Source organism: Chrysoperla carnea, chromosome 5 (assembly GCF_905475395.1).
Source record: "Chrysoperla carnea chromosome 5, inChrCarn1.1, whole genome shotgun sequence".
Taxonomy (NCBI): domain Eukaryota; kingdom Metazoa; phylum Arthropoda; class Insecta; order Neuroptera; family Chrysopidae; genus Chrysoperla; species Chrysoperla carnea.
Genome location: NC_058341.1, coordinates 71694857 through 71766945, shown reverse-complemented (window position 1 = coordinate 71766945; position 72089 = coordinate 71694857). Strand labels below are relative to the sequence as shown.

The following is a 72089-nucleotide window of genomic DNA, read 5'->3' as shown; positions in this document are numbered from 1 at the left end:
TTCCCAAAAACTTTACTATTATATATGACGATAACAAAAGCCCATAGAAAAATAATTTCGATTAAATTTAACTTTTTTTTTAAATGAAGATTCAGGGCCTGTAATAAAAAAATAGGAGTTGTCATTTAAAACCTTAAAGTTGGCCCCGGTTTTAGCTGAGAATATTTGGGGATTTGGGAGGGGGGAAAGAGACGCATGTTTAATCGTCTTACTAATTAAAATTAATCGTGTTTTCGACTGTGCCTATACTTATTAAATTTTAAGTAGATACATTCAAATTTTTTTGTTTTATTCACAATTTTATCTGATTACGAGGTAAAAAACAAAGTGTATAGTTGATAGCAAAATTTGTAATTAAGTTCAAAAAACAGTATATTAACTCATATTGACACATTTGAATTTAATATTGAACGTAGTCTGTCAATTTTTTGAATTTAAAGCATTAAAGCAATTTCATAAAATTAAATTAACGTGTAATACATTTATTTAGATTAAAGAATATACATTTCCCAAAAAGAAAGATTTTTATATGAAGCATATACACTTAAAGTTATTTTAGCGATTGGTAGCCAAATTTATAAAATTTATTTAAAAATAAGTATTTTCATAAGTACTTCGAATTTCTTAGAAATTACTTATCGAGATAATAAAACTGAAAAATGACCAAAGGTCGGAATTTACAAGACAGTCAAAGTAAAAAAAGTCAGGTTGATCTGAAAGTGTGATTTTTAAATTTACAAGTTCGTAATAACCAATCGTGCTCAAAATTCATTAAAATAGAATAAAATACTATTAATTTAACTTTTTTCCTATACTTTTATAGATTCAAATGTTCAAAAAAAAAAAAATAATAATAAAAAAAATCGTTATTTTGTTTCGAAAATTTGATATTGAAAAAATTAACAATTTTTGTGTGATTTTGATGAAATGTTTGATTATAAAACTAACTGATTTTATATTTTGCTTTATCTAAATACTTCTTGAATACATACAACTGATCTACCAAAAAGCTAAATAATACAGTTTTTTACATTACCATCGCAATTGATTTTATTCCTTTTTTTAAACGCTTAAAAATTTTTTTTTTTGCGTTTAAATTGAAAAATTTCAAAAAATATATATCCGAACGTACTAGAATTGCTTGAGCATGTTGTCAGTACTTAAATAAAGTAAATTGGAAAGCGGCAAGAATTAATTTTAGTTCCCGTTCGTTTTAATTTTATGTAACGACGCTCGGCTGCTGTGTAATGAAAAAATTAATTTACCGATATTAGAGATAACGATAAATATTTGAAACAAATTGTTTTTAATGTAATAAACAGCGGTGAATTTACACTAGGGGCAGTGGGGACTAGCGCCCAGGGCGGCAAATTTTCTAGGGCGGAAAAATTTGGAAAGCGGAAAAAAATTTTGCTATTGTCATCAAAATTTCACAATAGAAATTTTTTATTCTTTTAATTAATCATACATCATTTAAAAGATAATTTAAGAAATTCGACTCGAGGCATTGCTGCTTTTCACATTTCTTCATGCATTTAATTTGAGTGACCAAATTAAGGTTAAGTAAGGTTAAGTCAAGGAAAATTTAGGTCACTAATACATCAGACTTTTCCGATACGCTTTTTTAATCTATTCATGTAAGTTGCAATAGTTTTTGAGAAACATTATATAAATTTAAAAATCACAAATTCGTAACTTCCAGAAATTTTTTAATATAATTGGATAAAAATGTGTACATAGTTTAGTCTTAATTCTAAAGTAAACATTTTTTATCTTAACAATTCGTTTATATCTTGATAACTCATATTCGTCACTTGAAACTTAAAAAAAGTTGATCAATAAAGATATTGTATTATAAATTATTTAATAAAAAAGTGTTTTATAAATTTCTCAATGTACTTCTTTTTTCAGATAATTTTGGAAACGAAAATGGATAGCAAGAAATCGGAACTTAGAAATACAGATAAATCATTAAAACTATAATTTTTAAAATTTTTTCGCAAACATATCTGATGCAAAAGAAAACAAATGAATTAAAATTTTTGCTAAACCCGCTAGGCGATAAATCAAACATATCATTAGACTATTAGGTGCTAGTATATAAAACAATAGGGAACATTCATGATTTTTTTTTGCTTTAAACAAAGTTCAATCATGTAACAAACGGAAGACAAAAATTATTTTTCGAATATCTATCAAATCAACAAAGATAAAAGCCATCAAAGATTTGTTTGTTTCTTTCTAGCAAAACAGAATTGAACATGGATTATTATGGTGAACTTAATATATGACATCAAATACCATGTCCGATCTCCCTGTCTAATTTGTAGTTTAAAATGTTTATTTCAACCGTATTATTTGGTTGATTATAATTTTACTTTCACTTTTATCATCTTTTTGGCCATGTTTTGAAATTAAGTTGAGATATGCGAGAAAATTTCATTAATATAAAAATCTGTGTGAACCTGTGTTATGTTATCGAACTATGGGGATCCGTTAGCAACAGTATCATCAAAATTCTGCAACGTTTGAATTAAAAGTGTTATAAAAAATTAGTGAATCTCCGTGGTATGTGCGTAATGGACGATATACGCCGTAGTTTCAAAGTGTCAACAATTTTTGAAGAAATTTCGCCGCTAAGTGACAATAACTTCATTCCCCTTGAACAGCAACCATTCCATTAGACACTTAGTGAAGAAGTGTACTTAATTTAAGATTTATATTTACTTACGTAATTAGTTTACTATAATTTCAACTAGGTATCTCTAGTTTACATACTATAATTTCGATTAATTTACGATTCATAGTGAGTAGTAACTGTTCAAGACATTTATATATCAGAAAAAGTCTAAATTAAAATAGAATAGATATTAAGATGTAAAAAAAATTTGGTTAAAAATTTGGTAATTAATTTTGAATTGAATTGAGTTTAAACTATACAGAAATACTCATGACAGAATCCACAATCCATCTCTGGTCTCTTTCGTCCTTTGTCCAAAGACTGAAAATACATAGTGTTGCAATGATTTTTAAATGTTTCAGTAATATTTATAATTTTATTTCATATTAATTGACGAATCTTTAATGTTTGTATATATTTATTAATTTCGATTATGTAAATTGTTAATACTAAATCGTAAAATGCTCCTTAGATGTTTGCAAGTTCTTGCATTTGGGTTTGGACATTGACATTTTCCATAAAATAACTAATTATTAATAATAATACAAACGACATTAAGATTGTACAATGATAGAAATAAAAAGTTTATTTACAAATGTGCCATTGCAATTAAATTTGCAGGACTAACCAAAAATTAATTATAACTTTGTCAACCCGTTTACGGTCTGTTTCATTAAAAATTTGTTAAAAACAACTGAAAATACATAGCGGTGCAATGATTTTGTTACATTTGTAGTATTTATGATTTTCTTTCGTTTTTATTGATGAATCTTAAATGTTTATATATATATACTAATTTTGATTTTGATGTAAATGGTTAACAGTTCGATGTAAAATGCTCTCTTGCATACTGGTACCTGTCATGAACTCCGACAAACGTACATTGTCGTATATTATCAGCCTTTATGGCATACATAATAAACGAGGAGTGTTAATGTCATAGCTTCAGGACCTCTTAAGATGTACAATTTGGCTACGAGTGATACAAATCAGCGCATTGCTGTCGTCAGGTCCGGGATTTTAAACTGATTTTAACAATTTTGGATAAAATCATTGACAATTAATAATAATATAAACGAAATTAAGATTGTACAATAATAGAAATAAAATACTAATTACAATAAATTTAACATCAATTTTTATTAGGTGTCCGAATCTACTGATTTATGTTTATACATTCTCACCATACATTCTATTAAATTGTTTTCAAATAAATAAATATAAATAAATTGTATTAGTGTTGTAAATTTTTGTTTTTTTTTTGTTTGTTAATAATATCCATTTTGTTTCAGTTACTTCGATTTAAGTCCTACGATTAAGAAATAGTCCAAGTTGGCTTTTGAAATAAACGGTATTAATTCATTTTGGGAAAAGAGGCGATTTATATTCATTTGAATAACATATTTTTTTTAAATATTATGTGTTTTTAATTATTTTAGCAAAAACAAGTCCAAATAAATTATTACTTTTAATTATTAAAATTAGTATTAAGCGGTCTATTCAATAAAACTTAATTTTAAATTTATAATATTTTTGAAAATTGATTTATAAAATTTATGTAATTTATTGTGTTATGTATGTAAATTTATTTTGAATGTATAAAAACAGTATTAATAAAATAATTGTAAAGAAAATTTAGCGTAATATTTTACCCAAGTCCTGTACGAAATTAGCTTAAGAATAATTAGTTACTCATTCCCGGAGTTTTTTTTTATTCCAGCAAATGAGGGAAGTTTTTAAATAAAATGCAACATTGTTATAAATTACTAAAATGAAAGAAATGAATGTGCTGTCATAAAGCATGATACAACTGTAATAAAATTTAATAAAATTATTAAACTATAAAATTTTATTATTTTCTTAAACACTAATTAACTGAAACAAATCCACCTAAAATGCTCATACGGTTAAAATTTTAGAACTATTTTTAAATTTATTTCTCCCACAATAGAATGTTTTATATAGCATAGAGTTCTAGAGAGGTGAATGGGAAGATTTTCTTGGTTTATCCCCTCACAAAGCTAAAAATTATTATATTTCTCTCGCAGACACAGAGTATTTTAATTTCTTCTACGTCTAGCCAACATTAACAACATATAGATATGTTCTCTTTGTATAAAAAAATTGTTTTACGTTTTGAATGGAAGTAGATCTTTATAAAAGGTTTGCATTATTGAATCGCTTTCAAAGTCATTTAATCCAAAAATTTTTCATAGCTTGGTTCTTGACTCTTCATCTAGACAACAGAAACACCATATAAACATGTGCAAAGTGCATAAAAATATTATTTTATGTCTTAAAAAAAGTCAAGATTTTGTACAAAGGATTGTATCATTTCTTTACATTTCCTCTTCCTCTATATCTAGGCAACAATAACAACATATAAACATGTGCAAATTGCATAAAAATATTATTTTATGTCTTAAAAGTAGCGAAAATTTTGTAAAAAGGATTGTATTAATTTTTTTAGTTTCGTTTACTCTATATCTAGGCAACAGTAAGAACATATATACATGTAAAAATTGCATATAAGTCTTATTTTAGGTTAAATTTTTAAAAAAAGTTTGAATATTTTTTCGAATTATTTTCGCATTGAAGCCTGAATTCGGTTTATTTTTAAGAACTCCAACTTTTTTTAAAGTTTTAGTTCATCTAAAATTTAAAAATTTGTAATTTTAATGAATCTATTAAAAGTACAATTGCAATCTCATAGATGGACTAGTGTGATGTAATTATATTATTAATAGGAGAGTAAGTGTGTGGGTTACTGTGTTACTGCAACCGGCATAGAAAGGGTCTGGTGTTGTAAGTTGATCTGTAAACATCATGTCACTATGTATTTTGAATAATAATTTAATTAATAAAATATAATAATACTTTAATTAAACTTAAAACTGTATTAATACTTTATTTCATCAGGGTTATGGGCCCAGGGCTTAACAGCTTCTAGAAAGTTAAGTTATTTTATACGTTTTAAGTGATTAAGTAAAAGCCGACAACGTGGTTAAAAAATAAAATGGCGTCGGTGTTGAAATATAACATTGTACCATTTGCGGGTGAAAATTTTAGTGCTTGGTCGTTTCGGTTGAAAAGTATCCTGCGGGAAAGTAACGTAATAAGCGCAATTGAAGATAGTGAATATTCGAAGAAAAATGAAAATAAAGAAGGTGAATCTCGAGCGCAAGCTTTGTTAATTAATAGCCTTGCGGATAGTCATTTGGAATACGTGAAAGAAAAGAAAACGGCATATGATATGTTTGTAAATCTGGAAGCGAACTTCAAAAATAAAAGTGTAAGAAGTCGCTTATTTTTAAGGAGACAACTGAGTCAAACCAAATACAACGAAGACAACAGCTTGAAGGAACACTTGGTAAAGTTAGAACAGTTTTTTAATGAATTAAAAGATGCTGATAGTCTGTTAACGGAAGAAGAAAAAATTGATTATGTATTGTTGTCTATGCCACCAGCATATGAATCGGTAGTAACGGCTTTAGAAACTGTGCAAGATCTAAAATATGATTTTGTCAAGATTAGATTATTAGGTGAAGAAGAAAAAAGAAAAAAATTGCACAATAATGATGAATCGTCAAATGTGAATAGTAATTGTGCTTTTAATTGTTATAAATGTGGCAAACCTGGCCATAAAAAGTTCCAGTGTTGGTCACAAACCAGAGATGGAAAAGGAAGAAAATTTAACGACAGATCAAGAGGAAATAAAACGTCAACTAGACCAACAGGTAGAGGATCCAGAGGGAGCAGTTTTCAAGTTGGTGAAGAAAAAGAAGAAAGAAAAATAGCATTTATGGTAGAAAATAGTGATAGTGTTTCTATGATGTGTAATTCAACAGTGAAAGTAATAAATTGGTGTATTGATTCAGGTTGTTCAGATCACCTGACAAATAATAAAAGTGTTTTTAGTGAATATAGTGATTTAAAATTTCCCAAGAAGATATCGGCAGCTAAGAATGGAGTTGAGCTGGAAGCTGTAGGAATAGGTGATATAAAGGTGAATAAATCTATGTATGTGAAATTTTCATCTACTATTAAAAATGTGTACTATGTTCCTAATTTAAGAAAAAATTTGTTATCAGTTTCTAGATTAGAATCGAATAATATGTCTGTTATTTTTGAGAAAAATGGAATGAAGGCTTCAATCGGAAATGAAGTTGTTCTGCGGGGTTGTAAAAAAGGTTCATTATATTTGGTGGAAACTGAGGTCGATAAAAGTAATATGCGGGGATATTATACAGGTTCTGATAGCCAAAAGTGTGGGGATATTAACGATCTAAATTTGTGGCATAAAAGAATGGCGCATTTAGGGATAGAAAACTTAAAAAATTTGAGCAAAAATAATTTAGTTAAAGGAGTACCTAATTTAGGGAATTTCGAAAGTTTGGTTTGTGAACCATGCATTTTAGGTAAAATGACGAGAAAACCTTTTAATAATTCGAGATATAGGGCGAAAAAACCATTAGAGTTAGTTCATACAGATGTTTGCGGACCTATAACTCCGACAACTTGGGACGGTAAAAATTATTTTGTGTCATTCATAGATGATTACACACATATGGTAGTTGTTTATTTAATTGAGAAAAAATCGGAAGTTTTTGAAAAATTCAAAGAATACTATAACTTAGTGACGAAACATTTTGATTCAAACTTGTTAAAATTAAGATCAGATAATGGTCGTGAATATATATCGAAAGAATTTCAAAATTTCTGTAGGGATCGTGGTATTAGAATGATTTATACGGCTGCGTATAACCCAGAATTGAATGGAGTCGCGGAAAGAATGAATCGTACAATTGTGGAAAAGGCGAGAACGGTTTTAATAGATTCAAAATTAAATAAAGAAATGTGGGGTGAAGCTGTGTATTATTCTGTCTATATAACGAATAGAAGTCCAACAGTGGCAGTAAATGTAACTCCTGTTGAATTGTGGGACGGAAGAAAACCGGATTTATCAAATCTTAAAGTTTTCGGTTGTGACGCGTTTAATCACGTTCCATCTCAACTAAGAACGAAACTTGATGCCAAAGGGAAAAAATTAATTATGGTTGGGTACGCTCCGTCAGGATATCATTTATGGGATTCGAAAAATAAAAAAATTATTATAGGTCGAAACGTGATTTTTGATGAAAAGAAAAATGTAAATTCGGATAGTATTAGTATCGAAAAGGAGTTGGTATGTGTTAAAGAAAAAAGGGAAACGAATGAACGTGAATTAAAAGACGAAAATAATATTAATGAGGATATAGAAAGTCAAGACGAACAAACACCGGGTATTGCTGAAACGCGAAGTGGTAGAAAGGTTAAAAAACCAGGTTGGTTAGGAAACTATACAAATTTTTGTGAAAACGAAAACATGTTTGCATTTTACGGGTTTGATCAGAATGGTGTAGACGGGATACCGAAAAACGTTGAAGAAGTAGAAACGTGTTTAGATAGGGATTTTTGGAAAAATGCGATGAAAGAAGAGTTAGAAATTTTAAACGAAAGAGATACTTGGGAAATAGTTGAAAAACCGGTTAACGTAAAAATAATCGAAACAAGATGGGTTTTTACAAAAAAGAATGTAGGGACGAAGGATGAAATTTTTAAGGCACGTTTAGTAGTCAAAGGGTTTCAACAGATAGATCAACAGGATGAAATCTATTCACCTGTTCTAAGGTTCCAAACTTTACGGATTTTATTGGCTATAGCGACGCAAAAAAATTTCGATTTTTGTCAAATGGATGTTAAAAGTGCGTTTTTGTATGGGAAAATTAAAGAGAAAGTTTATTTAAAACCACCGATAGGTGTTAAAATTAAAGATAGCCAAGTATTAAAATTAAAAAAATCTTTATATGGTTTAAGAAAATCTCCAAAATATTGGTACGATTTATTTAATGAAGTTATGATTGAATATGGATTTCATAGATCGGAAAATGATTACTGCGTATACATTAAAAGTGATAATTTGTATTTGTTATTATACGTCGATGATTTGCTTATCTTAAGTAACAATCAAAATGAAATGGTAAAAATTAAAGAGTTTTTAAGGTCAAAATTTAAAATGAAAGATTTGGGCAATCAAAACTTAAAGTATTTGGGAATTCGTATAAATAAAGTAAATTCAAACATATTCATTGATCAATCCGAGTATTTACAAAAAATTATATTAATGTATGGTATGGAAAATTGTAATTCATCGGCTTCTCCGATGGAGTTAAATTTCAAAATAGATTCAAATTGTAAGGTAGATTTGAGTTTAGAACATAAATGTAGATCGTTGATAGGATCACTCATGTATGCTACTATAGGTACAAGACCAGATTTGGCACAACCTGTGTATTATTTGGGTAGATTCCAACATAAGCCTAGTAATGAACTATGGGCGGCATTAAAAAGAATATTACGGTATGTGAAGGGAACGACTCATTTGGGGTTGAAGTTTTTATTTTGTGATAATATTAGAACATTAGTAGGGTATGCAGATGCTAATTGGGGAGGTAATGATGACAGAAAATCAACGTCAGGTTATATATTTAAATTGTATAATAATTCAATAATGTGGAAATCAAAAAAACAAAGTACGGTTGCTCTAAGTTCCACTGAATCAGAATATATTTCTCTTTGTGAAGCAACAGTTGAAGGTTGCTGGATATTAAAAATGTTAAATGAATTAAATGTGAACATTTCAAATGTATTAATATATGAAGATAATAAGAGTACAATATTAACTGCTAAGAACCCTGATCAGAAAAGATTAAAACATATAGACATTAAGTATAATTTTGTGAAACAAAAGGTAGAAGAGGGAGTATTAGAATTACAATATATAAAAACAACACAGCAATTAGCCGATATGTTAACAAAACCTGTTAAAAAAAGATTTTTTAAAATATGTAATTGATAATTTGGGTTTGGTTAGTGTGGAAAATAAAATTTGTAAATGAATTTGCAATTGAGGGAGAGTATTAAAAGTACAATTGCAATCTCATAGATGGACTAGTGTGATGTAATTATATTCATAGGCGTCCCTACGTAGGGGCACGGGGGGGCACGTGCCCCCCCCCCCAATAATTTTAATATGTCTCAAAATATAACACCACAAAAAACCAATAATTTTAATGTGTTAAAATATAACACCACAAAAACAAAAAATTAACTAATAATTTTTATGTCTTAAAATATAACACCACAAAAACCAATAATTTTAATATGTCTTATAATTTAACACCACAAAAACGAAAAATTAACTAACAATTTTTATGTCTTAAAATTAAAATATAACACCACAAATACAAATTTCATACACATTCAAATGAATCATTATCTACAAATAAGATGGATATTATTCGACTTGTTTCGACAACTATTATTTGACTAGTTACAACAAATAAATGCATCAATGCGTAAAAGTAGGAATGTGTTATTATTACATTAGTCTTTTACGATTGCAACTATTATGAATGAGTATAAGAGCTAGCAAAAATATTTGTTTATGAAATTTTTCAAATTACGACTAAGGACTGTTTAATAAAGGCCATAGTTTTTAAAGTGTATGTTTGTATTAGAACATTGAAAGTTTCTGGATTATTTTTTGTTCAGTTTTAATTAAAGATTTGTTTATATCATTTTTGAAATGACGAATTAGGATTGTTTAATTTAAATCGCAGTTTTTAAAGTTCGTATTAGAGTATTGAAAGTTTCGAGATTATCTTTTCCTCACTTTATTAATTATTTTTAATTCAAAAGTAATTTATATGTGTGTGTGTGTGCATTTTGGATATTTTAAATAGGACTTGAATTAACAGTTTTTTTCCACCATAAATAAATTAAAATGTCGAAACAGTTTTCTTTGTTCAAATATTTTAAAAAAACGGAAAACTCTGGAAATATGAATGAGTGTACTCCATCGACTAGTTCTGAGTCGACTAAGAGTCCACCTGAGTCGAAATTGTTGGATTCATCCGAAGAGGAGTTAAATAAAAAGTATAATGAATCTTCAACATTTGCATTAAATGACCCTGGACATGGTATCAACGCTATCGATATCACGGTAGGTCCATACCAACCAGTGGTTGACTTCCCAACAATAAAAATAGGGGGAAAATCACGCAGTTTTAAGGCTAAATGGTACAAAGAGTTTCCATGGCTTGAATATAGCAAAAAACTAGACGCAGCTTTTTGTTTTCCATGCAGATTTTTTTTTCAAAATAAATCAGGAAAAGGAGAAGATAATCTTACATTGATTGGGGTCAAAAGTTGGAAAAAAGCTTTGGAAAAATTTCGCAAACACGAAAACACTGAAGTGCATCAAAAGGCTAAACAGTTTTGGCACGAATACAGACATACAGGTGAGACAGTTTGCGACAAAATTTCCTCTGTCCATACTATACAAGTTGACCAGAATAGAAAATATTTAAAATTTATATTTGAGTCGATTCTATTTCTGGGAAAACAGGGCTTGTCTTTAAGAGGCCATGATGAAAAAGAAAACTCTTTTAACAGAGGTAATTTGTTAGAACTATTGACATTAAGGGCAAAAGACAAAAAAGAAACATACGAAGGTTTGCTTAAGTCAAAACTTAATTACACCAGTGCTCGAACACAAAATGAAATTATTGGGATCATTAAAACCAAAATTATTCAAGACATTGTTGAAGAAATCAACACATCCTCGTCATTTTCCTTAATTTGTGACGAAACAACCGACATAGCCACTAAGGAGCAACTATCTATTTGTGTACGATACCCCTTTCAAACCAATAATAAAGACTTTAAAATAAAAGAGCGATTTTTAGGATTTGTGGATGTAAAGGATACACTTGCTACAACATTGTTTTCAACCATCAAAGAATACCTTGAAAACACAGGTATTGATTTGAAGAAAATGCGAGGCCAAGCTTACGATGGTGCCTCAAATATGAGTGGCAAATTTAATGGCGTCTCAGCCAAGTTTAAATCAATTGAACCGAGAGCAATATATACTCATTGTCATGCTCACTTATTAGATTTGGCTATTGTCAGATTTTGCGAAAGCGTAAAAGGTCTCAGGAATGTTTTGAACATTACTAATAGCCTGTATAATATTATAATGTGTTCGTCAAAAAGGTATGCAATTTTTGAAACTGTTAGGAATGAACGTGGTAATGATTCCGTTCATTCTAAACTATTTTCGCTGTCCAAAACGAGATGGACTATTCGCCACCGGGCATTAAAAGTGATTTTAGATAATTTTATAGAGATTTTGAAAACGCTAGACAAAATTTCAGACGATAATGCCAACGTCAAAGTGGCAGCAGATGCTGATGGCGTGCTGAAACAAATTTGCAATTTTGAATTTATATTTTGTCTAAAGTTTTTGTATCATATTTTAAGTATGACAGATATATTATCAAAAGAATTGCAAAGAGAAGACTTAAATATAACCACTCTCTTTCCAAAAGTAAAATCATTGGTGAATTGTTTTACTGATGAAAGAAATGAAATAGAATTTAATAAATTATGGAACGAGACCAAGCAAATGTGTGAGGGAATAAGCGTAGAGGGATTTAATATTAGCTCCCCAAAGGTGCAAAGAAGAAGAAAAGTTCCTAGAAAATTAGATGACAACCCTAATACCGCATTTTATGAAACGTCAAGTAAAGAAGATTTGAAAGTGAATATTTTCTATGCTGGGCTGGACGTTTGCATAACCAACCTCAACCATCGATTTTCAGAAAACGATTACACGAAAATTAAAGACATTATAGATGTATTATTAGAGCTAGAAAAACCTATTGATGAAACAAAAATCATCACATTAGATGCATTTTATGAATTAAATGGCAAATTACCAAATGAGTACAAAATGTATAGAGCCTTTGCAATTACCAACTTTATCAACTCTCAAGATAACATTGAAAAACCGTCCCTTAGCAAGTATGCAAGTCTATTTTTAAAATATGATCTAAGTAAAAGTCTTCCATGCATACTACATTTTTTTGAGATTAGTCTTTCCTGGCCAATTACCACTGCAACGGCTGAAAGGTCGTTTTCCTCACTCAGGCGTCTAAAAACCTATCTTAGGAGTAAAATGGGCGAGGATCGGCTAGTAGGATAAGCTTTGATGGCCATTGAGAGAGAAAAGACAGCTGAGCTGATGTCGGATGTAGGACTCGATATGTTGGTCGAAAAATTTGCTAGTATGCATGGTAGAAAAGTTAGTTTGTATTAAGATGGGCAGATTTTTTATCACAATTTAAATAAAGTCGTATCTTTATTCTAAGTATTAATATTACAATTTTAAAGAAAGATTGATTTTTTAAAGAAAAGACTGTTTTTTATTAATAATTTTTGTTGAGTTTTTAACATTTTAAGAAAAGGTTGATGTTTTTTGTATTTTTATTAATTATTATAATTTTTAAGAGTGTCAATTTTTTTTTTTTTTTTTTTTCAATACTTTTTTGTTTCATACCTATAAATAAATACTTAAAATTTATAACGTGTTTATTTAACTACAACTTTTTCTTCAATTAACAATTTTTTTTTTTATACTATTGGTGCCCCCCCCCCCCAATAATTTCGTCCTCGGGACGCCTATGATTATATTATTAATAGGAGAGTAAGTGTGTGGGTTACTGTGTTACTGCAACCGGCATAGAAAGGGTCTGGTGTTGTAAGTTGATCTGTAAACATCATGTCACTATGTATTTTGAATAATAATTTAATTAATAAAATATAATAATACTTTAATTAAACTTAAAATTGTATTAATACTTTATTTCATCAGAATCGAATTGTATCGCTTTCAAATCGAATTTATTAATTCGAATATTCGAATTGATTAATACCCTTTTTGTATCAGGGCCCAGATACAAACGATCTTTCAATTGAAGAAGTTTATGAACAAATAAGAATAAAATCATAAATATCATACATATAATTTGTTTTATTTGTATTCACTTATAAAGTTTTTTTTTTTTTTTTTTTTTTTTTTTAAATTTCCATGTTAAAGTTAAAGCTCCCAACAGAAAATAATAAAAATACAATTATACAAGGTTTAAATGATACATTTATGTATAGAAGGCATTGGATTGTGACAAAGAATCCAACCATATCTGAAATTTTACAAATGTATCCACGTCTCCAGGATTATCGAGGAGAAATGGTATATATTTTTTAACAAATATAACACATATCTATGCCTTTATACATAATAGAAAAATTTTCGTAATATCGATTTGAAGTAATATTAAACATAATGATTCTAAATGTTTTTACAGATTGACTTAAAATTCCAAAAAATGTTCAAAGATTCAGCAAACAATTTTTTCTCAAAATTTCCAACATTTTATGCAAAGCGAATAATTGCTTATGCTGAACAATTTTCATCTGGACTTTTTCAAAAATCTAAAATCATAGAAAATGGTACGTATTAAATTTTTCAACAAAACATCTCATTATCAGTATAATTATTTTCATTACTCTTTCGGTAGAAAGTTTGCGAGCGTTACTCTTACTTGCTAATCTCATGCCTGCTTCCAATGTAAATACAAAAACTTCAATCAAGAAAAGAAAGGGAAAAAAGAGAGTGAGTTTTAAAGCAATAAATATTTTCACCTTATATTACGAATTACTATTTTGCAATACTTATTTTTCTTATTTTAAGATGGAACGATCTTAAATTTTTTAAACACTAGCCTCTTGAGGAAACAGATAATGAAGAAGATGATACACCTGATATAGATTTTCCGAGCCCTTATTTATTACGAATTGTATCAATAAGTTTTTAATTCAAATTTTTATCTAATTGCAACAGTTGAATTATTTGTATATGCTCATAAAGGTTAATTATTTTTAGGAAAATATAAATATATCAAATTATGTGGCTGCTATTCAACATAAAGCGAATGAAAATGTTCAGCCATACCTGATTATGGTCAATGGTCAAGGTCGTCATCATATTTTTATCCAGGGGGACGAGTGGAATTGAAATCCCTGACAATGTAAATTCAAAAACTGCCTTTGAAGTTCTTTTTAAACTTTTTTATGTACTGAATGTCGAATTTCTACAAAAACTGGACCATTTCTATAATTTCATGGCTGTATACATTTATAAAATGGACGTAAAGGCCCATAATGTAGTTAATTCTCTCCATATTAATATAAAAAATATACATATTAACAGTGATACAAACTAATCAAAAATCCTTATGTTCAATAAAGAAACATTTAAAACTTTATTTTCACCTAATTTAACTGAAATCATCAGTACATTGAAATATATCAATGAATTTACTGATTCAATCAACATAATAATGACTGTTGTGTTTCAGTACTTTTAATTTATATTTCAGTACTTTTATAAATTACTGATTTATTAAGTAAATTTTGACTGTTTCACAGTCATATGATTGGCACTATGGAAGTCAGTTAATATTCACTGACAATCAGAAACTCTTCACTGATTTAATTTAAGAGAGTGGAAGTAGGCAAAAAACTGGAACCAATATTTGCAGTTGATTGACTATAGAGATGTTATTATGTATTAAATTTGGAGTATCCAAAGGAATTAATGAATATTTATAATTTAATCGATTATTTTATTTTTAAAATGGGAGTAAAACCCAAAAATATTGTATCAGCTATTCATATAACTATGTAATTCATTAAAATCAATAATGAAATTCATAATAGTTTTAACATAAGTTCTAACAATGAAAAATGTACTTTTGCAGTAACCGATAACAGTGCTTCAACTAGTAAGTTAATAATATATTATGAAAATAGTCAATAAAATTTTTTATTAAATGAACATATTTTTTTTCTTTTCCTAATAAAAAATTGTTTTACTTACAAGTGCCTAATTGAATAGAATAGTATTTTTAAGTGATAAATTAGTAAATTCTGCTAATTCACAACAAAGAAAGAATTAGTAAATTCTGTTAATTTAATTGGCGATTTTCACTATTTCAATAAACCGTTTGATGTAACTAATGGATTAGTGAAAAGTACTGTCACTATTAAATTAGTTACTTTCACTCACAAATTAGTGATTTAAATTTTCACTTATAAATTAGTGAAATATATTTCCATTTATCAATGAATGAATCTTATTTTCACTGATGAATTAGTGATTTCTTTTTTAACTGAATCATTCAGTGAATTTTCACTAATTCTAGGTTGCTGGATTTCAACTGCAAAAATTAGTGAAATTTGACTGTGATTTAATGAAATTTCACTAATTTAATTTTAGAGAGTTGGTTTCACGGATCAAGAATCTACATTCGACGTTGGTATGATTATGATATTTTATATGTAAGTCAAAATAATTAAATTTGCTTTGCTTATTGTTTTTCCTATCAAATTGCAACAATTGAATGTGTAATTTCATTTATTTAAGTTTAAATAAAATAGTGTTTTGTTAATCGAAATTGTTTGTGTTATTTCAATAAACTGTAAATTGCCAGATGGTCCTTCAGTTTTTTGTTTCTAAGTTCGTTGTTTAAGTCAGCATCGAACAGTTTGAAAAATGCAAACAACTTTTAATCAACGATCTAATATTGCAATACCCCGATTTAAAAAAAAAATGTAATTTAACAACAGATGCCAGTAACTATGCCATTGGTGCATAGAGGTGCATAGGTGAAAAATACCAACAATAAATTGATGAGAATGAAAGATATTATAGACGGATATGAATTTACGCCGATTTACATTAAAGGTAGGTCAAATGTTGTTGCTGATGCACTTTCATGCATCCCGGAAATTCATGTTACTGAAAATAGTAGTAATAGCTCAAATGAAACTCAGCACAGTGCTGAGGAAGATAATTTGAATCTAATTCCCATTTCAGAAAAATCACTGAAAGAATTTAAAAGTGCTATTCAAAACTTAATATAGACAAATATTCTCTAGCAAAAACTTTACTAAATAAAATTTAATAAATATACTAAAAGAATATCTTTCGCCAAAGAAAACAATAGGTATATATTGTAGCGATGAAATATTAAAACTTATCGAAGACATATATACAGAATTCTTCAATAATAAATCTAATTAGTTAGATGTAAAACTCTATTGGACGATATCGAAAACGAGAACATACAAGACCATTTAATCAAAGAACAACATGACAATAATAACCACCGAGGTATAAATGAAGTTAATTTAGAAATTAAACGTAATATTTATTTCCCACATTTAATAGAAAAAATCAATATATTAACAATTGCGAAATTTATCAAATTCAAAAATACGACAGACCACCAATCAAACATAAATTCGAATTAACTGAAACTGCGAAAAAACGGAGGACTAGACGAGGACTAGTTAACCGACTTGGATCAATTATCAAAGGCATTACAGGAAACATGGATGACACAGATGCTCAGAATATAAAAAATTTTATAGAGGCAACTAAACTTAACGAACATGACTTAAACAATCACAAATCACATTAAACCAACAAATGATAGATCGATTTAAGAATATTACAAATTTTATAGATAGTCAACAGGAAACAATTAGTGAAAATTTAAAACTTAATAGTAAAATTATCACAAATAAAATTCAAGTAGAAGAAGAAAATTTCAGATACATGCAAATACCTTTATCAAGTATATTATAATATAGATATGCTTACTAATCATTTAAATGACAAATTATATTCAATAACACTAGCAAAATTAAACGTTATTTCAAAACAAATGTTACACCCCTCCGAATAAGAATCAATTATTATTACATCCACCACTATGGGCGGTGGACGCGGTTTATTATGTGCTCGATGTAAAAAAGTAATTGATCGATATAGTGATTCTATCAGTTGTGTAAATTGTGATGAAAGCTACCACATTGAATGTGAAAACGTAAAATTGGAAGAACTCAGAAGACTTAACGAGACAAAGGAAATTAAAGATTGGAAATGCACAAATTGTAACATAACCCCAAATTTAAACATCAAACCAGTCGTTAAAAGCATTGAAATTGAAATTGTCCATATGCCAGAGGAAGATCGATATGTTCCATGTGAAGTAATTATTAAAGAAAACAAGTTTATGAAGCAAGAGAATGATTTACTCAAAAAATTAATGCAAGAAATAACTGAGAAAAACAAACTTTTAGAAGAAAAATTAAAAGCGACAGAAAACCATCTAGCAAACATGCAGGATAAACAAAACAAAGATTTACGGGATACTGGTATGGAAAACACCTTAAAAATCTTAGAAATGGAAAATAAAATCGAAGAAAATCAATTTGGAAATACAGCTGGAACCACAAGTAATGAAGGTGCTATAGGCAATCTTAGCTACAAACAAGCTGTGTGCAATGGCTATGGTAAAAAAACCAATGATACAACCATGGACATTAATATTAGTGGTATAGGCAACGCTAGTCACAATCAAGCAAATTTGAATGCCTGCACTAAAGAGGATAATGAAAAAAGCAATACACTTAATAAATTATCAGAAGAAGATTTCAAAATAGTGACACACAGAAAGAAAAAAAAGGAAACTATCATTGGCACAGGGAAAACAGATGAAAATACAGGCTTTCAAGCAGCTGAAACACAAATTTGGGTATATGTTGGTAGAGTCAAACCGGATGTTACAAAAGAAATTGTAATTAATTATATAAAACAAAAACAAATGTTGAAAATATTATTTGCGAGGAACTAAAAACCCTGGGATCAAACAAAGCCTTCAAAGTGGGTATTAACAATACATACAAAGACAAAATGTATGATCCTACTTTTTGGCCAGTTGGGACTGTGATTAGAAGATTCAATTTAAACTTTTTTCGTAACAAAACCAGTACAAACCAACAGTGGACGCCACCAACCGTTGCGGCCAAAGATTAACGAATCCAATATTATGCACTTGAACATACAAGGCATTACAGACAAAGCGCCACATTTAGAGCCAAGCCACCAAGTGCAGGTAACCAGTGAATGTAGTTTAAAAATCATGAACCAAAATGTACAAGGAATTTTTAACAAACTTGAAAATTTAGAGTTGATTTTACGTAGCGAAAATATTGATATCTTAGGAGTTACTGAACATTGGTCTAAAGATAATAACTTAGAAATAATAAATTTCAACGACTATCAACTAGTAGCACAATACTCAAGAGAGTATTTTAAACATGGTGGCGTCGCTATATGGGTCAAATCTAAGCTTATAAAACAATGCAGTTCATTGAGTACTAAAAGACATTGTAAAGAAAAAGTTTTTGAATGTGCTGGTATAAAATTAGCATTTGAAAAGCAAAATTATTTTATTTATACGGTATACAGGTCTCCAGATTCGGATATTAACGAATTCTTATATCATCTTAATGGATTATTAGATTTAAATAAAGCTGAAAACAAATGTTTAATCATATTAGGAGATTTGAATATAAACTTTCTGAGCAACAATCTGGTAAAGCGGCGACTGTATGATGTACTCGATTCTTATAGTTTAAGTAACACAATAAGTGACGCTACACGCATCTATAAAGCCTCTGCAACAGGATTGGGTTACATCATTGTGAATAAACATTTTAATTATGAAAAATCTGAAGTAGTAAACACCAATATTTCTGACCATACGGCTCAAATATTATCTTTCCAAATTAAAACAACCGGTAATTTTGAACCTAAGAAAGAGTGCATCAAAGTAACAAAAAGAAGTTTTAATGAAGAAGGTCTGCACTACATGAACTTTGTGATAAATAAAACCAATTGGAAAGCTGGGAGCGAAAGCAATGATGTTCATAGTATGTACAATGTTTTTTACGAAAATTTTGAATATTGTTTTAATTTAAGCTTTCCGATTAAAAAATGTCAAGTTTTTAATAGCAATAAGACCTGGATAACTCAGGAAATTCTGGAATTTAGCCAAACATTAAAAAATCTATGCAAACTCCGGAATGATAATGAAAGCTTTAAACAAATGTACAACAAGATGAAAAACCAACATAAAAAAAACATTAAGGCAGCAAAAAAAGCTTACATATTTGAAAATGTCGATTTATCAACATCAAATATGAATGATGTATGGAACGCCATTAACAGGGCATTAAATAAAACTTCCAAAAAACAAAAAGAAATTGTTTTAAACCACAATAATAGAACTGTATATGATCCAGTGGCGATTGCAGAAATTTTCAATCATTATTTTCTGAACTCAGTGCCAGAAAAATTAAACAGACATTTTGGCAATAAATTATCGATGGAATGTACACAAACCAACAAACATGTGCAGAAAACTATGTATTTATATCCAACGGATCCAAATGAAGTTTATAGGATAATTATGAGCCTGCCGAATAAGAAATCAACTGGAGCTGATCAAGTGCCAGTAAAAGTGTTGAAAAATTGTGCAAATTTACTTAGTGAAATTCTTACATGTTTACTAAATGCAAGTTTAGAAAACAGTGTTTTTCCTAATCTCTTAAAAGTTGCCAAAATAGTGCCAGTTTTAAAAAAAGGTTGCTTAACAGATGTTCAAAACTATAGACCAGTGTCTTTATTATCAGTTTTTTCTAAAGTATTTGAAAAAGTGATATACAATAGACTAAGTCAGTTTTTGGAATACAATAAAATTATTAATGTCGCGCAGCATGGATACCGAAGAAAGCTGTCTACTGAAACGGCTATTTTCAAATTATACGAACACTTGTCAAAACATCTGGACGACAACAAATGTGTCATAGGTTTATTTTTTGATCTAAGTGCTGCATTTGATACTGTCAACCACTTGTTTCTATTAAAAAAGCTAGAACAAATGGGACTCAGGGGTGCAAGTAATGAACTAATAAAATCTTATTTAGAAAATAGAAAATTTTTCGTTGAGCTAGATGGGAAAGTGTCTCAGACATTTGAAATGGACAGAGGCGTTCCACAAGGTAGTATTCTAGGACCGTTGCTTTTTTTGTGCTACATAAATGATCTTCCAGAGCATTTAAGTATAGACGAAATAATCATGTATGCGGATGATGTTACTATTATGGTTACAGCTTCAACTTTAATTGAAGCGAAATCTACAGCTCATCAAGTAATAGAGAACTTTCAGACATGGTGCTACAAAAATCAATTAATTGTGAATGTTGATAAGACTGCTTTAATACTTTTTTCATTGAAAAGTCAACCTAATAGGGAGAGTTTTACAATCAAATGCTTCAATGACGAAGTGAAAAGTTGCAACCAAGCGAAATTTTTAGGAATTAATATAGATTATAATCTAAAATTTTTGAATCAGGTAAATTCGGTTTGCAAAAAACTGAATCAATGTTTTTATCAAATAAGAATATTGAGACAGTATTTAGACACTCGTGAACTACAAGTTTACTATTTTGCAAATGTATACTCTGTTATAAAATACGGAGTATTAATGTGGGGAAGATGTGCTGAAGCGGATAGAGTTTTCATTATTCAAAAAAAAAATATTAAGATTGACTTATAAAGTAAATATGGGCGATTCTTGCCGTACCATCTTCAAAGAAAAGAACTATTTGACATTCTATGCAATCTATGCATTTGAATTGCTCAAATTTATGCACAGCAGAAACTACTTTAACGTGGAACTCCAAAAAAATTATAATACGCGAATGAATGCTCTATTCGATTTTGCGCACAGAACCACATTTTATGAAAGAACGCCAGTCTACACTGGCTATAAACTCATTCAGAAGATACCTACCGAAATTAAAGAAGAACGGCAACATTCACAGTTCAAAAAAAAATTAAAAAATTTCTTACTAGAACGCATGCCTTATTGTATGGATGATTTATTGTAATATATTTGTTTTTTGACGTTTTGTATATCATTTGTAAATGGTCTATTTCAAAGTTTCACAATAGCTCTTTCGAATTCATCCATTCGATACTAACACCTATTAATTCCACAAAACTCATAAATAACCCATATCCTTACATCCTATACAATAAACAGCAAATTTATTATCTGACTGAAAAATGTAAAATATTGAACAAAGTTTTATCTACAAAAATTTTCATAAATATGAAAATATCAACGAATCTATTTGGAAACATACTGAAAAGCGAAAAAGCTCATTGTGCTCTAACAGAATATACAAAAATACAAACCATATCGCAACCAGAAGAAAATTGTATATAGCTAATAAATATACCCAAAACCGATATTCTTACCACTTGTGGGTTAAAAAATAAAATAATCCAGGGAACATTACTACTGCACTACGTTAATTATTCAATAGCAATAAATGGGATCAAGTACACAAACAAATGGAATCAGTATTGGGACTCAATATATCTCGTCCCTGTAGCATTTTCCGCAATTAACGCAAAAAAAATAATCCAGCCAATAAGCCTAAAAAAATTATCTAATTACCACATAGAAAACTATCATGCTATCGACCTATTGCAAACAAAAGGCAACATAGAGACTACTTGCTGTTTAGTACCGTAACAATGCTACTTTTTATCATCTTATATGGAATTGGTAAAATTTTCAAGAAGAAATTTCAACCAAAAGACACAGTCGAAATCAACGATCCTACCACTGGTTCTGAAGCTCCGACAACTGAGTCCAAATTCAAACTCAATTGGTCGTCGCCCATTTAATGATGGGGTAGTTACATCCTTTCATATATAAAGGATATACATATAATTAATACATTCTTATTAATTATTTTATTATTACTATAAATTATTTTTATTTCAAATTATTTTCAATAAATGTTCAAATTCAAATATTCACTTTCAGCAAAATGCTTAATAATCATTTATTAGTATGTTACAAATAAATTTGTTAATAAAATTAGGCACGAAGCAGGATGTGCAATGAATGACAAAATTTTACAAGCTCATCAATAAAGTTTTCTTTAAAACGATTTTCAATTAATTTGAGTTGATTTGATCATAACTTGGAACAGTTGACTTACTTGTAAAATTGTAAAATTAAATTTCAAATTGTAAATTTAATTCAATAAAAAAAATAACGTTTTTTTTTTTATAATTAATATCGACGATCGAACTTAATTTCGAGAATGGACCCTGGCAACAGCCTATATGCAAAATAACTTTTGCAACACTACAAACAATCGTTTGGAAGCACTGGGCGCGAAATTGAAGAAAAATATTGACCAATATATGTTTGGAAGATTTCGTTAAGCAATTCTTGTCTTAAGTTGAGTGTTTTCATGGGGAAAGAGACCACAGAGCAGCTTCCTGTTATCATAAGACCTAGTATTAAATTATCCGAAAATTTTAATTCCTGAGAAAAGAATTTGTTAATATGATTAATTTACAATTAAAGTTTTACGAATTGTTAGGTGTCTATGAAGAAATTTTACCATAACCTTACATTATTGACCATAACCTCGAAAATTATCGAGGGAGTTTTGGAATTTTTCCACACATTTAACTGTTAATATCTCGAAAAAGAAGTTTACAAAAAAATCACAAAGAGCCTTTTTGACATTAAATGACCCATAGAACCTAGAGTAACTTTTACTTGATTAAAATTGGACCAATGGTGTTTCTGGCAAGATCCAGAATATTAATATAAGCTTTTCTGAAGAATCAATTGACCAAATGCGGTACTCATATTTTGCACTCTCAACCCCATTCAGAGCCTGCACTAATACAGAATATTTTGACAATTATCTGATTCAATCTGCTTATTTTCACTTGTTTTTATTAAGTGACCCATAGAATTCAGGCAAGAGTGTATATCAGGCATGAATATGATGTTATGTACAAGTATAGGTCAGGCATAAGAATAAGATATATTATGTAGGTGATTGAATGTAGAATGAGGTTAGAGGATATGGAGATTGAATAAAAATCATGAAATCCATGCGGTCTTTTATTAATTAAACCCGACTAATAATTAACAAATATAAGTCAACTAGTTAACAAATGTACATTAACTAGTTAACAGTTAGTAACACTCGTTTTCTGTTAGAAATGATATTTTCATATGGAAATCCGCACGTGAGTGTATTAGTGTACACACAGACATTATGTACATGCACAAATCTATAAGGCACAGGATGACCTGTTTATTCACACTATTTGTGAGTAAGTCAAACATGAACAGTCGTGTGATATAGTCGCCTTTTGTAAACAGTTGTAATTCTTATATTGAACGCTTTACTTTATTTTGTACATTCAATCACTTTCATATAATTCATTTTGCATTTATATTAAATATATAACCTTTTCATTCTTTAATTATTTGCGTATTCATTTCTCCTACCTCACTGCCACATTTCAATCATTTTCCATTGTTTTTTTTAAACAAATTTTTGATTATTAGAATCTCTTTGTTCATTAATTTTTTACACTTGATGTAAGTTGAAAAGGGATAATTTCATTATTAGTGTATGCAAAATAAAAAGGCAGAAACTTTTGTTCATATAATTGTTCATTTCAGAATAATACGTTTTAAAAAAATAACGGAATATGTTCTCTACAACTGTTCGTATTGTTATGAAATTTTTTTCAACTTCATATTCAATTTTGTAGTCTTAGGGCTTACGGTGATATTTTCATCGGAAGCTGCATTTTATGCAGATAGCAAGCCACTTTACCCAGTGATACTATATGAATATGAATGATTTCATACGAGGAAACACAAATTTCATCCACTGGAATTCAAGATGGCAGACCTTTTCCAAAATGGCGTCTGCATACTTTAAAAAATTAATAGAATCAAAACGGTTGCACCGATTTGAGTGATTGAGGTGTCAATCGATTCCTATTAACATCTCTAATCCATTTAAAAAAATAAAGATGGCGGCCGAATATTAAGAAAAATTTTTCCATAAATTTTTTCATTCTAGTGAAAATAACAACTAAATATCCTATGATTAGCGTGATCAAATTAACTTTTTGAACAATTTAATTCTGAGTTCGGAGAAAAAAATTGAATTTAGTAGATCATTATGATACAAATTGAGGAAACTAAAATCCAACATTTTTTGATGGTCGGAAGGGGTCCAAAAAAAATGGTAAAGTGGCCTAATCCGGTCTTTCGCGTCAGACACCGTCGGATTGAGTTAAAAATAAAAAAGTGTTTAATAAGCTTAGGCGCCGTAAAAAGGCGAAAAGAATGAGCTGCGAATGAACCCGATTGGTCCATCGATGTCCCCACAAATTGCAAAAAACCATCGATTTTGCTCGAAAGTTCAAAACTTCATAGCTCTTGTTGTTTTAAAGATTCAAAGCTGAGATTTAAATGGATTGTAGCTTTTGTACCCATGAAGTATCACACACAATTTCAGCAAGATCGAATGTATACTTTTTGCAAACCGCAGCTGAATGCAAAAAACAGGACTTTTGTAAAATGGCCCTAAAAAAGTTGTGGTGCGGTAACGCGCTATTTTTTTTACGCGAGCATATGCTTCAATAGTTAAAGTAATACCTACTAAAGTGCCAACCTCTCATCTTTAGTAAAAGTTACTAAAATATTAATTTTAAATTACTATTATTTTAAATTATAACATTAAAAATAGGATGGAAGTAATGGGAGCAATTATTAAGAGACAGAAGTTATGTGACATTATAGTCTTAATAATTGCTCCCATTACTTCCATCCTATTTTTAATGTTATAATTTAAAATAATAGTAATTTAAAATTAATATTTTAGTAACTTTTACTAAAGATGAGAGGTTGGCACTTTAGTAGGTATTACTTTAACTATTGAAGCATATGCTCGCGTAAAAAAAATAGCGCGTTACCGCACCACAACTTTTTTAGGGCCATTTTACAAAAGTCCTGTTTTTTGCATTCAGCTGCGGTTTGCAAAAAGTATACATTCGATCTTGCTGAAATTGTGTGTGATACTTCATGGGTACAAAAGCTACAATCCATTTAAATCTCAGCTTTGAATCTTTAAAACAACAAGAGCTATGAAGTTTTGAACTTTCGAGCAAAATCGATGGTTTTTTGCAATTTGTGGGGACATCGATGGACCAATCGGGTTCATTCGCAGCTCATTCTTTTCGCCTTTTTACGGCGCCTAAGCTTATTAAACACTTTTTTATTTTTAACTCAATCCGACGGTGTCTGACGCGAAAGACCGGATTAGGCCACTTTACCATTTTTTTTGGACCCCTTCCGACCATCAAAAAATGTTGGATTTTAGTTTCCTCAATTTGTATCATAATGATCTACTAAATTCAATTTTTTTCTCCGAACTCAGAATTATCTAAAAATTGACGCCATTTTTTTTTAATTTGATCACACTAGATATGGTCTCAAATTTTTTATTTAAATAAAACCAGATTATTTAAATTAGCTACAAAATAAAAAAAATTGCTTGACAATCCGTCAAGTAGTTTTTGAACTATAAGCATTACAAAAGAAGCGCCTGGTTTTGAAAGCCTTCATTGCACGTAATGTGATGCAATGTACATACTCCAGTAGACATGTACTTTCTACCTGGAAAGTACTCCGAAGTTAATGAAATTTTTACAGGCTATTTGGGGGTACTCTAGGATGTCTATAATAACTTTTCGACCTTGAGAATCCTGTGCCAACTTGAAGGGGAGGGGCAAAAACACCAAAATTTTCGGACTTTTTACAGTTTTTCGCTTATATCTCGTTATTTAAGCCAATTTTGTGATCTATAGTCGCTTAAGAAATTGTAGAACATTAAATTTGCTAAAATTTGGTATCTAAAAGGATTTTCCAGACTTATTAGTGCCCGAGATACAGCCGATCCAAGGTAGACAAAGTTACTTGAAATGTAAAAAAGTAGTCGAAACATGAAGGTTTTGTCCCTATAACTATTTATTACCATCATATCATGTTAATTATATTAATCGCACATCAATATCAACAGTTAAATTCAACTATGGCCACAGTCCTACCCCCTACCCCTTTCCTAACTATCCCCCTTCCCCAAACATGAAGGTCTCTCATTTTAATGAAAAAAGTTCATTTTTAGAAACCTTCGCCCACATCAAAAACTGTTACGTTGTACACACAATGTGATGTCAAGGGGTGGGAGGAGGTTCCGCCGACCAAGATTAATGTTTTGATTTGCAGCTTCCATATTTTCGTTATTATTTTTTCAGGATAATAATTTTTTCATCATTAATTATTATTTTCATTCAAAATAATTTTGTTTTATGATTTCGGAATGTTTTTATTTATTTAAAACATTATACATTTAAAACTTGGAAGAGTTTAAAAATTTGTGGGAAAATGTAAACTACATTATTCAAGTGATTGTGTATGATATTTAGTAATAAAGCCTTTATTTAAAGTAAATAAGTAAAGTTGTTAATACAATCTCTTTCTTCGTAATCAAGTTTACCGCCATGCAATTGAATAATTGATTGATTGAAAATGAAAAAAAACATCCATTATTGGGGTAACATTTTCTATTTTATCGAATTTCACAAACATTTTCATTGATGTTATTTGCAAAAACATGAAATGTCAGCTTGTCAGACTACCGTCAACTAGAGATGCTGCCTAGTACCACTCATACAAGGCCTACTTTCAAGTTCAGGCGTGGGTGGGAAGTCAAGAAAGCCATCGACATTATCCTTTTCAATGGAGACGGAAGTTTACCAAACAAGGTAGGTATTTTGTTAATTATTTTCGTAGCAACATACAGGCCTACAGGTCTGGTACCCATCACCACTACGATGGACGCTATTCCAAAACATCTGCTTCATATAATAAGCTGCAAGTGTACGAGTGGTTGCCCTACTGCAAGCTGCAGCTGTTAAAAGGCTGGTCTGTTGTGCTCTGCAGTGTACATGCCCTGCACAGCATGCTTAAACTTCAATCGGCCTGACACCAACGAAGCTGATACAAATAATGGGAGTGAGGACACCACCAATCTCCCCTTTTCTCCATCACCAAAATTACATGAGGAAGACAAGCCCATGGACTTTGATGACGAGGAGTCCAGCAGTCACCCAACGCTTAGAGATTTTCGTTACATGATGGGTTACCTCTATGAGACTTTTAATTATTTAATCCTAATTATTCATAATCTCCTGAATTATGATTTTTGTAAATTTTTTCCACAAAATTTTCCAAACCTTTCCAAATTTTTTTAATGTATAGTTTTTAAAATAATTAAAGACATTCCAAAATCACAAACCAATAATATTTTATTTATTTTTTCAAACAAACCAACAAAATTAAATTTCGATTTTTGCCCCAATTTCCTAGATCAGTTTTTTGTATTTTTAAAATACGTATTTTCGACTACCAAGTAGTCATCATCAGTAAGAATTAGCTAGCGAATGTTACTCTTTGCTAATTTGGTGGCGGACTGCACATCCGCCACCAATTGGCAAAAAACCGCATTGGTGCAGTCCGCCACCAAATTAGCAAAGAGTAACATTCGCTAGCTAATTCTTACTGATGATGACTACTTGGTAGTCGAAAATACGTATTTTAAAAATACAAAAAACTGATCTAGGAAATTGGGGAAAAAATCCAAATTTATTTCGACATATCCTAGAGTTCTCATTTATTATCTTCGATAATATTTATACAACAAAATTAGTAATGAAAGTGTGGAAACTGCAAATCAAAACAATAATCTTGGTCGGCGGAACCTCCTCCCACCCCTTGACATCACATTGTGTGTACAACGTAACAGTATTTGATGTGGGCGAAGGTTTCTAAAAATGCACTTTTTACATTAAAATGAGAGACCTTCATGTTTGGGGAAGGGGATAGTTAGGAAAGGGGTAGGGTGAAGGACTGTGGCCATAGTTGAATTTAACTGTTGATATTGATGTGCGATTAATATAATTAACATGATATGATGGTAATAAATAGTTATAGGGACACTAAACCTTCATGTTTCGATTACTTTTTTACATTTCAAGTAACTTTGTCTACCTTGGATCGGCTGTATCTCGGGCACTAATAAGTCTGGAAAATCCTTTTAGATACCAAATTTTAGCAAATTTATTGTTCTACAATTTCTTAAGCGACTATAGATCACAAAATTGGCTTAAATAACGAGATATAAGCGAAAAACTGTAAAAAGTCCGAAAATTTTGGTGTTTTTGCCCCTCCCCTTCAAGTTGGCACAGGATTCTCAAGGTCGAAAAGTTATTATAGACATCCTAGAGTACCCCCAAATAGCCTGTAAAAATTTCATTAACTTCGGAGTACTTTCCAGGTAGAAAGTACATGTCTACTGGAGTATGTACATTGCATCACATTACGTGCAATGAAGGCTTTCAAAACCAGGCGCTTCTTTTGTAATGCTTATAGTTCAAAAACTACTTGACGGATTGTCAAGCAATTTTTTTTATTTTATAGCTAATATAATCAGGTTTTATTTAAATAAAAAAATTTTAGACCATATCATAGGATATTTAGTTGTTATTTTCACTAGAATGAAAAAATTTATGGAAAAATTACACATTTTTTTTAATATTCGGCCGCCATCTTTATTTTTTTAAATGGTATGTTTTTCTTTTGATTAGAGTTGTTAATAGGAATCGATTGACACCTCAATCACTCAAATCGGTGCAACCGTTTTGATTCTATTAATTTTTTAAAGTATGCAGACGCCATTTTGGATAAGGTCCGCCACCTTGAATTCCAGTGGATGAAATTTGTGTTTCCTCGGATGAAATCATTCATATTGGTCCCTAGTATTACTGGGTAATAAAGTGGCTTGCTTTCTGCATAAAATGCAGTTTCATTTTGCTAAGCCCTATGACTATTGGTTAACTGAACGAACCTAAATTATATCATATATATTTTTAGTTCTTGACCAGTGGCGCTTTCGTCACTCTAAGTATGCATCATGTTAATGATGTTAATGTATATATAGTAACTTCTTCTTGCATTACCTGTTGCATGGTTAAGTCACTTCTTGACTGGAAAGCATATGGAATACACATGTAGAATGGAGTCAATTCACTGATACAGATTATAAGCGAGAGAAATATATTTTAATTTTGGTATTTAAAATGATTATACAAATATCAATTATATTTAATTAAAAATTCAAAATACCCATGCTTGTGGTACAATTCGTGTTGGCCGCAAAGGTTTACCACAAAATAAGACTAATGAAAAAAAAATTGAAGAGGGGAGATTTTGAGATGCTCGCGAGCAATACGGGAATAACATATTACGTCTGGAAGGACAACAGAGTCGTTCATCTGGCATCTAATTGCCATGGGGACGAAGAAAGTGTAGTGGAACGAAAGAATAAAACGGGCGTGAAAGAACCAATTCGTTGCCCGCAGGTGGTTAAAGACTATGGCATGTTCATGAGCGGTGTAGACAAGGCAGATCATCTACGAAGTCTATACGGGCTTAATCGACGAAGCAAAAAATGGTGGCATCGTCTTTTCTTCGGTTTTCTAGAAATTGCTTTTGTGAATTCGTATATTATTTATTCGCAACAGTGGAAAAAATACCTATGCTAGAATATCGCAGAAATGTTACGCGAGGCCTGTGTATCAAAAATAAAGCAATGGGTACACCAAGAAAAAGAAAAGTTGATAACCAAAAACTTGTAAAAAGGAAAAAAAAATATCAACATTCAGTGCCTACCGATGTCAGGTTGGGAAATGTAGGCGCCCACTGGCCCGAATTTACTGATACTCGAGGAAGATGTGAAATGTGTCGTGGATTAGGTGCCGAATCACGGCCATTTTCAAAATGTACTACTTGTGGTACATTCTTATGTTGCAACAAGACCAAAAACTGTTTTGTGGACTATCACACGAAATAATTTCTTTATATTTTTGAGAGTTATTGTTTTCTTTTATTTTATAATTTTTTTAACGTTTTCTACAAGACTGATGAGAGTTTATATTTATTTTTTTGAATTTAAGTAATCTTTAGAGTACAATTTTGCAATAAATATTCTGTGATATAAGAATAAATTTTTATTTTGAAAGAAGTATCTGGTTTTATTCATTTATTTCCTTATCGGGACTTTTAAGTCAAAAAATTTTTTTTTCTTTTTCAAAAGATAAAATTAATTTATTTTAGTACGCAGTGTATTTTTGAAGTTCAAATAGTAAAATAATATCAACAAAACCGAGAATTTTTTAATATTTTCAAAAGCAAAATTTTCGCAACATAAAAAACTGGGACTTTGAAGTCCCGATAGTAGCTAAAGGGTTAAATAGTCGTGACAATTGAGTTGTTACTATTAATCCGGTGAGTCATGATTTGTTTGATCTAATTAATGTAACATTTTGGTTTTTAAAATAACCTCAATTTGTATGCCAGGCCGCGTGTTCACTTATCGTGGTTTTGGTTGTTTTTGAAATATAAAATGTGTTCACTAAACTAAAAATTAATTATCTTTGGTTACAATATTTTCTTAATTATCACTTATTGTTAAATAATATATTGTCTGAAGGTCATAGTAAAATCATCCTTTTCTATTCTTTCTTACAGCGCCATAAAAGGGGAGTATTGGGTTTGGTGAAGCTGAGCCCTATTTCACACGCCTATGTCTCAATCCATGTGAAAGGTCTACTTCCTCTGGGGTGTGTGTTAACTTCGATTAGCGCATGCTTAATGGGCCATGCTTTTCACTGGCAATATTTATACATTTAAAAATAGGTATTTATACCCGTTGAAATTTTGATTCCTATTAAAATTTCATTATCTGTCAATTTAACCCTACAAGGTTTAATTTTTTTTTTCTGCTACAGTATAATGTTATAATTTTAAACCGACTTCAAACAAAAACGGAGGAGGTTATCAATTCGACTGTATTTTTTTTTTTACTGTTTGTTACCTCAGAACTTTTGATTGGGTGAACCGATTTTGATGATTTTTTATCTGTTTGAAAGCTGGTGCTTCCCGTGTGGTCCCATTTCATTTTGGTCTAGTTCTGACAACGGCATCCATAAGAAAATCATAAAAGTCTTAAATTTGCATTAAGTATGCACGACAAGAGAACGAATAACTCAATATCACGCCAACCGATTTCGATGATTCTATTTTTAGTGACAAATAATTTAGTGTTCTTCATATTCACTAAAAATTACAAAATAAAAAAAACTTTTAACAAAAAGAAAACCAACTTCAAATGAAAAAACTTTTCCAAGGTAAATTAATATGCACTAAAAATTAAAAAAATAACGATAATATAATATAGTTAAAATTATTGTTATTTTTGGAGTCGGTGTCAGCCAAGCTTAAGTAGCAAACTGTTCTATCAGAGTTGTTTCCTTAGCTGACACCGACTCCAAAAATAACAATAATTTTAACTACATTATATTATCGTTATTTTTTTAATTTTTAGTGCATATTAATTTACATTGGAAAAGTTTTTTCTTTTGAAGTCGGTTTTCTTTTTGTTAAAAGTATTTTTTTATTAAAATTAATATTTAATGATATACATTTTTTATCAAAAAATTCAAATAATGCGTATGGTTAGGTTAGGTTATATTCGCTGTCCACGAAGGACACACTTAGGCTATAAAGTCCACTTTAATACCATTCATGTGTTTTACCACCTTTCCGCTGATAATTTCATGTATCAACTCCTCATTTTCAGAGACTGAGTGTACCTCCTTCATGCATATACCATGCACTACACCAGCCCATCACAACTATTAATTAAATTAATTTTGTTGCGACGGCGGGAATCGAATTCACTACCCTAAGCATACCGCGGACGGAATTGTATACGCCTTACCCAACTGAATCAAATAATGCGTATGCAAAATTTAAAATAATATTCGACGAGTGTGTAAATTTTTTTTTGTATTTTATACGCCAGTAAAATCTTACAAAAAAAAAAAAAACAGCTGAAATCATAAAACGCGATGTAAACCTCCTATTTTGGTATGTTATTTGGACTCCATAGGGGAGCGTGAAACCACGTTTTGCAAGCAAAAAAAAAAGTTGTGCTTCTTGCGTAATACGTGAAAAACTGAAAAAATTTTTCAATTCAAAAACTATGAGCTTTTGACATAAGATGCTAGTATTATTTTGAAAGTATATTAAATTTGAAACAATTGAAGCTGACCTAAAGTTCCTTATGTATAATAGTTTTTGAGATATGATGCCAGAAAAATTTCAGAAATGCTAAAATTTTGAGTTTTGCTTATGATAAACCGTTAGAGATGGAACAAAAGTTTAAATATAAAAAATGCTCCTTATACCAAAATAAACAACTTTTTTTTGCATTAATTTTTCGTAAACATCATTGCTTTCTCGTGCAGGGCAAATTAGGGCATAACTTTGGTTTTTATTTTCTCTAAAAATATAAAAGATAGAGAGATGAAAATTTGTAGGTAGCCTATTAAGTTTAGTGGCGTATTAAGTTAAGCCCTTCTATCAGAAAATGGTAGAATTGAGATTCAAGTAAAAAATGTTTTAAAATTTATCATCTTTCTTCACCTAATGCTTATAGTCTTCGAAATATTCGCGTTACACTTGATTTTTTATTTTTGAATGCTGAAATTTTAGTTTTGGATGCTATTTTCCCTCACAACTATTACCACCATTTCCATCAGAATATGAAAATTGCTCACGTTATAACCATCGTGCATATAAGTAATAAATCAAATTTTAAACTCTGGGAATGAAAGCCATCTTAACGCATTGGCACTGTTCGACCTTTCAAAAGCGTTCGATTGTGTGGATCACGACCTTTTATGTGAGAAACTATACCACTTTGGCTTTTGCGGAGTGGCATTAAAATTATTCAATTCTTACTTAACAAATCGCTCACAGTCTGTGCAACTTAGCCATTTCGATAACAATCACCTTAAAGTGATTTTTTCTGATAGAGAAACCATAAGAAGGGGTGTCCCACAATTGTCAATTCTCGGGCCGTTGCTTTTTATTCTTTATATTAATGATCTTGAAGTAAAAAAAGTAAAAATTAAAGTTCGTATATTGTAATAACTGTAAAGAATATTATAACTGAAGATCATAATTTCATAATCATTAAATATATGTATTATTCTAGTGATCTAGATAAATCTCTAATATATATTTATTTTAAGTTATCAAACAATATCATCTTTGCTGTCTTGGCCCATATTATTCAAGTTATATTTAAGATTAGATACGCCATATAAGTAAAGAACTTCTAATATATCATTAATGCTATTTTACTTACCAAATTTTTCAAAATGATATTTAGATTTTCAAATATACTTACAATATTGTAAGTATTTACATAGTTATATCTTTTTTAATTGATTTTTATATTTTCCAAGTAAATTCCACATTACTAGCAGTATACAAATTTATAACTTCAATATATTATATGCTATATATCCAATTAAGATAGAAATCTCTAGAGCATAAATTAATCCTTGAAATCATTTGTTACAGCTTCTTCATTTTATACACAAAACAGAATTTATTTTATTCAAGGACAAAACCAATTATAAAGGTGGAAGTCTCTCATCTAAGAGTCACACAAGAGTTGACAGAATTTCAATATCTACAAATTCTATCATAAGTAGTGGGACTATCAGAGCTACCACAAAATATTGTTATGTAATTACAGATCAAAATATATCGAGATCAAATTATAACATAATACTGGGTTACTATGTATCTCGATTTTATAATACTGACATAGGATCAACATCTGATGCTGAAGAATTAATTGTATGTGTGGCAGGAATGATAGCAAACTCGTCTGTTATATCACAATTACTTCCTTGGACTGCAATGACTGATGCCATGAAAAAAGGACAAATAGAATTCCAAGTGATATCATGCACCTTTGAAGAGTTTTGTAAATATGTTTTAAAAGATGATGCTCAATATGCTGGGTTGATATCAAAAATAATTAACTTTAACTTGTTAATAAGAAATGGATATGTTATGTTAGAACTTAGTTGTATTATTATTCTTTGTTGTATGAAAAGACTCACCAATGATAATCACATTGAATGGGTAAAGAAAATATTACGATCTTTTTGTGGAACCGTAGGTGATCAATATACTTTAGATGCATTCTTAGAATCAGTCTTTTTCATCTTCTAAATTTTACATAGGAGACAAATATTCTTAGATGTTGTAGCTCTTGGGAAAAGTGATGATGGAGTTATAAATGTTGCATTTAATGAGATCCAACAATTAATGAGAGGACACGAACTTCAACATCTCATACTTATAAATAAGTATATTTTCGGAAAATATCCTGAATTCCTTCACTCTTTTTTATTAAGATCCCTTGAAAAGAATTTTGCTAATGCAATATCTTTTTTAAACACCTTACCTAGAGGAGATCAATTATATGCAAAAATATTATATAGTAAAGATCAATGTGCTCTGTTAAATAGAAATATATTTGAAGAGGCTATAACAGTTTCAGCTGCAATTGCGAAAAATATGGAAGATACTTCCAAATATTATTTCCAGAAAACACATGCCAGAACCAAAGAGATCATAAATATTGTTGATGAATATATGAAGATCAGAAAACGAGTTATCTCATTGGCAATTGGTGAGAGAGATTGGGACAGAATGGGAAAGAATGAAAGAGAACAGTTTCTTAAAGCTACATTGTTAGAAATAGAAGAGAAATCTCAACTTGCTAAATAAGAAGAAGATGGTAATGAATATATACCTGTTATAAGTGGTCCCTTGACAAGTAATGAGACATTCACGCTTTTATAATACTTTTATACTTAATTTTCCTTCTTATATATATATTAATGATCTTACACTGATTGAGCCTAACTCAATTTTGTTCGCTGATGACACCGCTGTTGCTTTCGATCAGTTGAGTGAGGAGAGTTTGAAGGCCTCTATATCTAAATCCTTAGCATCGTTGTCTCAATGGTGCATCAAAAATAGCTTGAAGCTGAACATAGAAAAAACTCAATATATAAAGTTCGGTGAGTACGGCCCTCTTACAACTAATTTAAAAATTCCAGATTTTGGTAATATTTCTTTCTGTGATCAGGTAAAATTTTTGGGCATCCACCTTGATAAAAGTTTATCTTGGAATAACCATATAGATCAGGTGACAGCAAAAATTAGTAAATACACTTACCTTTTGCATACGATCAGAGATACTGTACCAAAATCAATTTTATTTAACATATACTATGCCTATATTGAAAGCAATATGCGATATGGAATTGTCTTCTGGGAAAATTCTGCTCGTGTTATTTATAGCTCAAAAAAGATGTTTATGGGTGATGTTTGGCATTAGCCAACGATCGTCTTGTAAACCGACTTTTAAAGAGAATAAGATTCTTACTTTATATGATTTATATGTGTACGAATGTTCAGTATTTTTTAAACAATATTCTTATCTTTTCTTGAGTAACTATATGGATCATCAACACGATACTCGTAATAAAAATAAATTTAAAATAAATTATTGTACTTAAATTAAATCGTTAAAAGGACCGCCAAATTCTATAATTCGAATTTTTAACAATATACCACATAATATCAAACATCTACCACTCCAACTCTTTAAGAGGCAATTGAAACAGTTTCTTTATACCTTGAATCTTTATTCTTCAAATGAATGGATCTTAAACTCAACATAGATTAACTGATTATAACATGTAATTTTTCTTTTATGACGTTTTGTATACCTGCTGTATTGGTCAAACACAAATAAATATTATATTATTATTATTATTATAAAAACTTGTGATTACCTACATACAAAAGTAATTACCAATTCAATGTAGTTGCTATATATCTGATTTTCATTAATATTTAGGGTATCCCAAGTGACGGCGAGGATTCATTAAGTGGTAGATTACATTAAAATACGGACAATATCTCAAAGCAGTTACCATAGGGAAAGCGTTATTTTTTATATGTTGTTGGTAATTGTGGATTTTTATGGGATAAAAGGTTTGTAAGGAAAGTGGACTGTAGGTTTTTTTAACACAAAACACTATTTATTCCATAATTAATAATTTATTGAAGGTTGATTAGTTGAGAAGTTACATTGTGTTTCTGCACACACTTAATTATGCATCCGTATGTCACGAAGCCTACTGCAGAACTCACTGCTCTGTGCTGTACTTAATTTTGTGTATATCTATAAATTATATTAGTTGCAAGTTCAAACTTGCACATATTTATTTAATCCTTACTTGTTTTTACTTGCAACATCAAACATATACGTAAACAAATATATTCTTATAACAACAAATTAAATATTTTTATAAAAGATTGAACATCCTCCCGCCACGCAGAAGTTGTGTTATTTAGGAAAGCTTGGTTTAAATTTATAACATGAATTTCTATTATGTAAACCAAACCAAACTTTAACAAAGTAAATAATAAATGTGAATTAACAAATTAAATCATGAAAGAAATCAAATTTAAAATTAACAATATTTTCTTACTTTTAATATTTTAACAAATTTAATTTTTACATTTTTATGTTTCAATTTCTACATTTATAGGTAGCTCACATAACTTGGTAATTGGTCTGGTAAATTCACCTTTTTGAGTTTTCACAATAGCGGATCTAGCGATATTATTCTTATCTTTTATCAATTTTGAAATTCGCGCTAAAATCCATTTTAATGGTGGAACACCATCTTCCTTAATTAATACTAATGAACCAATTTCCAAATTAGGTTGCTTTTGAAACCATTTTGGTCTTTTTTGCAATAGTGATATATATTCTTTATAAAACCTTGACCAAAATGATTGCCTCATTTGACAAATCTGTTTCCATTGAGATAATCCACTCCGTCTCTGTTCCGAAATATTTGGTTCGGGATAACTGGTAAGACTATCTCCGATTAAAAAATGACCTGGACTAAGGTATTTTAAATCATCAACATCGTTTGATAATCCACACAAAGGTCTACTATTCAAAATACTTTCTATGTAAATTAAAAGTGTATTAAGCTGTTCATACGTGAGAACATTTTCGCCTATTACTCGTTTTAGGTGGTATTTAATCAATTTGATACCACTTTCGCATATACCGTTCATATGTGGAGCTAAAGGAATAGAAAATTTCCATTCAATATTTTTACAATTCATAAAGTCAATAATCTTTTTGTATGATTCATCATTTTTAAACAAATTATACAATCGATGAAATTCGTCATATCCGCCCTTAAAGTTAGTTCCATTATCAGAATGAAAACATTTAATTATACCGCGTCTTTCAATAAATCGCGTTACAGCCGCTATAAAAGTTTCTGAAGTGAGATCCGAGCATAAATCAATATGATATGCCTTTGTCGCAAGACATACAAAAATGCAAAACCATGCTTTTGTCGTTATTACGCCCCTAATATGAGATTGTTTTACTAATACTGGACCCCCAAAGTCTATTCCTGTTTCTAGAAAGGGCCTAGATAAATTAACACGTTCTTTAGGCAAATCTGCCATTAATTGCTGTTGGCCTTTTGCTCTAAATCTATAACATTTTACACATTTGTTAATTACTTTTTTTACTTCACGTTTTCCATTTATGATCCAATAATTTAATCGAATATTTGCTAATAAGTTTTGTACACCTGCATGTAACATCATTTTGTGTTCAAATTCAATAATAATATTGCTTAAATGACATTTAGGAGGTAGTATATATGGATGTTTTTGATTTTCTAAAATTTTATCACACTTTACAATCCTCCCCCCCCCACTTTAAGTAATCCATTTTTGTCTACAAAGGGATTTAAATATCTAAAAGGACTTTTTTTTGTAGGTATATAAATCCGTATTTTCCGATTTACTATTGAGTTCTTTTAATTCTATAGAGAAATGTTTATTTTGTATTAATTTTATAATAAATTCTCTTGCATTAATAATTTCTAATAAACTCAAATGACCAAACTTTTTGGCTTTAAAATTTTTAAAATTATAAATTGCTCGATTTACCCAAGCTATTCTAACTTGCAATTTAATATAGTCTGATGTACTATTAATTATATCATAAAATATGTTATTATTTTCGATTTTCGTAAATAACACAGTAATGACTTCATCTTTTGTTTCATGTAATGTTAATTTACTAAGATTAATTTTTGATTTTGGCCAATGTGTCTTTTCTAATGTTAACCATTCCGGACCATGGAACCAAACATTTTGAAAATTCAAAAATTCTGAAACACTTAATCCTCTACTTAACTTATCTGCGCACGAATTATATTCCGAATTCAAATGATACCAATTCAATGAATTTGTTAATTCTTGAATACTAAAAACACGATTTGAAACAAACATTTTTAATTTACTTGGATCAGACTTAATCCATCCATAAACGATACTTGAATCTGTCCATAAATAATATTCTTCAATATTCAAAACATCCTCTAATATTATTTTAATTTTATAAAATAATTTTGCTAATAGTACAGCACCTAATAGCTCACTTCTTGGTAAAGTGGTTCCTTTTAAAGGTACTAATTTTGTTTTTGATGCAATTAAATTTGTAGTTACACTACCATCTTCATAAAGAGACCTAATATATACGCATGCGCCATAAGCGTATTTGCTACTATCACAAAACCTATGTAATGTATGACTTTTAGTTAAAACATAATTATGAAAATAATGCCTTGGAATTTTCACTTTGTTTAGTAATTGAATGTCAGAAAAATTACTTATAAATTCATTATGTAATTTTGTTGGTAAAGGCGTATCCCAATTCAAATCTTTAAACGTCCAAATTTTCTGAATAAAATATTTCATTTTTACAATAACTATTCCAATGTATCCTAGTGGATCAAAAATTTTACTTATACAAGATAAGGCTAACCGTTTTGTTAATACATCAAATTTTTCCATTTCTGGTACATTTATTTTAAGATAATCATTTTTTACACTGTATTTCAACCCTAGCGAACTAACAAGTTTGTCTGATTCGTAGTTATTTAAACATTTTTCTTGTTTTTCTAATGGTATGGTATTCAAAAGTTCTTTACTATTTGAAACCCATTTATGGCATTCAAAAATCCTGCACTTTCTAAAATTGAAACTATATTATCTTTTAAATTTAACAGTTCTTGAGCTGAATTTGCTCCAGTAAGACAATCATCCATGTAAAAATCACGTGTTATAACTTTAGCTGCTTTAGGAAAACAATTTTCATTTTCTTCGGCTAATTTATGTAAAACTTTAATTGCTAAATACGGACTAGAAGTAGCAACCGTATGTAACCGTAGTTAACTTTAAAATTTGTAATTTATTTGAATTTTTATCTCTCCAAAATATTTTTTGTAATCTTTGATGATTATCTGCAATATTAATCATCCTATACACTTTCATAATATCTAACGAAAATACATATTTATATGTTCTATATCTTATTATAATATCAAAAAGCTGTAATGACGGACCGGCATACATCATGTCATTGAGTGACAATCCGTTATTCGTTTTGCAACTAAAATCAAATACAACGCGTAACTTAGTTGTAGTTTTATCTGGTCTAAGTACTGCATGATGAGGTACAAAATATTCAAAACTATCGTCAGTTCCGTATTTTTCTGTCGATGTGACATCTATTGCATGACCCATATCAATATATTCAGAAATAAATTTTTGATATTCTTTATACAAGTCATCATCCTTAATAAATCTTTTTTCTAAAAATTCAAATCTTTTGAGGGCTTGTTGATAAGATGAACCTAAACTTTCAACTCCTTTCTTTAAAGGTAACTGAACTAAAAATATTCCGGAAATTTCATCACGTTTAAAAATTTTTTCAAAATGTTCATCACAAATTTTATCTTCATTTGATTGAATTTTTACTAAAGGCAATTCTTCTAGTGCCCAAAATTTTTTTACATTCTCATTTAAATCATCTGATTTACAATGAGACGTCAAGTGACAACTTTTAATTAACGAACTATTTTTATTCAAAATAGGACCCGCTATTATATAACCGAAAACTGTTTTATGTAACGATAAATTAAATTTATCTAAAGGGACATGTGTTCCCCTCAGTATTTTAAAGAACAGATCACTTCCTATTAAAAGATCAATGTTATTTGGATAATTAAATGAGGAATCTGCTAATTTTATATTTTTTGGTATAAATAATTGTTTTTTATCTATATATGAACGTGGCAATGGCACCGTAATATTATCTAAAACGAAACATTCTATATCAGCATTAAATGATGAATGCAACGAATGTATTTTAATATTAACTGATTCAGTAGCTTGAACTTTATGACCTGATAAACCTTCAATATTTAAATTTTGTCTTTGTTTACATAAACCTAATCTGTCAACAATAGTTTGACGTAGAAAATTACTTTCACTCGCACTATCTAATAATGCTCTAACTATAAAATATTTTCCATCTTTTCCGAATTCCGAATCTAATGACAAAATTTGAAATGCTTTTGCTCGATGTTCCAAAAATTCTAACAAATTATTTAATTTCGGAATATTTTTCCTATCTAATTGTAATTCCCATTCTTGTCTAGATATGTTATCTAACTTTTGTACAATGATGTAAATTAAAATAAGATCCCAATTGTCAATGGGTACTTTTAAACTTTTTAAAGCTTCGAAATGTAATTTAAATTTTAAAGTTAATTCCATAATAGAATGTTCTTTTGATACACTCGGTAATTCAAGTAATGATTTTATGTGACTATTGATAATTAATAAAGAATTTTCATATTCATTTATCAACAAATTGTATGCTAAATCATACCCTTCTTCAGTAACACTTATTGAGGAAATAATACTTAACGCTTCACCTTTTAGCAAAGATTTTAAATAATTTAATTTATCAACTTTTGATAAATTTTCCTTTCTATGAATAGTCGAATCAAATGTACTTTTAAATTCAACCCACTTTAAATAATCCCCAGAAAAAGGTTCAATCTTTAATATTGGCAAATTCACTATTTTTGCAAAAGAATCTTGTTGATTTATATTTACATTTTGACTGACCCTATTCTGCGTCGTAGTAGTGATATTTAACCTACTTTCAAATTTTGAATGTAATTCAAAATATTTATCTTCAAAAGCATCTCGCTCTTGATCATCAAGATTAATCTCTTCGAGATTCTCAATTGCCGCCCGATTTACTAAAAATTCTTTATAATCCGCAACTAATTGCTCATTTCTAATTTTAATATCCATTTGGTTTACTAACTCACTTGGTTTCTCTAAAAACTTATCAAATCGAGAATGATTTCCTTTTAAAATCCCTCTAACTTTCTTTAATTTGGCTAATTCTGCCATATTGAACCAATATTATATTTCGAAACAGAACGAATGAATTTTCTGAAAACAAATTTTTCAATAAATATTGAAACTTACCAACTTCAAAATGAATAATAATAATAGAAGTTTAACTTCCTAATATAAACAAACAAATAGCTTTATCTCGCTTTCACTAATATGATTTACACAGTACATCATATAAATAATAAACACAAAAAATAGAATAGCTTTTTCTCGCTTTCACTAATATAATATACGCAATACGTATATATAACAAACACAATATAGCACTACACTCGTCTCAGTCCATAACACTTACTTTGGCTATTGTGATGAATAATTTGATGCTGCGCATGTGTCACAACTGATTTTATCCTTTCTTGGAGTTCAAATCAAACCAAATTTTTTCCAGTGAAAATTTCAAATTTCTTAAACAATTTTCCATAAAACTTAATAAGTTTCCTAAATTTTTGTTATATAACTTTATAATTTGATTATATAACCAAACAAACAAACAAAAAATATAAATACCGCCAAAATATATAACGGTTTCCAATATTATTTTCTTATATGATGAAGATTCTTCATTGAATTCTTCAAAATTTTCCCAATATTAATAACTTTTCAATAAACAAACACTTCAATAATTCCAAAATTCCACAAACTTCAATATTGAATTCAACAAAACATTCCAATAACAATTTTTTACCACATGGTTTCCATATATTCGTGCTTTAAGGACCAAAAAAGGTAATTGTGGATTTTTATAGGATAAAAGGTTTGTAAGGAAAGTGGACTGTAGGTTTTTTTAACACAAAACACTAGTTATTCCATAATTAATAATTTATTGAAGGTTGATTAGTTGAGAAGTTACATTGTGTTTCTGCATACACTTAATTATGCATCCGTATGTCACGAAGCCTACTGCAGAACTCACTGCTCTGTGCTCTACTTAATTGTGTGTATATCTATAAATTATATTAGTTGCAAGTTCAAACTTGCACATATTTATTTAATCCTAACTTGTTTTTACTTGCAACATCAAACATATACGTAAACAAATATATTCTTATAACAACAAATTAAATATTTTTATAAAAGATTGAACATATGTAAAGGAAGTTATAAACAATTTTTATTTGTTAAAATGTATTAACAAAACGGGTTATAAAACAAATTGGAAATTTTGAATTTAATTTGTATGCATAATTTATATTCAAAACATTGCCGTAAAAATTGAAAAAAGAATTAAAAAAAAAGAATCGGCCAAAGAATTCTACAACATTATCCTGTTTGTCATTCACTAGTGAAAGAGGCACGAATTATTAATAATTCGTTTGTTCATGTAAACTTTACATTGTAAAGGCATGTACAATCATATAAACCACCCAAAAGTGGTTTTTTTAATTTATCACAATAAGTATTAAATCACGTCTTGTGAAAGGAAGCTTTTCTGATTATAAGTGTTTTCACAAAATTACATTATTTTATTGTTATCTACCATTTGATATAGTCGTGTCATTTTAGCATTTCATAGAGAATTTTTTTGTACCTCAACCTATCGAGCCAGTTTTTTTTTTTTTTAAATGATCAGAAAGGTCCCTATATTGGAATCTACATCTAACTTTTTGCCGCTAGAAAGGTTTTGGTTTTTGCTATGGGCTAAATAGGAAAATCATTAGAATCTATTTATGAGGTGATTTTTGAAAATTTTAAATCCTTGAAAATATGGGCCAGAGACGTACACTCGGGGGTTTTTGGGGTCTCTGATAACTATTTCGAAATCAGAATTTCGATATAATCTCCCCTCTTGGGGTAATTTACCACGCTGATCCAAAATTGCAATATTCTGTAAATATTCAACAAAATGGATCAAAAAAGGATACTCAGGGCTTTTGGGGTCACTGATCACGCCGAAGTTAGAATGAAGATGTACTCCCCTCTTTTGGGGCTATTCGCCTACGCTGCTCCAAAACAGCAGGATTTTGTAAATAACGACAAAATGGGCCAAAAAAATTCTCGGGGGTTTTGGGGATCACTGATCACTATTCGGAAGTTAGAATGGGGATATACTCCCCATTTTTGGGGTTTTTTGCTCTTCGTTGACCTAACACAGCAATTTTCTGTAAATATTCAATTTGGAACAACGGGGTGAATTACCTCATTAGGGGGGAGTATAACGAAATTCTGAGTTGTTCAGAATAGTGATCAGCGACCCCGATAACCTCCAATTGTACGTTTCTGGCCCATTTCGTTGCATATATTCAAGGTTTTGAAATTTTCAAAAATCACCTCAAAAATGGATTATAACATTTAAAAAAAAAACTGGCCAGATAGGTTGAGGTACATAAAAATTCTTCATTTTAGCCTTTTTTGATCTAAAATGATTCATCTAATATATCCAGATTCAATTCGCTAAGTTTAGCCTCAAGTTTGTAACGCTTAAAAATATTGTATGCTTCAAACAAAATTGTGGTTTACGTCTTCATGTCTGTCTGTCAGTCTGCCAATGAAACGATAACTAAAAACGAAAGGAGATATCGAGCAGAATTTTTTATAACGTACTTGGGACGTAAAAAATGACGTTAAGTTCGTAAATGAGCAAGAAAGGTCAATTAGGTATTAGGTCTTCGGACCCGTTCAAATGTAAAAAAATATTTCTTATAAAAAATTAAAAATATATAACTAGATTATAAATATAACAACTTTTGTTTGAAACAATTTTTAGTTAACGTTATTATTTACCCGTAAGGGAGCAAATTAAGTTAAAATAAATATTGTATGCATGCTCCCATATCAACGTAATCAATACTGTCATTGATGGTATTTCAACAATGATCTCAATCAATTGTTTGTTTTCACTTGTTTAAAATCGTAAGATCTCTTAAAAATAGGCCTTCCTGTAGATTTTGCTCCCCATATAATGTCTCTCTCTTTATTACCATCGAAAAAATTAAAACGGGTTTTTAAGCTTATTGCTATCCTTGTTATCAGTAAAACTGTTTAGTTTAAATATTCATTATTTTTTGGCCACACCAGGCTTGAAAAAAAAATTGTGGGCTTGTGTAAAGTTTAACGAATCTAAAAAACTATTCCCTTTGGAGGTTCGCTATATTCACAAATTTAAAGAGGAGTCCTGGAGCACCAAAAAAATTTACATGTTACAAATACGAAAGAAAGTACATAGAGGGATTGTTTTGTACTTAAAGGGTAAGTAATCCTAAAAATTTCCACAATAAAAAAGAAGATAGTTATAAAGTCATTTTTCAGAAAATAGAATTAATGTAAAGATTAAAATTGATGCGGGGAAGAAAATAAGCATTCCCAGTGCAAAGACTTTAATAAGTGCGTCGAGTGACACCGATCACAGTGAAAACGTTAACACTCCGAACTCACCAATACCCACCAGTAACGAGTTTATGAGTGAGGAGTGGATACAATACCAAATGAATGACATCACACAGGTATGCATTTAATATATTATATAAAAATAAAGCAAATTATTATTATAAAAATCATTAAAAATAAAATATAAAATTATTCACCGTATATTTTCCCTAAAATATTAACTTAAATTAAAATTTTTGTATAATTTAACAAAAAAATTCGGCGTAAAAAAGCATGCATGTGCAAACGGAGACTGTATTTTAGTCTATTATCAAGGTGTGGCATCTAACTTAGTATCTTCGGGATATTTAAAATCTTACTTATTACGCTGTTAACAATCGTAATTGTAAAACTGTCCATTCCTTAGTCGATTTATAAAATATATTAGGTACAGTAACAGTATGAACTATTTGCCAATATGATGACGATCTTACAAACGCGTAGATTAATTGTAAATAATGTCACTTTGCAAAATATTAACTGTTTTGATAACAAACAAAGTGAAACAGGAAAATAAAAAGAAAAAAAGGAAACTTTTAATAACAATTTTCATTACTTATGTGCGATTAACGCTTTGCATTCTACTCTTGTTTCATGACACAAATACCAATATTGGTATAATCCTGAAGTGCTTATGGCAAAGTTTGTGAAATTTGTAATGTAATCCTAATGAAAGTTTTCTGAAAACATAATACATATGGTCTTATTGTGAAAATATACAGAATGTTTCAAGAGGAATGGTAAATATTTTAAACTACGTATTCAGGGACGAAAGTAATCGTAAAAATTACTATAAAGTTGAGTCCTATTCTTATTGGTAACAAATATACAGGGTTGTTTTTTTTTTTCTAAATTGTTTAACAATATGACCCATTATGTTTATTTTACCCATTCAGCGACGCAAAATAAAGATACGTGCTCTAACAAACAAATACCCTATTCTTAAACTTATAGAAATAACAACTAATATGTTATCTATAGGCTCTATTTATGCAACGTTTGAGAATAGTACAGAGATCATGTGTATAGGAACTTTTTACGTCGCTGAATACGTATCTAAAATATTTATTATTTTTGCTGAAACACCATGTTTAAATATAAATTATAGGTATATATTTACACAATTCCAAATTGTTTGATTTGATTTATTTAAATTTATTAATAATTTACAAGCGACTTCACTTATTAGTATACAATTTTTATATTTTATACTATTTTTCAGGGCGAAATGATAGAATTTCAGACGAGGAAACAATTTCAAATTTTTGGATGCCAGGAATTTTGCTGAGGCTGTCGACGAGAAAAATATAGTAAATCTAGCAGAAGATGTAAGTATTTATTCCTTAATATTTATATTGTACACATATTACTTGAATATTTTGAGGACTAATACAAAATTTGGTAAAAATGTTCGCTACATCTAAATTTTTGATGTAATAAGTGAATCCACAATCGGTATTGGTGCTTGCCTCTTTCAAAAAGCGTAATGTTTTGTATGTCTAGACAAATTATGATATGATATTGAAATACCAATGTAAATATGTAAGTAAATTATGGGTAATAAATTTAAAGAACCTCATATTCCCTTCAAAAACTGTTCTTATACAAATTTTTTGCATATTGTTGGATACGCAAGTGTATAGAGTTCATCGTGGTCCATGGATGTTATAATTTCGTAAAAACCTTTTATTTTTTAATACGTAAATAATATATATCAAGTAATGAAACTAAGCGGAACTTCTTGTGTTATTTTGAAATATACCAACTTGCTTACTGAAAAATTGATTTTAAAATAAGTCAACCGCTTTAATACTTTATTTTATTTTTATATTATACCTTTTAATTTAATTTTTTTATATTTATTTTGAAAATTATTCGATTCAAACACTTTCTAATTTTTACTGATTTCAAATAGTTAATAACGCAAATAAAAATTAAATGCGTAGGTTCTTATTAATTTTTGTTTCTTTATTTTTTTCCTTGGAACGAATCAAACGAAAAGATTGATTACAAAAAAGAATATTTAAAACTTAAAAAAGAATAACAATATATGTAAAGAATTCGAAGAAAAATATACAAAATTGAAATAAAGATGTGAACAAATCGAGGAAGAGTTAAAAAGAAAAAATTATATTTTAGGTAATTGATACATTTTCTATTATATTACATAGCTTACTCACCATTTTATAATAACATTTAGTGTAATAAGATAAAACACAAAAAGTGTAAATTAATGAGCCGAAGAGAGTTACAATAGAAAATTCACACAGTATAGTATATCCTGCAAAAAGGGATTTAGAAAAAAATAATCACAACAATACTCCAAGTCTATAAAATTTTCGGTCTATTTTTCCCATTACTTGTAAAAAAATTCGAAATTTTTTCTACGTACAATGGGTTTCAAAATTTCTGAACAAGCGGGAGAGTAGGGCAAAAAGAACAAACAAATTGTGTATTACAGTTACAGTTGACAGTGATATATTTATATATTCAAATTACAGTTTAGTAATCATTTAAAATTCCAATTTGTATTTATAAATACATTAATGTAAGCATGGGTGTTGTGTATTAATCAAATGTATTTATTGAACTGACTGCAAATGTTATACAAGGTTGTCTATGATATATATTGTCATGGATATGTATATAACACTCTCCCTCACGTAATTTTGAAATTCCCGAAGAGAAAAAAAAAAAATTAACTGACATGATAATAAAAAAAAATAAAAGTTTCCCTATAAATTTAAACGTTCTACCGGACGACGTGTACGTGTTGATCGTCGTACTTGTACTTGTTCTGATTTTCGTCGTACTTGTACTTGTTCTGATTTTCGCTCCTTTGCCGGTTTCCGTTGATTTTGTACGCTTATATCTGGTAACTTGAATAATACCGCTTTGGTTTCATTTTTCTTCACTTGCTCGCCGACTGAAGTCGCTGGTGTCGTTTGGCACGCAGTACGCTTTAACTGATTTGCGTGACGCTTTACGATTACTTTGTTGTCGAGGCGCACATGGTAATGTATTTTCCCGAGTCGCTCAACAATGGTACCCAAAAGCCACTTATCATTGCCGTAATAGTTCCGGGATAGAACTCGTTGTCCGATCGTAAATGATTTTATTTTTCGTTCGTGTTTGTCGTATTTTGTATCGGTTATTAAGTTGGTTGGCGGTGTCAGTAGATGTAATTTTGTTTTAATTTGTCTACCATAGTGTAATTCCACCGGTGTTTTTCCGCAGTTTAATGGTGTCGCGCGATAGTCGAATAATATATCGTCAATTTTCTCGCGTATGTTTCCCGTCGACTCGGACATTAATTTCTTAAGTTTCGTTTTAATCGTCTGTACTGTACGCTCCGCTTGTCCATTCGTGGCGGGATGATTTGGTGCGCTGTTTAATTGAGCTATACCGTTGGCTTCTAAGAATTGCTCAAATTCGTCGCTCTTGAATATTGTTGCGTTGTCGGAAACGATTGTCATTGGTAGCCCCTGCGCAGCGAATATATGTTTGAGCGCAGTAATTGTTGTTTTTGACGTGGGTGCTTTGTCGAACACTATCACCTCAACCCACTTTGTTAATGCATCGATAACTATTAGTAGTTGTTTTTCGTAGATTGGGCCCGCAAAGTCAATGTGAATTCTTTGCCACGGTTCTGTAGGCGTTTCCCATTTGTGTAATGGAACATGTCGATCCGCTTTTTGATACTGAGCGCAGATGTGACATGCTTTTGCAATCTGTTCGATATCTTTATCGATATTCTTCCAATAAACCGTTGATCGCGCGATGGCTTTCATTTTCACGATGCCGCAATGAGTGTTGTGTAACTCGCCAAGCACATATTCTTGTAAGGTTTTCGGTATGATAACTCTATTTCCCCGCATTATAACGTCTTTGTGTAGTGAGTATTCGGACTGATTTTCACATTCTGTACCATTTTCTAATTTCCGTTTCAGTTCGCTTAATTCTTTGTCGCGTTTTGTTTCGCTTGCTATTTCTTGGTATGTGATTGCTTTTGTGCACAACAATTGTAATATCTGTAGTATCTCTTCTTCTACTTTGAAATTTTCGTCTACTCGTTCGTCGTTTACGCTTTCTACAGGCGCACGCGATAGATAATCAGCTACCATATTTTCATTACCTCGTCTGTATGTTATTTCGTAATTAAATTGTCTCATATGTAACGCGTATCGCATTAACCGCATCGCCGTAACTGCCGGTAAATTTTTATTCGGATTTAATATCGTTTTTAATGGTTTGCTGTCTGTTATGAGTTCAAATTTTCGGCCGTATAAATATTGCCACAATTTTGACGTCGACCAATAAATCGCTGTAGCTTCTTTGTCCAAATGTGAGTATTGCTTCTCCGCTTTTGTTAAGGATCGCGAAATAAAACAAATAGGTCTCGTTTCGTTCCTGATTTTATGAGCTAGCATGGCTCCCAAACCGTAGGGAGATGCATCAACTTCTAAAATCAACGGTAAGTCTTGTGCGTATGTGGTAAGTATTCGATCGCCTATGATTTCTTTCTTAATGGTTTCAAAAGCGTGCTGGCATTGTTTGTTCCACACGAAATCCGCTTCTTTTCGTAACAGTTCGTACAGGGGTTGCATTTTTGTCGATAGCATCGGAACGAATTTTGAGAAGAACTGCACAACCCCCAAAAATTGTCGTAGCTCCGTCACGTTTGTAGGTATGTGTGCCTTTGCGATCGCTGCCGTTTTGCTTGGGTCTTTTTCCACTCCTTTTTTTGATATAATGTATCCCAAGTATTTGATTTGTGTTACGAAAAATTGACATTTTCCTCGGTTTAAATGTAAGTCGTGTTTTTCCAGTCGTTTTAAGCATTCGTCCAAATGTTGTTCGCAATCTTGTTTTGTCTTCCCGAATATTATGATATCGTCGAAATAATATCTTAAGTTTGATAATCCACTAAGTATTGGTTGAATTTTTGAGTGAAAAAGAGATGGTGCTGCCTTTAACCCGAAAAACAATCGTTTTGCTTTGTACGTTCCCAAATGGGTGCTTATTGCTGCTACTAATTGACTTTCTTCGTCCAATTCTATGTGTAGGTAAGCTTTGTGCAAATCTAATACACAAAAATATTCGCTTCCGTGTGTGCTGTTTATAATCTCGTCGATTTTCGGAATTGGATAATGAGTTTCTTTCAAATGTTTATTGACGGTGTTTTTGTAGTCTGCACAGATTCTTATTTCTCCGTTTGCCTTGGGTACGATTACCAAAGGAGTACCCCATTGGCTGAACTCCACTTTTTCAATGATATTTTCTTGCTCAAGTTTCGCGATCTCTTCCTCTACTTTACGATGTAGTGCGAATGGAACTGTGCGTGGGGGCAAGAAAACCGGTGTCGCATCTTCTTTTAGTTCCAGTTTACATTTAACGTTTGGCATTTTCCCCACTCTATTTTCAAAAATTTGTCGGTATTTCCCCGTAATGTCTATTTGTCTTATTCCGTTTTCATCACCGTCGTGTTCGCTCGTTATTGGTAAATGTATTATTTTCAGTTTCCGGATCCACACTCGTCCCAGTATCGGAGTGAAATTTCTTTTTACGATGTATAACGTAAGATGTGTTGTAAATCTTTTGTATGTCACTGGTATTTCAACGTAGCCAATTGGTATTATTAATTCTTCGTTGTATGCTCGAAAACGTATATTTGTGCATTCAGTAACTGTCGCTCGTAGATTTAGTTTGTTATAGTCGTGTTGCGATAGTATTGTTACTGGACTGCCAGTGTCTAACTCGAAAGTTTGTGTTTTATTTTGGAGCCGAACTTTGACGTTGAACTTACGCGCAAAATGTTCTTCATTCTTAATTTCAAAAATAGTAACTTCGGTTATTTTGTTTATACTATTGCGTTCTTCGTCATCGTATGTGTTGTCGTCTATGGTCGTCTGGCGAACATTACTCGTATTCCTTCGTGTGGTTATACAAACTTTCTCTATGTGTCCCCTTTTTTTACAGGCTTTGCAAAATAGTTTGTGTTTTACTCTGCATTCTTGTGACGTGTGGTTATTATACCCGCAATGGAGGCATAACCCGTTCAGACCAATGTTTGACAGGTCGTTTCGCGATTTCCGATTTGGTGATTTTGATGTATTTCTACTTTTGGAAGTATGCGGTGTACGAGCTGTTCTATCGCCTCTTGATTTACTTCTTGCTTGTCGCTGTGTTATTTTGTTCACGTTAGATGTCCCTGTGCCTGCGTATTCTTCACGAGTTTGTTTATGCGCAGCTTCAATGTTTAAAGCCGTTTGTATCGTCTTTTCTAACGTTGTTTCGCCCATACTTAGCATCTTTTCACGAACGTTCGCTTCTCTGAGTCCCCGTATGAATTGTGCTTGAAAAATCGTATCAATGACAGTCTTACAGTCTTCTTTTGGACAGACCCAGTTACATTTTTGTGCTAATTCTTTTAATCCGCTAACGTAATTCGCTATTGTTTCTGTTTTACCTTGTATTCGTGATAGAAATTTATGTCTTTCTGTGTGTACTGACGTTATTTTATCAAACCGTTGTGTCAACAATTTTACTAGTTCGTCGTACGATTTGTCTCCTGGTCTTTCTGGTGCTGTTATTGCCGCTAGCTGTTGAAACTGTACTCGTTTTAAACACCCCAGCAGTAAATTTCGTTTTGTCTTATCATCATTTTCGTTAACTCCTCTTAAATTAATAAAATTCTCTAACCGTTCTTTGTATGAACTAAAATCTTCTTCTTCCGGGTCGAAACTTTCAATCATAATGTTGTGACTTACAATTGTGTTCGTATTATTTGCAGCAACGTTGTTTGTCACTTGTTGGTTTTGCACTAACGCTGTCAATGTGTCGCCTTGTCGCTTAATTGCACTTAACATTTCCGCGATTAATTGTTCCGTTGCCATTGTGATTATACTGGTATACACTTTTAATTTAATTACCGCAATGTTATTGTTTGTATATTATTATTTGAGAATTTTTTTTTGGGTGTAGTTTATTTTTGTATGTGTTTGATTTACATGTACCGCGGCGCACTGTACTAAATTACATTTTTATTTTGTAATTTTTATGTAATTTTAACTGTTTTTGTCACTTAATCACGTTATATTGTCAATCAATGTCTTGTTTTAACACTTATTAACACTTTTTATTTTATTTTGATGCACTCGTCGTGCCTATTTTTACTATTTTTTAATCCTCGTCGCCAATTTTGTTGTGTATTAATCAAATGTATTTATTGAACTGACTGCAAATGTTATACAAGGTTGTCTATGATATATATTGTCATGGATATGTATATAACAATGGGTGTCGCCAAAGGGAGGGGGGTGGAAGGACTGCTGTTCATTTATTTCATTTTTGGCATTTTTTGAATAATAATTTTAAATTATTTGTCTTCAGACAATCACATAGAGCCTGCGATTGCTGCCTATGTAGTAAAAAAAAACAGTTGGCAGTATTGACCAAGAAACCGGCCAGGTAAAGTTAAATCAAACAATTTTAAAGAGGAGATGAATTGACATAATATAGTTTTACCTGTTCGGTACTCAAAATTGAGACGATTCAAAATGCAGAATGTGAATTTTAATGTAGGTGTTACCTTATACACTGGGCTAAAAAATTGCATACATTGTTATCTGATTGGAGAATTTATATATCAAGACAACAAAATTTATATTATAATCTTTATAGAGTACCTATTTTCCGTATAAATTCGCCAGAAATAGAATGTTACATAATAATTTTACAAACGAATTTAGCCGAATTTATTCAGTTTGCTTTTACATAAGGAATAACATTCAAATAAAAATTTGTCGCTAGCACTAGCTAACCAGAAGAATATCATCAAATTTTATCTACTTTCTAGCCCTATAATAATAATAATAATGATAATAATAATAATAATAATAATAAGGGCAGGCAATCCCTAACCTCACGTCCGAGCCTAACACTAGGACACGTGCCGTACCCGGTAACCATCAATTTCGCTCAAAGTGATGGGCTAACGAGGTGGGTCCGTGACTCAGCGTAGCTTAATGAGCCAAATCCAAAAAATGTCAAATTTGAGAAGCAGATTTTTCAGTCCTCAGGCGGGTAGTAGTCGACCCAGTCCTAAAGAACCCCGCCCCCATGCAGGTGACGCTTCTACCTTACCTATAGGGGGTAGCTCTCGCGGATATGAGGGAGAGCAATCAAATTTGGATTTAGATCCCAGGCTAGTCCCGGAGACTAGACGTGCCGCTGACGACGAAGAGCCATCTCAAGGCACTTCTCAAGAAAGTCGAGCGAGCACACAAAACAGTCGTCTTCAGCGCTTTCAATGGACGAAGGCACTTAAGGCTGACCTGCTCACTGTCTACGAAGCAAGTGAACCATCGAGAAGTGGCTATATGGGCAGGATGCACACCCTCTGGTGTGACAAGCATCCCGAACTTTCCCATATGAAATCGAAACATCTACGCGATCAAGTATCCCGTCTCAAAAAAACCGGATTTGACAAACCCCGAACAGGAATAGAGGAACGATGCAGGACTACGCAAGCGGAAGTGAATCGAAGGGATGAGATAGAGCCGGCTGCATTGGTGTAGTTCATTCTACACGTGAGACATTAGTCGCTGAGAATGGAATATCTCAGGATGAGCCAGTATTAGAGAGTGGGAAATCTGATACTGAGGCACAGGATGGATCGGGTATGACAACATATCCCACCACCACTTGTGTTAGAGGCTTCACCTCCTACGCCTCCGATACCCGGAGATATCCCAGCACTACCTATGTTAACGGCGGAAACAGCCACGCCACTCACTTCGACCACGGAAGCGAACGTAGACGAAACTCCGATCCTTCCTGCGGAGCCACCAAACACTCGTTAGGAAGAGCTAAAGAACGGTTTCAAAATATCCTGTTGATAACCGATAATGACCTTTCTAAACACAAACGTCTCAAGTATCGCAAAACATTTGCCAAAACACAAGACCTTGCTTTGATCAACCAGATCGTCGACGATCATCTAAAGAACACTAGTGACCTACTCGAGTTCGATACATCTGTCTATGCTGCAATGTGTTCTCTTTCTCCTGCCCCAAGTCTACTGAGACAGTCGAGGAGAAAACACGCAAGCGTATAGAGCAACTTGACTCCAAGTTGACCCCTCTTCGACAGACGGTATCACGTATCGAGTGTGTGTTAGAGTACCAGAAAGCTGGTAAACCCTTCACCCCAAAGGTGCGAGCCTTCGCGCGTGAACTCAACCAACACCACACACTAAACAAGGGTATCCTGCTCACTATCAAGCAGCGAAACATTGAAAAGATACGTGCACTAGCTCTCGCTCGGAAAAAGCTAGTAAAACGCGAGAAGTGTATTCGAGAGAACAAGATCTTTGTATCGAATCCTTCCCGTTTATTTGCAAAACCCCTTTCTCTCGTCGAGAAACCACCTTCGATAGAGCAAATCGATGGCTACTGGCGTGATTTATATGAAAAGTCGCCTAGTGTAGATAAAAATATAAGACCAATCAAACTGTTCGAAAGGTTCTGCAACGCGCGCCTAGCAAAACAAGCGGTCCTAACATCGGTTACCGCTGATGAAGTATCCCTTGCTTTCAAAGGCAAGAAGAATCATTCGGCGCCTGGCATGGATGCTGTGTCCAACTTCTGGTGGAAACGTTTAACTTCCACACACGCACATCTTGCTAGGCACTTTACTTCATACATCCTTGGGTACGGGACCTTTCCAACGTGGTTCGCGGAAGGACGAACAGTTTTGATTCCCAAGAAAGGAGACCTTTCAGTTCCGAGCAATTATCGCCCGATTACATGTCTCAATACCGTGTACAAAGCGTTCACCTCCATTCTTAATGAACGCATACTCACAACCATAGAACCGGTTTGGCAGATGATATACGAGCAACGCGGCTCCAAACGAGGTATATCAGGTTGCAAAGGAAAGCATTTGACACTACCTGCCACCAACTCATATTGGTGCTGCTCAAATGCTTGAAAATTCACCCCGATATCATGGTGGAGGACCAAGTTTACCATTAGATGTGGTAAACGTACTGTCTCAACAGATCTGGTAACGTATAAGCTTGGTGTCTATCAAGGCGACAGCCTTAGCCCGCTTTTATTCTGCATCTCCCTTATGCCCCTTTCCTTGCGCTTGCGAGAAGAAACTGGTTACCGTTGTGGCCCCCGACAGATAGGAAGCATCAGGTAACTATTCTATATGGATGACCTGAAACTTTATGCTTCTTCTGAGAGCAGTCTAACTCAAGCTCTCAAAGCTGTCCATCAGTACACGAAGGCTATTGGCATGGAATTCGGATTCGATAAATGTGCCGTCATTCGTTGTAAGCAGGGTCGTGTCCCTGATTACGATGCAGACGTGCAGCTCACACATGGAAGCATCGTGAAACATCTAGATGAAGAAGAGCTCTACACATATTTGGGTGTCGGTGAAAACCACATTCAGAATGTGTCTACTGTCAAGGAAGCTCTTCGCGCCAGGTCTAGGCACCGTCTTCGACAAATCTGGCAATCAGAATTGTCTGGGATCCATAAGATCCGTGCTAATAATATGCTTGCAATACCCATCCTTCTCTATTCTTTTGGTTCCATCAAATGGACAATAGAGGAGCTTAAGGAACTTGATAGAGGCACTCGCAAACTCATGAACGTTAATCGTAGTTTGCACCCACGTGCTTCTGTACCCCGTAATTACCTGCCACGCCAGCAAGGAGGTAGAGATCTCCTATCCGTTGAATGTTTACATGTTAGGGTAGTTTTAGGATACAACATGATAGGATACAACAATTCTCCCACATTAAGAGTGGTAGAATTGTTGTATCCATAATTTGAATTATCCGCCTACAGGAAATTAACATTCTCTAGATATTCACGGCTAACTTCACATACGTTACTTACACGTTATACAAATGTCATTTATATAATTTTTACAATTTTGACTTTTGTAATTTTGAGTGTTTAATAAAGAAATCATATATATAATTTTATTCAATTATTCAATTTCCAACCACAATAATGGTGAAACTACAAAGCATAAAGAAAAAGCTGCAACTTTCAATTTAAGAATCCAGCGCCTTCTTTTAGACTCTGGTATCTACCTATTTATTAATAACGTAAAAATGTATGAAAAATAAATCGCAGGATTAATTTTGTAACTTTTTTTTCCAGATGTAAAAATAACAAACACAATTAACAATCAAACTAAAATAAACGATATAAAATTAGTTTTACATGTTGCTGCGCACAACTCAACTAATAGCGTAGATCATTTATGTAATTTACTTCAAGATATGGGATCTGGAAGTCAATTAGAGAAATTGAAATTATATCGAACAAAGTGCTCACGAGTGATACTCAATGTAGTCTCTCTTGGGATGTTGAAGGAATTAGTTGACGACGTTGGCGATGAATATTATTTTATAATATTAGATGAGTCAACGGATGTTTCAACAGTGAAGTATATTGCGTCTTGTATTCGCTACTATAGTAAAAGATTAAACAATATGTTCACTGATTTTCTTGGTTTTAATGAGGCTGGCTCCGCTACGGCAAGAAATCTACATGAAAATTTTTTTAATTTTATAAAATCTGTTTGGTTGAAACTGGAGAACTTAGTCGGCATCGCTACAGATGGTGCGTCGAATCTTTGTGGATTAAATGAAAGAATATATACTTTACTGAACGAAAACTCCTCCCAATCTACAACTGATTAAATGTAGTTGTCATTCTTCTGTGCATCTAAAGCTTGCAAAGAATTGCCATCTTTGGAGTTTTTACTACGTGAAACAAGAAACTAGTTTGCTCACTCACCGCTTCGTCAATTGACTTACTGAGAGGTTTATAAAAGAATAAATACAAGTAAGCCACCAAAGTTAGTAAGTTTGTCCAGTACCCGTTGATTAGCTTGGTATGAAGGTACCTCATCAAATTTATAAATTTGAAATCAGTAGGATACTTTTAAAAAATTTTCAACGATGTTTCAAAATCATCTAAAGAAAAATGTTATACAGCAACACATAAGAGGAAATGTATAATGATGAGGCTAATTTCCTGTATTTGATCTTCCTGGATAATATTTTAAGAGAAGTTACTAGAGTAAATCTCGCATTCCAACGGCTATTGCTGATATCACTAAATTGTACGCTGATTTAAAAATTTTATTAATTTCATTGTGAAGAAGAATTTTTGAACCGCGCTATTTATGATCACCTGATGATGACCGAGAAATGCTTCACTTTACGGACCTTATTGCTATAAAGCAAGCTTTATCAAAAGCTTTTTCTCAATTCGGTAACTCATTATTACCAGTTGAAGCTAGAGATTTTGGTGACCATTTTATGACTCGAAAAAAAAAACGAAAAAAATAATATATCTTCAAAAGTAATTACAGACATCAAAGAACGAGCAATTTTATTTTTAGTGAAGTTGTGTGATGAGTTGGTGAACCGTTTACCCAATAATTTAACGGTGATTGAACGAATTCGATATTTTTACCAAAATATTGTTTATCTCAAACATCGATTGTTCCTATTAGTAAATTACCTTGGGCATTGGCAGGTAATAATTCTTTATTATAATATATCATTTTAATTTATTTAATTTATTAATTACAGCAAATGATGCTGACCGTGACTTGATAGAAATGCAATGGAGACAACTGGCTGCGATGAAAATGGAAAATATTCTGGTAGATATGGAGGAAAATTTGGAAATCTCCAAGTTTTGGATTGCGGTAGCTAAAATTGAAAACCAAAGACCAAACTACGAAAAAGGATGTTGCTGCCAATGTTGATGGCTCAAGTACGTATTAGATCTCATATGAGTGCAATAGGAGTGTGCTGTAGCACTTATAAGCCAACAAAATATATGTTAGAACTGTGTAATAGTGATATTTACAAAAATAATCACGATAATGACCATGCCAATCTTGTGGAGTCAATAGACTTACTGGAGCTTGATGATTGAATTAAGCTCCAGTAAGTCTAGTTAAGTTAACTATTACAAAATTATGTTTAGTCAGTCAGACAAATTGGAATGACCAAAAATCTCCTAAACACAAAAATTATTCGGCCGTGAGTATGAGCACGAGAGTACTATGCGCATGCGTGTTAGACCGAGTGAGACGTCCATAGTAACCCGGTTCTCCTTCTTTAACTCACTTTCTGTTTCAGTCTTCTGTGTATGTGCGCGCAATGTATAGTATACATTAGTATAGTTCGGATCTCTGAGAGCACATGTTTTTGTTGTTTACATCGTGTCAATTGTGAGTGATAATTATTTATTTGCAATAGTGAATATCATGGAAGAAGAATCATTGAAATGTGTATTTTGTAAAAAATCTACGGATAAAATAAACTTATTTTCCGAAGACATTTAAAAAGTGCAAGATCATTTTGGGACAACGAAAAATTCATAACCTAAAATTCAAAGACATAATTTAACCGAATGATTTATATGACAGTAGTTATCACCGAGAATGTTATAAATGTTTTACTGCGTTGCGAAAAAAGTATTCTGCAACTTCAGAAAAATCAAAAAATGCAACAGAAAAAAATGCATCTAGTATTGGGGAAAATACATCAGTACCATCGACATCAACCCTACCAGCTAATCCCATTGTCAATAATGACGCATATACACCAAGTGCTTCAAGTCAACAAACTACTGTTACGGATTCAGATATAGCATCAAACTCAAGTCCGGTAGTACCGTACCTGAACCTGTTGTAATTCCGGAGCCAGCAGTTGAATTAGTGTCGATTGAACCAATATTATCTTTTTCTGAAGAATCTCCTGTAGTATTGGAATGTACTGTTGATTCTACTCCTCATAACATTTCATTTGAAAGTGATGTGAATACTGACGACAACCACGCATGTATATATTGTGCCCAAAAAACTAAGACACAAATTAAAAAGATTACCACTGCATGTGTGTGATAAAAACAGTTTTTTAGAGAAATTGAATGAAGAACAGGAAGACTTAGCGGAGTTGATTGAAAAAGTACAAGATATTACTGATTCAAAAATATATTTTCATAGTAAATGTCAATTGCAGTATTCTTATAAGTTGTATCAAAGAATAATACAGCTAAAACGTCTTGGCATGATCTTCGTCAACACCATCGAGCTGTTTTTGACGAAGTGTGTGAATTTATAAAAGAAAATGTTATAAAGAAAGGTCGGTGTTACTTTCTGACTTATCTCCACAGACACTATATGGAGTTGTTCAAAGAGGAAGTAGAAAACTATGAAGAAGTGACAGGGAATTTTGCTTCACATAACTTAGACAGCAAAATAAACAATGTATTTACAAAAGAGATTAAATTTTTAATGTGTCAAAATAAAAAATTACTTGCTCCGAAACATGTTACTGTGATCAATGAGGAGATGTTAGAAATTTTAAAGGATGAGGACATCCTGAATAAAGCTGCTTTAATATTGAGGAAATCGGTGTTGCAAGTCGAGAAGAAAAATTTGCCAAATAATTTGTCTGTATATAACCTTACGGCCGTGCCGGAAAATTTATCGCAATTTTACTATACTCTTATTGCAGGAAATAACAACAAAAGGAAACAAAATCCAAAATGTCAACGACAAGTTCAATCTTTGGGTGCAGATACTGTGTATGCCATCTTTAATGCTTAACTTCTAAGCATATTAAGCTTGGAATGGATTTAAAAAGCTTAACAAGCAGTCGTAAAATAATCGACATCATCCACAGATATGGCCATTGTATTAGCTATCCAGGGGTAGAGGAGCTGGAAACTGAAAATACTTTGGTAATAGTTCAGTTTTAGCACTTTTTCTTATAAAACATCCTAGAACATCAGGAAAAAAACCATTTTCAAGCATTTTTTACGCAGATTACGAATCCATATGGGACGATACCGAAAAATTCTTTAATTCAGGAAAATATGCTTTTTGAAAATATGAATTTTCTTGGTTAATACAAGTTATATTATAAGCCTAAAATGGAATATATGGGTTAAGTTAATTAAACATATGTTTTTATGATATTTTATTTACCTTATTTATTATTAAATATGTTAAAATTATACAAAAATTATAAAAATATATTCAATAAAATAATTTTTTTAAATATTTAAGTATTAAGTAGGTATCAAAACAAATATGGCGTCAACAAGTGACGGGACATCTACCTTGTTTGTGTATACATTGTGCATATGTCAAAAAATCTGCTTTACCGACATTAATTTATGTTCTGTATGTGTATAGTATAGAAAATGCGCGTATTTCAAAAAATCTAAAATATATACTCAATTATTTTTTTTCATTAATAAATAAATTTATATAGAAATTCATATTTTAATTTAATAATTTAATTACATATATAAGATAATAATTATGAATAGTAAGTGTTTCCTAATTTATTAATAATATTAATAACTAATTTATTTCAAATTATAAATGTATTTTACAATATTATTGTATGATGACATTTCTGCGCAGAAGCGTCATCAGCGTTCAATTGTTTATTTCAAAACAACGCTATTGTCAACAAGTAAATTTATATTCAATTAAACAAATAAAATATACTTTAAAAAATTGGTATATCATAAAATTTTAATATTAATTTAAAAAAAAAACATATTTAATACAAACAGTGGTATTTTTGTTATATTGGCCATCAAATAATCGGGTAAATAAAATAAATAAGTAATTTTTTGATATTATGCATTTTTTCATAACTTTGGAGTCAAACGGTAGACGCATTCCATGTAAAAATATTTCAGACAAAAGTTTTATATTTACCAAAGAAGAGTATTAAAATTAGTAAGACTTTCAAAATTAGTAAGCCATTTATTTGAAATATTTCTACAAGGGAATCGTAAACTAAGTACAAGAACTAAAAAACACATACTCGTCCTCATTTGATTCACTTAAACGCATAGTTAATCCATTAATCAAAGGGTAGACGTTATTACATAGTGAACGCAAGGGCCAAAAAACCCGCAGACCTGTGCTAACTCGACCTCATTAAAGGTATGGCCAACCTGTAGATCACAGGGTAAACGCAAGGGCCAAAAAACTCGCAGACCTGTGCTAACTCGACCTCATTAAAGGCATGGATGGCCAACCTGTAGATCACAAGGTAAATTCAAGGGCCAAAAAACTCGCAGACCTGTGCTAACTCGACCTCATTAAAGGCATGGCCAACCTGTAGAACACAGGGTAAATGCAAGGGCCAAAAAACTCGCAGACCTGTGCTAACTCGACCTCATTAAAGGCATGGCCAACCTGTAGATCACAGGGTAAATTCAAGGGCCAAAAAACCCGCATTGCGTTTATCCTGTGATCTATAGGTTGGCCATGCCTTTAATGAGGTCGAGTTAGCACAGGTCTGCGAGTTTTTTGGCCCTTGCATTTACCCTGTGATCTACAGGTTGGCCATGTCTTTAATGAGGTCGAGTTAGCACAGGTCTGCGAGTTTTTTGGCCCTTGAATTTACCTTGTGATTTACAGGTTGGCCATGCCTTTAATGAGGTCGAGTTAGCACAGGTCTGCGAGTTTTTTGGCCCTTGCGTTTACCCTGTGATCTACAGGTTGGCCATGCCTTTAATGAGGTCGAGTTAGCACAGGTCTGCGGGTTTTTTGGCCCTTGCGTTCACTCTGTGATTTGATGTTAATCATACTTTAATGGTACCGAATAAGCATGAAAATCGTAGATTAATAGTAGTTTTTAGGGTTTTAAACATTCTATCATTTAATTATAAAATATGTGCATACAATTATAAAATATAAGAGCATATTTTCAATTTGAAATGTATCCCAACTCGAGTTCCTGTTATATTTTCTTGTAAAATTAAAAAAATACTTCCAATTACCATTATATTTTAACCTTACCCAAATAATCTGTATATTAAAATCTAGAAATATCCATCCTTCTTTTAGAAAATAATGTCCAATGCCATTGAAAAATGCAATGGCTGCATATTATGTGTGAGGGATATGGCCAGGATGACGGACGGCGAGCTTAAAAAATTTTTGTGGAGTCATGGTCTCATAGTTGACAATATGACTTGTCCAAATTGCCACAAAAATTGTCAATTATATGAAAGATATGGAAAACAAGATAAAGCAAGAACTAACTACGAAAAAATTAGCTTAACTAATAAACAATTATTTTGGCGATGCCAAAAATCGCAAACTGTGGAAAAAAACCGAAGAAGAAATTAATTAAATGTAATTTTATGTCTAGTTTTTGGGCGCATACATTTTTCTCCAATTCACATCTTACAGTGGAGAATATAACAAATTTTGTGGTTTTTTTTTATAACGACGAATGCTCCAAAAACAGACTTGTTACAACAGGAATTTAGTTTTGGTAGAGCGACAGCAATAGATTGGGTTAATTTTATTCGGGAAGTATTATTGGATTGGTCATTCCGGAATAATTCTGATATGATTGGGGGGGGGGAGAGTAGTAGAAGTCGACGAATCAAAATTAGGGAAACGTAAATATAATGGGGGGCGTATTATTGAAGGTCAATGGGTTTTTTGGTGTATAGAAAGAGGTTCAAAAAAATTGTTTATTGTACGTGTAAAAACGCGAGATCGGGAAACTTTAATTGAAATTATTAAAAACAAAGTTGCACCTGGAACAAAAATTATATCGGACTACTGGAAGTCATACGATAGCCTTCCTCAAGAAGGTTATCATCATGACAAAGTTAACCATTCAGAAAATTTCATAGACCCGACAAAAACACAAATTAATTCAGACGAAAAAGAATGCTTTACGGTTCTTTTAGGTAGTAATGCTGCTGGCCAAGTTCTACCGCCGATGGTTATTTTCAAATATAAGAGAGTACCCAGAGAATTAAGCTTGTCGGTTCCTGCTACTTGGGGTATTGGACGATCTGATAGTGGTTGGATGACAATGGAAACATTTTATGAATATATCTGCAATATATTTGATAAGTGGTTGAATGATAATGGCATTCAAAAACCAGTTATACTATTCATGGATGGACACACATCCCATATGTCATTCCATGTGAGCAAATTTTGTTCGGAAAATGGGATAATCTTGATTGCTCTCTTTCCTAATGCTACTCATATACTACAGCCCATGGATGTAGCAATTTTTAGAAGCTTGAAGGGAACCTGGAAAACTGCAGTGCATTCTTGGCGTTTGGAACATCTCGATTCCCCCATTTTACGAAAAATTCATTTTTGTCCTTTGCTAGACAAAGTTCTGAAAGAAACGCTAACGCCAGAGATGTTCCAAAATGGTTTTCGTAAGTGTGGACTCTCACCATGGAATCCTGATAAAGTGTGCTCTGGATTAGAACAACCAACAGAAGAATTGAACGAATTGCAAAAAATGGCTAAAATTAAAGAAGTCGAAATGGGGCTTAAATTCCTGGACAAATATATTGATGCAGAGAAGGTTGACGAAAATATTGGATTGTTTGAATTTTATAAAAAGATTGAAGACCTATTAAAGCGAACAAAACTAGAGGAAATCTTGCCACCAGCTGAAAATGTCTCCACGTCAACATAAAAACTGAGCAGTATAACTGAAATAATACCAACATCTACTTCACAAAATACAACTGTTGAGTGTCTATTACAACATGTACCCCTCCATGAAGATCCTAAAACTCCCCGAAAAGAAGTCGAAAAAAGCATATCACAAAATATATCCCAAGATAGCACTTCGAATGTCCTATTACAACATTTACCCGTAAATGAAAACCCTAAAACTCCCGAACATGAAGTCCAAGAAGGTTTTTCTCAACATCAGGAGGGGACAATGAACGCGGTTTCATTGTTACAACCGTCTACGTCAAGTCATAGGCTACAAGAAAGTGGTTCAAAGATATCAGATACTATGGGAATACCTAGTCCATTTCAAAGAGCTTTGTTTTGGCCAACACCTAAACAAACAAACTCAAAGGGAAGAAAGAAAGAAAAAGTGCCTTCTGTTGTCTCATCTTTGGAATGGCAAAGATACCATGAAAACAAAGAGAGGAAAAAGACTTTAGAGGAAGAGAAAAAAAGAAGAGCTGAAGAAAGGAAGAAAAAGAAAGAAGAGACTGAAAGAGCACGAAAACTTAAAACTGATAAAAATTTATTTAAGAAAAATAAAAATATTAGAAAAAACAAACCTAAAAAGACTGAGTATAGCTCAAGTACAGAAGAAGAAGAATGGGTAGAATCTGGAGACAGCACGAATGATATTTCTGATAAAGTCACTGATGAGGAAATTGAAGAAGAGAGTAAAATTAAACAAAGCGACTATGTTATTGTTAAGTTTCCTGGCAAAAAGAGATATTACAAATATGTTTGTAATGTTCAAAAGGTAACTAAAACAGAGATTGAAGTTATGGCAATGGTAGCTTGTGATGAATCTAAAACTTTGTTCAAAGAAAATGAAAGGGATATCAGTGCAATAACAGAACTTCGAATAATTGCAGTCCTTGATACACCAAAAATGATTATAACGGGTCATAGAATTAAGTACAAATTTGATGGTTCTTTAGAGGTTGATGGATAAGTAATTATTATGTAAGTTATTTAAGTATATTAATTATACTGACACCTTCAAAATCCAAACTGCATTCACTAAATAGCATGTCAATTATTAGTGCAATTGACTGTCTACTGATAGTGATTTAATTTTTTTGTGATGTTTTTTATTAGTACTTAAGACAGTATAGAAAAAAACTACAATAATAATTAAAAATATGTTGATTATTGGAAATTTTATTACATAATATAATTATCTAATATACACTGTACTCATATAAAAAAGCTGTGATTGTTTAATTTTGATAAATAAATATTTATTTTTGTCTAAAGATTTTGTTTTCATTAAAGTGTCTACTATTAGTGACTTTACCTTACCGTTTATAAGCTTCACTGCTTCTAACGTGTAAGCGTTCGTATAGCCGGTACAGTCTGGGGATAATTGCAAAATTCCTATTGATTGTAAGATTTCTTCTGTGTTGGGAGAATCTTTACAAACAATATTTAACGCTGTGGGTTTGTTAGTAATGAACTTCCATTTATTTCGACTAATTGGCTGCCATATTTCCATTTCGGCATTCAGAGTCTTCACTTGGCATGTTGATGGTATTCTACTGACGGTATTGGATAATAATTGTATTTCGCAAGTATCCTGGTCTGCACTTCCGATTGTAGTGATTTGGTTGCAGATCCAGTATTCAATAAGAATTTCCTTACAATGTTCCAATGATCTCAAGTTGTAAATAATCCTGTATCACTCCCCAAAATTTTTTTTAATAATCCAACTTTCCCATCTTTCAAATAAACCCCAATCTATTGTTACAAATTGTTGGCAAACTAATTATAATTAATTAATTAGTAATAAATTATGCAACAATAATGTAAAATATCAAACTTTAAATCTGTCTGTGACGGTACATATTGTATTGAAAAGTTTACTCTGTCTGCGACTGTACCTTATTGTTTTTCAACTTTAGTTCTTTTTATTACCACCAGTCGGTACACAAAAAAACACAGTTTAGTAACTTTTCAAGTACTCTCAGCCTTTTTTGGGTTTGAACTTTCACAAGAACAATATGTTGGAATAATTAATTTAAATTATTTATTCCAGCATGGCTTCACTTTATTTTTAACACACCTTTTAGTGTGTGGCAAAATAATTAAATTTATTAATTTTTAATATTTCTTTTTTTTAATTCTTAATAAGAATTCATATTTATTTGCAATACGACAATGTTATCAAATATTTTGTGAAATGTCGTTTCATTAAAAAACGCACAGTTTGAAGAGTGTAGACAGACACTCTTCAATTATTTAAAATTGTGTAATTTAATATTGGTTTTTTCTACCTGTGTTTTTGTGACTTTTCGAATCCCATATGTGAGCACAGCCCCTTAAAAATGTAAATTAGGGAGCTGGATTCACAGTGATCGCAAATTACATACAGGAAACTTTTATTTTTATTATATATTTTATATATAAGTTAATTTTTTTTCTAAATTCATATCGAAAGATATTTTTTCAAAAACTTTGTATTTTGGTTTTAATTTCAACATGTAAAATTCATGTAAGTGAAAAAACAAGGCTGATGCCTTCTGAATTTATGTTTTTCTTAAGTATGTATACTCAAACATTTATATTTTTTTTGGAATTAATCAAATAAACAAACTTTATAGTTTTTTTTATTTTTAAACGTAGACTTTTTTTTATTTGTATTGTTAATACTTTCTGGGGGGTAATCGCCTTAGGCGTTATCTTTGGGCCTAGCACGCAGTTTGATCTGTTTCGGTTTTATTTTCAGACCAGGATGTTTCCCTTTAGTGACACTGTTTAATATTTCTTTTTTTTTTTGATTTGGTAAATATTAATCCGAGTGTTCTGGGGGTTGCGAGGAATTTTGGCTGAGGCTTACTTCTTGTTCTCGACGCAAGTCGAGAAACAATTAAGTATTTAAATTTAGGGAAGAGAAAAAATTCGTTTCTTTTTTTTTTCTCAATTTCCTCACCAAAACATTAATTCCCGCAACACTTGGTAGCGAGCGTATCACTTTGTTAGCAGAGCTTCGAGATCTACGTTTTACGCAACACTTGTTAGCAGAGCTCCGCGATCTACGATTTTCGTACATTTGGTAGTGAGCGTAACGCTTTTTTAGTTTTTTGCGTTATATCTGGTTACATTACTTTAAAAAAGAAATCTACGTCTAATTTTCTCTAAATTTTTTTTTTTTTTGACTAGTAAAGTTTTCTTGTATGTAGTTTGTGGAATCACGTAAGTTGAATATTTTCGTATATAAATTAAATTTTGAAAATTAAAAAATTTTACGTAATATTGGATATTAATTAAAATAATATCTAATATTTTTTTTGGGATTTGTTCAAGGAATTGACATTATAAATCCAATTATATAACATTGACTAGTTTGAATTAATTAGATTTTGTTTTTGTCTTTTTACACATTTTATGTAATCTTAAAATATATTGCTATTTTGATTACCTTTATTGGTCTACTGTTTAAGTTGTAAATCCAAATTTAATTTCATAGTTTTTTTTTTGTATGTTTCTTTATTGGCTATTTTTAAATTAAAAAAGAAAAACTTTTTTATTTACATGAATATTTATTTTGAAACAAGTTCATATTTCATCAAAATTAATTCAAACGTTTGTAATTTTTACTTTGTTTAACTTTACTAATTTCTTTTTTTGTTTTCGTTTCGTTAATTTTTTTTTGAGGAAATCAAATAAAAGGGAAAAATGTCGTCTGACGACGAAGATTTTCGTGGTTTTCCAAAACCTGTTAAAGACGAAAAATACAACAATAAAAGAATTCAAACAGATTTTGATTTAGTGGACAAAGATGTTCAAGTATCAGTTCAACAAAAGGATAAGACAATACAATGTTTAATTGATCCTGTACCGTCAACGTCGTCTGAAACTATACAAGCAACAAAATATATTCATGTAGATCATTTAACACACATTATTTCATCAATAAATCAAAAGATAAGTACCGAAAAACCACAAGATTTTAAATTTAGATTTGAATCTCTTACAAATAACATTAAAATTTTAGATTTATTTGATACAAGTTCAATTATTAATTTTATTATTGAAACCAATAGTGTTGTTTCATTAAGTTTAGTTGATGAAAATTCTCTTATTAAATTTTTAATTACAAAATGTAATTCAAATGCAAAACACTTTTGGTCAAAGCAAATTTCAAATAATAAAACTTGGACTTATATTTCAAATATTTTATTATCTGAGTATATATCTCCTGCACAATTGCAAATTGCAATTGATAGATACATTAGAAGAAGACAACTTCCAAATGAAAAGTTTTCTGATTTTGTAACTGATATTTTGAAATACTCGCAAATACTAATGCCTAAAGAGGACATTAAAATAGTTATACAAATTATATTTGCCCATGTTAATCAGAAAACCTTTAATTTGATTAAATTGCTTCCAATTCCTGAAACTTTAGTTTCCTTAAATTCTTTTGTAAGAAATTTACAAGAAATAATAACAAGAGAAAATTCATTTAATAAATTTAACTTGTATCAAAATAGAATACAGAATAGTTTTAATGATCAAAATTCTAGTTTGGTTAATATTGAACAAAATGTTCAAAATGTGCAAAATGTTCAAAATGTTAAGGATCTTAAGCCTGAAACTACAGGGCAAAATGATAAAAAAGCTTCTGTTCAGATAGCAAAATCAAATTTAAATAAAAGTAAATCTATATTTTGTGTTTATTGTAAACGATCAGGACACAAAATTCAACAATGTATAAAATTAGCCAATAGAGACACATCAAGTTCAAAAAACTTGAACCATGCCACACATTAAATTCTTCAATAAATGCATCATCGATGCCCTTAATTTATGTTTCTGTGAACAATATTAAAATATTATCTCTTTTAGATTCGGGATCAACTATAAATGTGATTTCTAGAAAAATGTTTAGTAAATTAAAAATTAAGAAAGTTATTTATGAAGATGAAAAAATTACTGTTACATTACCGGGATCAAATTATGTAGCTATGAAGAAGAAGGTTACGTTACATGTCAAGATTAGTAATTTCAGCTGGAATTTAGAATTTTACTTAATGGAAAAATCCATTTTTGATATGATTATTGGAGCTCCGTCTCTCAACAAATGTGGTATGATTTTAGATTTATGTAATAACAAAGTATTTTTTAATTCATTTAGAAATATTGAAATTCCTTTTGAAAAAAATTGCACACAATTTTTCGTTAATATTATTTGTGAATTACCACTAAATTTGTCAGTAAAGGATAAAGAATTTATGGATTCATTATATAAAAAGTATAAGGCAGTATTTTCTGAAATTCCTGGCCGAGCAAAAGATTATGAATATCATATTAAACTTAAAGATGATACACCAGTTTATAAAACTGCATATTTTTTACCAAAAGATAAATCTTTACTCTTAAAGCAACATTTAGATGAGCTTTTGAAATTAAATATTATAGTTCCTAGCCAGTCTAGTTATGCATCTCCTGTGTTTTTTGTTAAAAAACAGGATGGTTTTCGCATGGTAGCTGACTATAGGTTCGTTAATAAAAAAATTGTGTTTGATCCGATTTCAAATGTATCGATCAATCACATATTTTCTAGTCTAGGAGGCGCAAAAGTGTTTTCTATCTTGGATATGTCAAAAAGCTTTTATCAGTGTAGCTTGAGTAAAGAGAGCAGAGATATTACTGCTATTAATACGCAATGGGGACAATTTTCTTTTGTTTGTTGTCCGTTTGGACTTAATATTAGTTCTCAATGCTTATATCGTTTTCTAATTAAAGAATTTAACGATTTGTTGAATGTGTGTATCTTAATTTATTACGATGATATTATAGTTTTTTCAAGCTCGATTGATGATCATAAAATTCATTTAAACCAGGTATTAAGTAGATTTAAAAAACTTAATTTAACTTTAAATCCAAATAAAAATAAATTTTTTATGGCACGTCTAAAAATTCTTGGCCATATTATATCATCAGAAGGTAGACGTCCTAATCCTGACAAAGTTAGTGCTATTTGTGACATGCCAATTCCAAAAAATATAAAGGAATTGCAAAAATTTATCGGAATGGCAGCGTTTTTTGCTCGCTATATTGAGCATTTTAGTTCTATTGTTGCACCTTTGAATGAATTAAAAAAGAAAAATGTTCAATTTAAAATAACTGATGTACATGTCGAGGCTATTTCTAAATTAAAAAAAGCTTTAACGTCTGCACCAATTTTGAAATTTCCTATTTTTGATGATAAATATCCCTTTGTTGTGAGAACGGATGCGTCATCTGTTGGCCTAGGAGCCGTTTTATTGCAAAATATTAATGTGAATTTACACCCAATTGAATATTGTTCTAGAAAATTAAATCCCGCTGAAATGAGATATTCCGCTTATGAGTTAGAGCTTTTAGCTGTAATTTTTTCATTAAATACTTTTAGTGACTACCTTGTCGATAGACATTTTTTCTTAGAAACCGATAACAATGCTTTAGTGTATCTTTTTAATTCACCACAAAAATTTAACAAACTTTCGAGATGGATTTTGACACTGTCAAAATTCAATTTTACACCGAAACATATTAAGGGCATAGATAATACTGCAGCAGATTGTTTATCTAGATTGTTTTCGAATGGTAATTTCTCTACAAATAATTTTTTATTAAAAAATGATAATGGTAGTAATTATTCGGGTGAAGATCCATCTTTAGTTGACAATAATAATTTGGTCAAGGATGAATCTTTACAAAACGACCCGGTTTTTCTATTAAATACTTTAGTTACTGAACCTCAGGGTTTTCTTTCAATTAAGCTTGCACAAGAGAATTGTAATCAGTGTAAATTCATAATGGATCAATTAAAAAATGGCCATAATGTTAATAACTTTTCACTTAAAGACGGTCTTTTGCTGCGCGAAGTTGGACGAAATAAATTGAAACGAATAAGTCTACCAGATTCAATGCTTGAATATGTCATTAAATATTATCATAATTCTTTATATGGTCAGCATGGTGCTGTAACTAAAACTTATAGAGAAATTGCCAAAAGATTTTATCATAATTTATTATATAAAAAAGTTGTAGAATTTATTAAAAATTGTACAGTTTGTCAACAATTTAAACCTTATAATAAAAATACCAATGTGCACACAAAGTCAACGGTTCCCACTGGTATTTGGGATAAGCTTTACATAGACTTTATCGGTCCTTTAATTCCATCTTTGGATGGTGGAATGAAATATATTTTAGTTATTCTTGATTCATTTAGTAAATTTGCTATTACATACTCTACACGTAGGGCAACGGCGGAAGTGGTTATTAAATTTCTTCATAAAACTTTTATGCAATTTGGTTACCCTGCATGTGTTGTTAGTGATAATGCCAAATGTTTTGTGGCCCAAAAATACAAAAATTTTTTATTCAATCATGGTGTTAGAGCAGCTTATATTTCAAGCTATCACGCATGTGCTAATATGTCAGAGAGATTAAATAGAAATTTAAAAATTAATATGGCGTGTATTATAAAGCAATATGCCTTGGAGCATAAAGCTTGGACTAAAGTTTTACCATATTTTACTTTTCAATATAACAATAGTTATCATACTTCTATTGGAACTTCTCCAGTCGAAATTTTTTTTAAACGACGTTTAAATAACACCTTGGATTTAGGGCTAGAAACTTATAATTATTTTACGGCAGATAAACCACCAACACATGAAGAGGTTAAACAAGCATTAGTTAAAATGAATCAAATTATAAATAAACGTAAAGGTAATACTGTAGATGTTAAATACAGGGTGGATCAGATAGTCTGTGTGAAGCTTCCTAAGTATCGTGCGACCTTTGATACTGACAGTAAATTTCAACCTAGATATTCAGGTCCAAAAAGAATTTTACGTTTTACTGGACCAGTGTCGGTCGAGCTTTTTGACGAGAATGATAATACTTTATCTCGTGTGCATGTTAGTCACCTGAAGCCCTATCAACCACAAATAGTGCAAAATTAATTTTTTTTTTCCTTCTCTCTCCGCTTTATTCTCTTTTTCTTATTCTTCGAATTTTTTTAGGGCGGGGGAGTGTTACAAATTGTTGGCAAACTAATTATAATTAATTAATTAGTAATAAATTATGCAACAATAATGTAAAATATCAAACTTTAAATCTGTCTGTGACGGTACATATTGTATTGAAAAGTTTACTCTGTTTGCGACTGTACCTTATTGTTTTTCAACTTTAGTTCTTTTTATTACCACCAGTCGGTACACAAAAAAACACAGTTTAGTAACTTTTCAAGTACTCTCAGCCTTTTTTGGGTTTGAACTTTCACAAGAACAATATGTTGGAATAATTAATTTAAATTATTTATTCCAGCATGGCTTCACTTTATTTTTAACACACCTTTTAGT

The 72089-nt window shown here is 31.0% G+C and overlaps 2 protein-coding genes across 2 annotated transcripts; one reads left to right on the top strand and one right to left on the bottom strand.

Moving 5' to 3' along the window:
- The first annotated feature begins 10562 nt into the window (after positions 1–10562).
- LOC123301393 (zinc finger MYM-type protein 1-like) lies at positions 10563–14642 on the top strand. The gene is made up of 3 exons (XM_044884131.1): positions 10563–10724; positions 11130–11690; positions 14511–14642. Exons 1-3 carry the CDS (start codon positions 10563–10565, stop codon positions 14640–14642), a joined length of 855 nt encoding a protein of 284 aa, XP_044740066.1.
- Positions 14643–47873: 33231 nt separating this feature from the next.
- LOC123301392 (uncharacterized protein K02A2.6-like) lies at positions 47874–52034 on the bottom strand. The gene has a single exon (XM_044884130.1). It carries the CDS (start codon positions 52032–52034, stop codon positions 47874–47876), a length of 4161 nt encoding a protein of 1386 aa, XP_044740065.1.
- Positions 52035–72089: the final 20055 nt, after the last annotated feature.

Excerpts from the sequence above, each read along its gene's own strand:
- LOC123301392 (XM_044884130.1), bottom strand. The coding sequence starts at position 52,034 with ATGGCAACGGAACAATTAATCGCGGAAATGTTAAGTGCAATTAAGCGA.
- LOC123301393 (XM_044884131.1), top strand. The coding sequence starts at position 10,563 with ATGAATGAGTGTACTCCATCGACTAGTTCTGAGTCGACTAAGAGTCCA. Across the intron at positions 10,725-11,129 it reads TCAACGCTATCGATATCACG|GGCTTGTCTTTAAGAGGCCA; the intron begins GTAGGTCCATAC and ends CTGGGAAAACAG. Across the intron at positions 11,691-14,510 it reads ACTTATTAGATTTGGCTATT|GAAAATATAAATATATCAAA; the intron begins GTCAGATTTTGC and ends AATTATTTTTAG.